General features: G+C 41.0%; 5 protein-coding genes across 8 annotated transcripts in view; 1 reads left to right on the plus strand and 4 right to left on the minus strand.

The window, feature by feature from the left end:
- The first annotated feature begins 1,226 nt into the window (after window positions 1-1,226).
- LOC115577750 (major histocompatibility complex class I-related gene protein-like) lies at window positions 1,227-7,225 on the plus strand. 4 transcript variants are annotated; one of them, XM_030410640.1, is made up of 8 exons: window positions 1,227-1,388; window positions 2,057-2,326; window positions 4,548-4,826; window positions 5,096-5,398; window positions 5,558-5,665; window positions 5,818-5,835; window positions 6,059-6,157; window positions 6,596-7,225. In XM_030410640.1, the coding sequence occupies exons 1-8, from the start codon at window positions 1,340-1,342 to the stop codon at window positions 6,625-6,627; spliced, it is 1,158 nt and encodes a 385-aa protein (XP_030266500.1). In that variant the 5' UTR covers window positions 1,227-1,339; the 3' UTR covers window positions 6,628-7,225. The 4 variants fall into 4 exon arrangements, with proteins under 4 accessions (XP_030266500.1, XP_030266503.1, XP_030266502.1 ...); XM_030410643.1 differs by having other exon boundaries at window positions 6,083-6,157; XM_030410642.1 differs by lacking the exon at window positions 5,818-5,835.
- A 5,491-nt stretch (window positions 7,226-12,716) lies between these two features.
- Window positions 12,717-14,047, minus strand: LOC115577748 (zinc-alpha-2-glycoprotein-like). Its single transcript, XM_030410639.1, has 3 exons — window positions 13,793-14,047; window positions 13,118-13,396; window positions 12,717-12,736 (listed from the first exon to the last, which is right to left on the minus strand). The coding sequence occupies exons 1-3, from the start codon at window positions 13,959-13,961 to the stop codon at window positions 12,717-12,719; spliced, it is 468 nt and encodes a 155-aa protein (XP_030266499.1). The 5' UTR covers window positions 13,962-14,047.
- Window positions 14,048-21,449: 7,402 nt separating this feature from the next.
- Window positions 21,450-56,915, minus strand: LOC115577753 (BOLA class I histocompatibility antigen, alpha chain BL3-6-like). Its single transcript, XM_030410647.1, has 7 exons — window positions 56,728-56,915; window positions 56,162-56,425; window positions 55,486-55,764; window positions 52,025-52,327; window positions 51,824-51,919; window positions 22,694-22,711; window positions 21,450-22,528 (listed from the first exon to the last, which is right to left on the minus strand). The coding sequence occupies exons 1-7, from the start codon at window positions 56,837-56,839 to the stop codon at window positions 22,479-22,481; spliced, it is 1,122 nt and encodes a 373-aa protein (XP_030266507.1). The 5' UTR covers window positions 56,840-56,915; the 3' UTR covers window positions 21,450-22,478.
- Window positions 38,624-46,479, minus strand: LOC115577752 (major histocompatibility complex class I-related gene protein-like). Its single transcript, XM_030410646.1, has 7 exons — window positions 46,184-46,479; window positions 42,212-42,478; window positions 41,271-41,549; window positions 40,653-40,955; window positions 40,410-40,511; window positions 39,508-39,615; window positions 38,624-39,262 (listed from the first exon to the last, which is right to left on the minus strand). Exons 1-7 carry the CDS (start codon window positions 46,230-46,232, stop codon window positions 39,213-39,215), a joined length of 1,158 nt encoding a protein of 385 aa, XP_030266506.1. The 5' UTR covers window positions 46,233-46,479; the 3' UTR covers window positions 38,624-39,212.
- Window positions 56,916-66,831: 9,916 nt separating the features above from the next.
- The window catches only part of LOC115577751 (major histocompatibility complex class I-related gene protein-like), a 7,966-nt gene continuing 3,371 nt past the window's right edge, over window positions 66,832-71,426 (minus strand). The window contains exons 2-7 of the mRNA XM_030410645.1: window positions 70,210-70,473; window positions 69,094-69,372; window positions 67,890-68,211; window positions 67,720-67,850; window positions 67,490-67,507; window positions 66,832-67,324 (exon numbers count right to left, since the gene is read on the minus strand). Of these exons, the coding sequence (XP_030266505.1) occupies window positions 67,275-67,324; window positions 67,490-67,507; window positions 67,720-67,850; window positions 67,890-68,211; window positions 69,094-69,372; window positions 70,210-70,473 (1,064 nt within the window). The 3' untranslated portion in view covers window positions 66,832-67,274. The remainder of the gene's footprint in view (window positions 67,325-67,489; window positions 67,508-67,719; window positions 67,851-67,889; window positions 68,212-69,093; window positions 69,373-70,209; window positions 70,474-71,426) is intronic.

The following is a 71,426-nucleotide window of genomic DNA, read 5'->3' on the forward strand; positions in this document are numbered from 1 at the left end:
TTTAACACTAACACAAACAGCTGATGTGGGACTGACAGATGTATCATTACCTCGCTAATTAAGATAATAACATATAAATATGAGTATTTCAGAGTCATTATAACAATATTTAAATATTGTGTTTAACAGTAATCTTATCATTTCTGATCACATATTTTTAATTTAAAAGTTAGTAAATGGTCAAACTGTTCATTATTATACAGCATGAAAGTTCTGGATGAAGGTTTTTGTTTGTTTTCTTTCTTGAAATATTCTTCATGACTTAAATGGCTGAAACACTTGAAACCTTTTAAAATATAAATTCTATTTTTACACCATATAACCAGCACCACCACTATCATCCTCACTCACAGAACTATTCACACGATCTACATTAGCTCAGTCAGTAGAGACTTGGCTTGGGACTGGAGGGTGGCTGATTCAAGTCCAGCTACAGACCACAATATGGAAGTGGACTGGGCTGCCATGTGGGGCGCTCGGGGAGCACATTGGGGTTCTGATTTCTTGGTCAAGTGCACCGGAACCCCCATCTGCTCCACCTCACATGGCAGCCCAGTCCACTTCCGTATATAGCCCACTGCTCGTAGTTTGCAGTGTGTATACTTAGAATGTGCAGCTAGTGATGGTTAAATACAGAGGACAAATTTCAGGTGTATTTACATGTTGAATGTAAAAATAACTGAGTTTCTTCTTATTATTAACATGGTGTGATCAAAATGTTCCAATGACAACATTACAGATCTTTGGTCATTGATCAGTTTCTTATGCAGATTAATTTGATTTCAACAGTCATTACTACAGTAATGTGATTACTACAGTGATGCAGTAGGCTGAATGTTTCAGTGCAGCTAAACAGCTGCTTTAATGTTCACAGTGGTAAAGCAGATGTTGTTCTTATCTGAGAATTAATCATTAACTGTATATCAAAGATTATGTCATAGAGATCATTGTCTGTTTTACATTATCGACAGATTATAAATGTGTTTATGTTAAAGCTTTTCCTTACACTACAGACTGGTCTCAAGTGGGGATGTAAACATCTGCACAGTAATATGTTCCAGTATGTGTTTTTTAATATCAAATGCATGAGTGAGGAAATGGATCATTGTGTCCGACAGGTTTCAGAGTCTGCAGGAGGGGAGGAGTCAGAGAGAAACTCCAAACCTGCCCTCCAGGAGGTGAAGTTCACACAGTCAGTTAACTGACCCAGAAATTCAGTTATCGCTCCTTCTGGGACAGAAAACCCAGAGTTTCCCTCATCTCAGGATTAACAAACTCAGTTTTCACCTAATCTTTCTGAAATATGGGTCCTTTACCAACATAGCTTTATCCAAACAAGATGAGAATGTTGTTTTTGTTGCTTTTCTTCTGTCACAGTTCATCAACAGGTAAGATCTCAGTTTGATTAATTACTCCATATAATGTTTGATTTGTGAGCAGCGTAAGGGAATGACTAGCATTCCTGTTATGAAATGATGAAACATAATGAACCTTGTACTGTGTCTTGAAGCTCTTTTGTTTATTTTGCACAAAGCTCTGCATGTCGTTTCCATGAAGAACAAGGCAATTCTTAAATTAGTTTCACTTTGACTCAAAGGGTCATTATGTTGTTTTGAAGGAGAAATTCAAACAAAGAATTTAAATATTTACAATACTAATGAGGCAATAATACAATCTCAGAAATATTTATTCCTTCCATAAGTGAATAAACGAGCTGTTCTCAAAAGGAAAATAAGGTCGAGAACACTGTTTGAAGCTACAAAGGTGGCAGGGTCCGCCACATATAAAAAAAGTTGAACAGTATGAATTGTGTTGACTGTTACCGTCAGCTTATTTATTCAGCCATGAAAACAAACAGAGTTTGTTCATTTATTTGGTTTAGTCACAAAAAAAATAATCAGTCAATGAAGATCTTTATCTTCAGATTAAAATGTCTTACACAAAACTACATAGTGCACCATCAAATACATCTACTGAATACTGAATACATCATATTTGTGATGAGTGATGATAATGTGTGTATATCCTGAATGTATAAACCTTGTTTGTCCTGCAGTCAAACACTCCCTGAAGTTTTTCTTGACTGGATCTACTGGGCTCCAAAACGTACCAGAATTCATGGCAGCTGTAATGGTTGATGATGTTCTGGTTGGTTACTGCGACACCAACAGAAAGATCGTAGAACCAAAACAGGACTGGGTAAAGAAATTATTTGAAGCCGAACCTCAGCACTTGGAGATGTACACTCAGCAGTGCGTTGAGGAGACTTCTGTCTACTTCAAAATCACTATGGACGATTTGAAGCAGCAATACAACCAAAGTGAAGGCAAGTATGAACGTTATATATATATTTTTTTGCTAAACTTCTCAGCATAAAGTAAACTGACCCTGAACAGTCACTCAAGATTATAATAATGGCACCACTATAACATTTGTTTGCCAAAAGTGACTCATCAGTTGTGACCCAGGTGCATGTCTGACATGCTCACTCCCATTCTGATAAAGAGAAAGTCAAAATGGCAACTGCATTATGAAAAAAAAGGTTTTTGAACTACTCACATTAGCTGCTGTGTCTCTCAGGTCACCAGTAGCATACTGGCTTCCAGCAAAAACTAACCACGCGAGATGTCACGTGACTTTTCCAGCTGCTGATTGTAGTATTGTTTGTAATATTAGGCTCCTTTTCAACATGGATGTCAATGTTGCTTTTCGCTGATGGTGGCACTCGGGGATCGACACTTTTCTTAAAAGTGCCTCTTTCGTCATAATTATGCATTTACCCGAAGGTTTGACTCATATTCAATCACAAATAAAGCCTTGGTTGCATTTTGGCGAGAGTTTAACTTTAAGGTCGCGGTCACACATACAGCACCAGCAGGTTATTTTCATTCACCTGCATTCACACTTTCAGGGAGCACATAACTTAACATTTCAAGTAAAGGTACAATGGGACACCACTAACAGTCTAACCTGTAAAGACTTGAAAGACTTCATGAGAGTGTGGCTGTCTGACGTTACACAACTATGGCAGCACCCATGGGGCAAGGGGGTAGGGTGCACTTCTGGAGTAATAATAGTATTTGTGGGAGGCTCGTGGATGAAATGTTTAGATACATTTACAAATATAAAAGTGCCGTAAAACTGATATAGAATAAGGAGACTGCACTGCTGAGCACTGTGTGTATGCTTGCCAAAAGGACATCCCAACCTTTGACGTGGTGTAGAACACAGCCATAGACATGTAGAATAAGTTTTAGTAATTTTCATTGTAAAATGTCTTGTGTGGCCTGTTGCTCGGTCACTGGTAGTCTGAATATACTGTCTCCATTGAATTTACCATTTTTTTCAACCTAATGCAGAAGAACCTAGAATCAAACCTGCCAGTCAGTGTCATTGTCACTCATGACCAAAACTGAACTGTTGTCCAGAGACCAAAAAATAAAAGCAAATTTGTGATAAAACAGTTTTCCTTTTCCTTGATCATGACAGTTAGTATTGGGCTTTAGAGGCGCAAATTCTCAGATTTGGACGGAAAATGAGGGGAGAGCGATGTAACAAAGGTCACCCAGACTCCAACCAGGGACCTTAAAGTTTATGGTCGGCACCTTGTTCTGTAAACCGCCACATTGCGACCTTTGAACTAAGAAATAAAATATGGGTTTATGACTCCCATAAAAAAAAGGTGCACTACATGGCTGGGAGATCAGCAGTTGTAGTTTCTGGGCTGTATTCATCAAAGATGTCGGCTTACAGTATGTTAATAAAAGTATCTGCAGAGGCAAGGCTGGGTGGAATGATAGAGCAAGCTTTATTGAAACAGATCTCAAGCCTGCGTCCGAACCAAGTGTGGCCGCTCCCTGGTGTTCTCAAATCCTGGCAAATTTCTGCCCAATGCTTTGGCCTCTGCTCTATCAGAAATCCTATCGGGCCTTCGATCTTAGCAAATCTACAAGTAGCCACCACCCCTTTCTCTGGTGTACGTGCCTTTTTAGAGTCTATTGTCCATACTACCTACTTCTTTTAATTGGTCACTTTGGTGGAATGAAGGTCCATCTAGCCAATGGGAGGAAAGAAATGTTGGTCTGCCTCACACCCCCTATGAAATAACTCATCTTCTGTGTGTGACCTAACTGTACTGATGTCAATTCTTAGAGCTTACAGCCTAAAGTGGACTGGATGGTCTCTCCATATTTATATGGGAATGTATACATTAAGTCAGCTCCGAACCTCTGGCGTGAGAACTGACCTCAGGTTAGAGACCTGTGTGTGGGCCTTCCTTTAGCTTACCCTTGACGCACACACAGAGCTGATTAACGGCTCCTGGTCATGTGGACCTTTACATTGTCGCATTCCCACACTTGCCTAAAGGGAAGCATCTTATCCTGTCCCATCCTGTCCTGTCACTATTGAATCAGAGCTCGGGATGTGTAAGAAACACACAGACACTACACAGTCTGTCATGCAATTGACAATATTTATCACATAAACTTTTCACTGGAGATTTAATCTGTACATATTACTGATTTCAGTCTCTGTCTCTGTCTCAGGTGTTCACATTTTACAGAGGATGAATGGCTGTGAGTGGGATGATGAGACCGGAGAGGTTATTGGTTTTAATCAGTATGGTTATGATGGAGAAGACTTCATGTCATATGACCTGAAGACAGAAACATGGATCGCTCCAAAACAACAGGCTGTCATCACCAAAGAGAGATGGGATGCTGACAAATATAGAATAACAAAGAACGAGAAATACCTCAAAGTGATTTTCCCTGAGTGGCTGAGGAAATATTTGGCCTATGGGAGGAGCTTTCTGCTGAGAACAGGTAGAATCACCTGACCTGATGTAATTTAATGGACACAATCATGTTCATACAGTCTGCTCAGACTGAACTGCTGTTGTGTTTTCACTCCAGTCAGTCTGACATTACATTGTTTTCTTTGTTTATATTCTGGAGCTGTAAAATGTGATGTTGTACTAACCAATCAGTAGAAACTGACATTTTGGCTGTTCTTAAGTACACTTAGCATTAGTTAAGTGAGTTTGCTGTCTCAGTGTTTCAAACTGGAAATAGTTTCATTGATCTCTCTCCAGAGCTTCCCTCAGTGTCTCTCCTCCAGAAGACTCCCTCCTCTCCAGTCAGCTGCCTCGCTACAGGTTTCTACCCTCACAGAGCCTCACTCGTCTGGAGGAAAGATGGAGAGGAGCTTCATGAGGAGGTGGACCACGGAGAGATCCTCCCCAACCACGATGGAACCTTCCAGATGAGTGTTGACCTGAACCTTTCATCAGTCAAACCTGAAGACTGGACGAGGTACGACTGTGTGTTTCAGCTCTTTGGTGTGAAGGAGGAAATCATCACCAAACTGGAGAAAAATCGGATCAGAACCAACTGGGGTAAAAAACACTGATTCAACTTTGTATTTAATGCTCGGTTAGCCTCGGTTGATAGATAGATAGATAGACAACTAATGTCTAGTTAAAAAGGTAATAACATGACATCTGTTCTAACTGCGCATGTTGTCTTCTTTTATCGTTCTCTTTTATGCTGAGCAGAGGAGCCCAGCAAAGACATCAGCCTGATTACTGTCATAGTGGTTCCTCTTGTTGTTGTCGTCCTGATGATTGCTGCTATTGGATTTACTGCTTACAAGAAGAAGAAGGGTGAGTAACATTTAATAGTACTTACTAACAGCAGCAGTAGAAGGCTCAGAGTACATAAATCTGATTTATTTGTCAGTTTATATGAGAGAGAGATCCAGTGGGGAAAATAAGACAAAAGATGTGAAATGATTTGTCTTTTCTTCTTATTTCAGTCAATCACTCTCCAACATGTAAATCCATTTTATTTTTACTCTATAGTCTCTGATCTGAGCACACTGTAGATTAAAAAGCTTTTCAGTGGGAGCCAGGTGAAAAAAGTGGGCTGGCAGCTCTTTCTTTCCCAGATAAAGAATATTATTGTGAATCTAGCCTACTCATACATCATTTAAGTACAATAAGCAATAAGGAATATTTTATATAATTTTTTTTTTTAAATGTATTTTCATCTGGCAGCTCAACTCAATACTTCCTCTCCAGGTGAACATGGCTCTGAAGAAGAAAAGGAAAGGATGAAAGAGGAGGGAGCAGGAACCAGCACTGAACCACATACAGGTACATTATTGGATGTTACTGTGTGACTATGAAGTAAATAAGACACAGTACATCATCTGTATGATCAGGTTGGACCACTTGTTTGTGTTATTAATTGTTGTGTTACAAGTAATAGAATGAATGGCAGGTATGTTCATAACACACCACATATGTATTTCTGTATGTCGAGGTTGATCTAGTCATCATGGATTCAGTGAATACAACAATAGTCGTGGGTCAGACACTCAAAGTGAGGTCTGTTGTGTGTTTCAAACAACCAGATGCACAAATGAGCAGATTGTGTTTGTTTTTAATTAGCAGTTTGATGATGAACAAACGTGTTGCATCATTTCTAAGTTGGTTCATCAGATTCCCAGTTTAGTTTCCTGCCCACCCTGCTGAGAGCTGAGATGTTCTGTGCAGGAGAAGAGAACTAACAGAATGTTTCTGACCTTTCAGCTGCTGTCAACAGACTGAATCCAGAAACATGACTGACAAACACACCGCCCTGCTCACAGAGACGTCATGAGGAACAACAGAGACAACGACAAGACAACAAAAGTATTCACTCCTCTACAGCTGCTTTCATTTAGTTTAAAGTACATTTCATTTTCTGGTGTTCAAATCATAAATAAATAACAAAGTACAAAACAAATGTCGACTCAGAATAATCCAAAGACTTTGCTGCAGATGTTTTGGTAACTTCTTAATACAAAAATGATCAAACTTTATTTTGCTTGTATATTTATTTAATCTGTGACAGCAGCTTGTGTTGAAATCACAAACATGTATGTTAAACCTGGTTTATAATAAGGAAAAACTGTAATTTTCTATACAATATTCTACAGTATAATATTTAAAGTTATTACATGATGTCTTTTCTCTTCAAACTCTCAGTGCATCGATATAATATTCTTTTAAATATTGCTACAGAAATATCATACTATATATACTTTGTTATATTAAATACAAGGTGAAAGCAAAGTTATGTTTTCTGTTGAATTTCTGTAAATACTGACTGCATGTAAAGTCTGATTCACTTGCACTCCTTCATTTCTTTTGTACTGATGTTTGTTTTTTAATAAAAATCTCTTTATGTAAATACATGTAAATCCTCTGTGTGTCTGTAGTTACTGTGACATGAATAGGACCTGAGAACTTCCACATTAATGTCACACTGCTGGTTTGATACATAAGGATGAAGGTAAACCTTTAAAAGAGAAACACGAGTACATAAAACACACATTGATAGAAACATCTGCTGTGTTGAGACTTTATCTCATGTGAACCTCCTGTGAACCTGCGTCCTCATATAAGGGACGTCACATTTTGGGTTTTCTGCACCTTAAACTTCACTCTGCTTTACTCAGACCTGTTGTTCTCATTCTTGGACACCTGTTTCTGCCATCTAGTGGTCACAAAGGCACAATACATTAATGAGAGCAGAAGCAGTCCCAGCCGGTTCAGTTGAGGTTGTAATGGCCGTGATGCTCAGCTCTGTGAGGTTGATGTGGGGAGACCAGTCATCCTGGCAGCTGTGTTGGTTCTGTATGTGAGTCTGGCCCGGTTCTTAACAGAACATGTTGAAGAAGCAGGTGGAACAGTACAGTAGGATGGGCTGGATGATATTCAGCTACAACAGCAGGAGGAGTCTTTATTGATTTTTATGTTTTTATCATTATATGATACACCTACAGGGCATATTTCTCTGTCAGGAGCAGACAGGTTGTTGAATGCATAATGTGTAATCATGTTAATGTTTGAATGCTCCGCTATGTTCACCAGCTCGTCTCTAACTGTGTCTGTCTGCTGTTTGGTGCAGAGCAGATAGTGTACAGTGTTTGTTTTCTTTGTCAGCTGTTATTTCTCTCTGAGCTCGTCTCTACAACGGACACATTTCACATGATTTGATCCCTCATTAATATAAAGTACTGAGTAGTTCAGTTTCACATACTAAACCTGAAACCAACACTGAGGAAATACTTTACACTAGTGGTGTTTCTCAGCCTAATGAAAGTCATGACACAGTTTCCTAAAGTACATTGTGATTGTTTATTGACAGAATGAGTGTGAGAAGAAACCGGAGCACCTGGAGAAAACCCACAAACACACAGAGAGAATGAGCAGACTTCATGCAGGTCGGATGTTGATGCTGTCTTCATTCTCGTGGCAGGAGGTTCACACTGAAAGTCTGATTTGAAGATGTGACTCCTCGACTTCTTGATGTCTTGACCACATCATGCAGGAGTAGACCATCTCGTCGACAAAGTTCTCACTTGTAGAAGTCGAGGCTTCACCACTTGACGACTAAATTCCTGAAATTATTCTATAAATGTAAAGTGTAAAAGTATTTATTTTTTAAACATGTTGTGAAGTAAACATGGTGCTGGTAGGTGTGGCTTTTCTACACAGACATACACAAAAATAGCTCCACAACTATCAGGTGAGTTTACATGATCTTGGTCTCAGTGGATAGTTAAGATTTCAGAGAATGTGTCCTCATGTACATTTGTATCACCACCTATAACTTATTCTACATCAGACAGTAGATAACACCATGATAACAATGATCCTTTGCACAGAGATGCCACTGAAATCATTCAGCAGCTCCTCGACTTCAACTGAAGCAAAGTAGACAGAAATACCGCAGAGCACATATATTCTACAAAGGTTTCAGTTTGGACAGAACCAGTCAAACCTGGATTCCTTAAAGTACCCAGTGTGTGTGTGAGATATTTATTTTATCCACTTGAAAGAGAATCAGGCTCCACAATACAAGTGTCACAGCCCTGTTTGTAATACTGTATATAATACCACTAAACAGCCGTTAGATGGCAGCAAAGACATGTATGAAATAGAGGCTGAGAGTTTCACAGCTGCCCGACCCAAAGCTCTGGTATTTGATGACCTGGGAATGAGACTCAACAATCAACTATGTTTCTCCAGAATCACATGCTGCATGTTTGAAGTGGGCAGAGCTCTAATGGGGGAAAAACATGTGACATCACATATTTCCATGCACCTATCAGGAACAGGCTACAGGTTTTCGGTTGCTTGGTTGCTGTCAATCATATAACTTGCTGCTACTAATTAACAATATTAACTAACAATGATTAAGATGAAGCAGACAGATTTCTAAGTATTACCATGTAGATGTTAGTGAAGGATGAGCAGCAAACAGTCAGGAATCACACAGAAACAGGTGATATTGATTATTTAGAGTATTATATAGTAACATTTAATCATTTTCTCTCAGGGTTCCTCTGTGTTTAAGTCATTTATATTATTGTTGTATGTTGCCTGTGTATTTAATTTGTGTTAACCATCAGCTCAGATCACTACTGTGAATAAACATGTTTCAACATGTATCTCACTCTGAGTCTCTCAGTCTCAGTTTGTTTCTTTCTTTCTAAACGTATCTTATGACCTCCTCACAGGTGAAGCGTTACAGGACATCAGTCAGTCAGCTGTTTAGTTGTCAGAAGGCTCCTTTAACAGAGATACTGGCTCTCTGTTTAATCTCTAACTTCAGTGTTAAGCTAAGCTAACCTTGTCTGGGAGCTAACTCTGCTCAGAGTTCACATTGATATCAATCTCCTCATTCAAGTCCTCTGTGAGAATACTGAATGTTCAGGTAATATATTGAAGTGTCGCCACAAATGAACATGTGGACCAAACTTTTTTAATTGTGAGGATTTTATCGAAAAAACAAACAGCAGCACCAAAAGAAAAAACAACATATTTAAGTTTAACATTCATTCATGTTCATCAGTGTAAAGGAATTTACATCTTTGGTCTCATCAGTTCATAGTCATACATTTGTCGATATACATCTCCCTCCTCACTTCTCCAAGACATCTTGCCATTCCTCACCACCCTGATCAACTCCCCCCTCACTTCAGACCTTATTCCAGCTTCTTGCAAGACAGCTACAGTAAAGCCACTCCTAAAGAAACCCACCCTATATTCAGCTAACCTCCCAAACATTCCTTTCATTCCTTTCTAAAACCCTTGAATGCACCGTCTACAACCAACTGTCCTGCTATCTTTCTCAAAACGACCTCCATCAATCAGCCAGGCTTCAGGACTGCTCACTCCACTGAGACGGCCCTCCTCACAGTGACTGATTCCCTCGCTGCCACCAGACCCTCGTCTCGCTCGTCCGTCCTCATTCTTCTCGACTTATCTTCTGTGTTTGACACAGTCAACCACCAAATCCTCCTCTCCACTCTGGCTGAACTTGGCATCGCTGACTCTGCTCTAACCTGGTTCAATCATACTTGACAAATCGCACCTTTCAGGTCACATGGAATGGCTCCTTGTCCAAACTCTGCTTTCTGGAAACTGGTGTCCCTCAAAGCTCAGTATTAGGACCACTTCTGTTTTCATTATACACTAGATAACTAGGCTCTGCAATCACATCACATGGATTCTCTTACCACTGTTATGGAGACGACACCCAACTGTTCCTCTCGTTTCCCCCATCCTCCTCCAACACCCACGTTGCAATGCGCATCTCAGAATGTCAGACATCTTCACTTGGACAACTGCACATCATCTCAAAGTCAACCTTAGTAAAACTCTTAATGCTGGGGAAAGACTGCTCTTGCATGGACATGTCAGTCAGTGTCGAGTATCGTCTTCATCAACTGCAAGGATCCTGGGCGTAATCCGTGACGACAGACTATCCTGCAACCCCAACATCACTGATGTGGCCCGATCATGCAGATTTGCCCTCTACAACATCCACAGGATCTGGTCTTTCCTCAAAAAGGACGCAACGCAACTCCTGGTCCAAGCGCTGGTCATCTCCCATCTGGAGTACTGCAACTTCATCTTGGCTGGACACAAAGCCTCTACGACAAAACTGGTGCAGCCTATCAAGAACACTGCAACGCACCTTGTTTTCAATCTACCCAAGGCCTTCAAGGCCGTCAATGCAACTGCACCCATCTACCTCCAAACACTGGTCAGAGCACACGTGCCAGCACGAGCCCTTTGCTCCACTACATCAGTTGGCCGATGGTACCGCCATCACTGAGAGCCAACAAAGGTCGCTCAGCAAAGTCGTGACTCTTCGCTGTTCTGGTGCCTCAGTGGTGGAATCAACTCCCGACCAATGTCATGACAGCAGAGTCACTCGCCATCTTCCACAAAAGACTCCAGACTCACTTTTTCAGAAACAACCTCGACCTCGTATAGCATGACCCCCTCCCACCCCCCTGTTTTGAGTATGAATTCGACAGAAAACAACAATTAATAAAACAACCAATCAGAGTCATAGAACATAGAACAGTCCCACATTTTCAATCAGTCCTTTTTTACATGTAACTTCACTGTTATTGCAAGAATCCATCTTTTACTCTTTTACTGTCTTTTAGTTCATCAAAGCTAAATAAAGTGTCACCAGGAGAGTCACTGAGTGTGTTTGTCATTCAGGTCTCTGGATTCAGCTGCTCAGAGAGCTCTGTGCTGTTGTCAGGAGCTGCAGGTCAGAAACAAACATCCTGTATTGAACTTTTATAAACAATAAATACAGGAAACAGTGTTGAAAAGGTTCATCTGCACAATAATGTGAAAAATGTTTTAATCTAAAACATGAAGTGTGAGTCAGATCAGCTGAAATAGAACCAAAGTAAGTTTTACTTACAGGATGGAGGGCTGATGGCTGAAATCAGAACAAGACAAATAATTTCAGTCACAGTTGTAAATGCCAGATTATCTTTAGTCACTTTATTCCTCTCCTCTACTCACTCAGACTGAGTATCTCTTTATACTCAGTCTGTTTAGTGCTAACTGTATTTACTTTCTCTGATGCTTATTTTAATTTTGCTACCTGAATAAAAGAAATTAAGTCAAAGACTGAAATCAAAGTAGTGAAATCTTTCCTTTTTCTCTCTCACCTTTCTTCTTTTTGTAAACGATGAATCCAGCAGCACCGATGAGAATGAGAGCAAGAACAACCACTGCAGCAGTGACGAGGACGGTCATGTTACTGGGCTTCACTGTTAAATACAATAATAGTTTATCATTACTGTTTTTGTTGTTGTTCCCATGCACTCCCCTTCAGCACCCTCTGATCTCACTCTTCCCTTCATTGGTTCTGATCTGATCTTTCTCCAGTTTGGTGATGATGTCCTCCTTCACACCAGAGAGCTGAAACACACAGTCGTTCCTCGTCCAGTCTTCAGGTGTGACTGATGAAAGGTTCAGGTCACCAGTCATCTGGAAGGTTCCATCGTGGTTGGGGAGGATCTCTCCGTGGTCCACCTCCTCATGAAGCTCCTCTCCATCTTTCCTCCAGACGAGTGAGGCTCTGTGAGGGTAGAAACCTGTAGCGAGGCAGCTGACTGGAGAGGAGGGAGTCTTCTGGAGGAGAGACACTGAGGGAAGCTCTGGAGAGTAAAGAGAGAGATATTAAAGAGGAGAGAGAGGAAAAGAAACAAGGTAAAAGAGAGATGAAGAAATTACATTTGGAATCAATAACAGAAGGTGTGAAAGTGGTGATGGTGGCCAAGTAATGTGCTCCATGTATCCAGACCACAGTGTAATAATGACAGGGTACATAACAACACATCTGCTACACAGCCTCCACATGATCTGTATACAGACAGAGGAGGGAACTACACCACCACTAAAGACACTCACTACAGTCAGAGAAGAACAATGTCTGTCTGTTCTTATGATTCACAGTCAGGTCGTCAATCACAGTGTCAATGTTCAGTGGAACTATTTCTATTGTGAAACACTGAAACTGTAAATCACTTTCCTTAAACTAACTGTGACATCACAGTCTGAGCTTTGATGGTGAGTGATGTCACCCAAAGATGTCTGTGATTGGTCAGGACTAAAACAAATGTAACCACTACAAAAAAGCTGATGTCAGACAGGTTGGATTAATAATACAATGACAGTTCAGTCTGAGCAGCCTATATGAAGATCACTGTGTCTAATAAACTACATCAGGTCAGGTGATCCTACCTGTTCTCAGCAGAAAGCTCCTCCCATACTCCACATACATCTTCAGCAGCTCAGGAAGCATCTGAGTCAAAACAGTCTTGAAGGATTCTCTTAAGTATTTTTTTGTGTACCACATCATTGAGATGTTGACAGCCTCAGGTCTTAGAGCGATCCATGTAAATGTTTTCGGATCCCATTCCAGGAGGTCTTCTCCATCATAACCAAACTGAGAGAAACCTTTGACCTCTTCAGTCTCATCATCCCACTCACAGCCCTCCACCTTCTGTAAAACATGAACACCTGAGACAGAGACAGAGACTGTAATTAACACTGATTCACAGATGAAACATTCAGTGGAAAGATGATCTTAAAAACATTGTACATTGTGTGATGACTGCTGTTTTTTTAGTCGTGTGTTCATGAATCAGATTATTATCATTAGTTTGTGTTTAACAGCTTCAGCAACAAGTCTAACTAGCAGCTGATTAATGTTGACATGATGAATGACAGGTAGTGGCTGGACCACTGAAGACAAACTGATATGATGGTTTACTTTACATGAATCTCTATTTCAGGTTATGTGTAAAATGATGTTAGAGTTTGAACTGATTGGTATCTTGAGGCCCTGGGTCACTTTACAACTAAGATGCAGAACAGTAAAAAGTTAAACAGACTGTAACATGTTACATACTGTACCTCCACTTTGGTCGTAGAGACGCATCAAACTGTCAGTGCGGGGTTTTAATTTCGGCAACAAACTGAAACATTCTTGTTTGTACCACTCCAACTGCTCAGGATACTTTATGATGAATGATTTAGCAACGTCCTTTACATGCAGGCCTTTGTTGCTGTCACAGGACCCCATCAGAAGTTCATCAATTACTACTGTTGCCACAAGTTCTGGGAGGTTTTGAATTCAGTTGATACAGTCATGAAATACTTCATGGAGTGTAGCACTGCAGGACAAACAAAGGAGCTTATAAATAACACTTATCATAAATATGAAGCTAAGTGAAAATATAAATTTGATATGAAGTGTGTGTGTGTTTGCTGCAAAGGAGCAAAATACAAAAAAGTTTTAAATGTAATGTGCAGAACAAACAGCCTCCATTCAGTATGAACACACACTCATCATCACCACTCAGAAATATGATGAAGTCAGCATGATTCAGTTAAAACAGTCTGATCAAGTTGAAACAGGTGTGTAGTCAGTAACGCATTTTAATCGCACTTATTTTTGCACCGCGGAACGTTTCTCACTAGAAGAGTTTCAGGGGTACCGATTATACTGGAGCACCAACTAACGGTCAAGACTTCAGACAACAACAATGAACAAAGAAGCAGATGAGACTGCTTTGGTTGGCCCCGTGGATGGGAAATTTTGTTTTCAAAAGCGGACGGATGGCAGCGTAGATAAGAGCATGCTATTGCTGCACTTCATGGCAAAAATTGCACTGGTCAGGGCAGCAGTCAAACAAAGGTTGAGGCTCAGTCCCTGCTGCAACAGCTACAAACAACATAGTTCAGATTTTTACTCGTCACATTTGGGAAATGATTTAAGTTGAACAATTTGGACACACAGGGTTTACAAAGCCAAAGATTATCAGTTTCTCAAGTTCATTGACCTAACTGAGGGACTAATAGAGAGCCATGCTCAGTTTGGAGACAATTCACAGTGTGATTTTGAAGCTAACGGAACAGCTGATGCAAAAAAATAAAAATAATGATGACACGACTCAAACACATCTGGAATGATATCCTGACAGACAGCTGACAGAGCTGAACTCTTGTTTCCAGGAGGATCAGTACAATCCAAGACATTTACACAGAAGGACTCTGTGGATCCATGTGATCACTATCTCATCTGAGTTGTGGATGAGTTACAATGAATTCACAACACTATTCATTGAGCAACTGCATCAGAAAGTACCCAGTGGGCTGGAATTTCCATCCCTCATGGAAGTATTGGACGTTTGTTTGTAGTTAAAGGCATGGGGAATGAGAGATCGACAGTGATAGGACGAGACAGTGGCAGGTTTTCTCACAGGAGGCCAGTTGGGACGTGTCTGCTGCTGCCCAAGGCAGATATTTTACATCAGGCTGTGACCAATACTCTGATACGTGGACCACTCAAATGAAAAGAGATGCAGAAATACAGATGTGAGTGAGAAGATGCTTTCCTGCAGTGTCAGGACCAACAAAACCCAAACAGCAGTCTCACAGCTCTTTGTATCTGAAGCATCTCCTGAAGCTGGAACAGTAAGTTTCTTAATCACTTCTATGATGGAACATGTCGTTCTTTTCAGATTATATTTAATCTCTGGCTGTATTTACTAGCAAATAAATGAATCACACAACATACAAGGGACTGATTTCCTGGTTAAATGTCAGTCTCTGAGGTGGGCGTGTCCTCATGTGGACTGGCCTCAATAGAAGGCTGTGTGATGCATAAACACTGATTCATTTAAATATAAATCAATATATGCATTTCCCTAAATGTGAAGAAAATACACAACTATCATATGTGATTAAATAATGATTCATCACTCTGAAGAGCTGCATCCTTCAGTACTAATGAATTAACAGTTCAAATGTTAAAAATAAATAATGTTTTACTAAACATATTTTTCTCAGATGTATGAAGAGGCTGTTTGTGTGACTACTTTTTATATATAAGACAGACAGCTGACAATCATTTTAGACATTTCTGAGGGAATATTATCAACATCAATATGTCATCAATAGACATTAATACAATCAGGAAATAGTTCAATATAACATTGATAGTATCATTCATGATTTCATCAAAAACAACTGAGCTGACCAATACTGAAGCTACAGTAACTGTGATGAATACAAAAGGATGTGTTCCATGTGTGACTTCTGTCTGATGTTTGCTGTCATGCAGCATGTTAACACCTTCTCTGCTGTTTGGTTTTGTCTTCATCACTTTGTGCAGTAAAGTGGTTAATGAACAGTGTTGTGTGCTGTAGAGACGATGTGCTGCTCTTTCTGTGGGTGCAAATATGTTTTAGTCTGAATCAGGATGTAACAGACAGGTTTTAGTTGTGTCAGCCTTTATAGACTGAGCTCTTCTGGGTGGATCATATTGTACAGGCAATGTTTTGTTCTCATTGTCTTTGTGATGCAGAATGTTGCAAAGTTGAATTGTCGCAGTTTGTCCTTTTTTGCTGTTTCTAAATTTTTCCTTCTTTGTTCTGGGAAAAGATGACCCACATCATTCTGCACTGACCCACACAAAGTCCAGTTTCTGCTGCTCCACTGAAAGTGAAACTAAACTCGGAGAGAGTCGAGTGGAGTGTGAAGTTTAAAGAGTTTAAAGGTTTAAAATGTGATCTTACCTGCTGATGAAACGTGATAGAAGAGAAGCAACAACAATAACGTTCTCATCTTGATTTGATGAAGACGAGTGAGTGAAGGACCGAGCTGGATCAACTGTTCACTGTTGTTTGTCCTGGCAGAGGGAGGAGAGAGAGTTTCTATGCTGAGAAGAAAAATAGTCCAAACCGCCTCCAAGTGATCCAGTCCTCACCAACACCCCTCACATATCTTATTATCTTAAGACAGAGCCAATCACAGAGCCCGGGAATCAGCGTTTCCAGTAAAATCCCTCACTTTGTTTTTCATTTAACTATGGCGATATCAAAACAGATGCGAGTCAGAGATTGGCTCCCACTGAAAGAATTTGTTTTGTCTGAGCCTGTCATTGAGTTCAAGTGAGCGACACTTAATAGTGAGACTTGCATTCATGCTGGTATCTTTTAAAAGTGAATTATATATAAATAACCCTCATGAATGAACCATTTATCAATAATAGTCTAATTTTACACATTAACCATGATGATAAAGATACAGAAAAACATCATACTGTCAATATTTTAGAGACTCCTCAGTTTCGCACTAATCATGTTTTAGAGAAGCTCGTGTCAAGTGAAGCTCCTCCACATGTCACACCTGGTTTTGTGGTTTAACTGTGTGATGGTAGAATCAGCTGAATTGAGACACTTTTTGGTGAATGATTCTAAAGACCATCTAATAATCTCTGCATGAGATCAATGATATTTTATTCATTCCTATGGGTCTCTATAATATCTATTTAATGTAAAAAATATGTAAAAGTCTGTATCGTTGGGGAGTAAGAATAGTTATAGTTGATCTCGTTCGACTGGGCACAAGTGTTAATCGTGTTCAGCAACATCAGCACATTCCAGATGTTTTTATTCACTGAGCCAGTTATCAACAGGTCAGAAGGACTCTTTCTACAGAATTATGGTGCAATTACCATGTAGATGTTAGTGAAGGATGAGCAGCAAACAGTCAGTAATCACACAAAAAAGGGTGATAATGATTATTAAGAGTATTATTATAGTGACATTCATTAATTTTCTCTCAAGGTTCCTCTGTGTTTAAGTAATTTCTATTATTGTTGCTTGTACATTTCATCTGTGTTAACATCAGCTCAGAGCTTTTGACAGTATTAGCCTCACAATGTTGCATTTAAAAAATCTAAAATCAAAAAAGTTCTTTTTAACTAAATTTACATGCAACCGATTTATCTGACTTGTATTTGCATTGTTGATATTTTTTAGTTGTTTTGTTCGCCTGCAGGACACATACGACTTGCAGACGTTGGCCTGGTGAATAGAGCGTCTTTCCATACATACATAATTTTGCGTACGATTTTAATGAAGAAACACCCAAATGATGTGCACATTTGTTTATTTGCTGCTGGTATTCAAATAGTATCCAGAGATGATGATTATTGGCAAACTTTACAGGGCTCATGGTGAGAGTTAACAATTCTTTAAAAAGTCTGTAAATGAGGTGGAAATACAGATTTTAGGATTTAGGAACAAAATCTATTCTGTTTCAAATAAAAACATTTAGATTTAAACTTTAGTATGGAGTGTCCTTTGATGTTCTTTGATACCACCTGCCATTCTTTGATGTTCTAAAATGTTCTAGAACGTTCTAGAATGTTCCAACACTAAGCAGTACTCGGTGGTTATAGCTGTGAACATTTTACATGACTATTTGTAAACAAACTCAGAGACTTGAGGAGCAACAAGTAGCTGAGCAGCAGCCAAGAGGAGCAGCTGGAAGACACAAGTTGCACGATTTACATGGAAAATTAGAAAGATCACAACAGACATTCAAATAAGTCATAGAGTGTTGTCAGACTGAAAGAGAGAATTTGATTCACAGGGAAAAGAGACTTCTTGAAAAAGTCCAACAGCTTGAACGACTGATTCAGGAGAACAAGGATAAACTCGGACTGGAGTTGATGGCTCAATCCAACATGGGTTTACAGCTCAAGAGCACGTTCAGCTGCTATGACGGACTGCTTCAGCTCTATGACTCAGACGACCAGGAGACTGCAGAGCTCAAAGCTGAATGTGTCCACCTGAAAGACATCGTCAAGGACGACGATGAGACGATTGAGGGGGAATTACAGGCCATGGTGTGCGAGAGCAGAACCCTGACTGCAAACCTGAAAAAACTTGAGAGGTTTGATGAGCCGATGATTTTGTTGAAGGAGAGTCTGGTGATGAGACTTAGAGCTCTGATAGCAGAGGAGGAGCAGAGAGTCGCTGAAGACGAGAACACAACGATACATGTCCTTCAATCAGAGACACAGCCGGTGAGAAGAACCAGTAGTTTGAGATCATTGTGGAAAAGATTCACCGAGCTCTTCAAAACCTGACGAGTGGAGGACAGTGCCTCTGATGATGCTGTCACAGCTGATAACTACGACTCAGTGGTTATAACTGTCACCTGAGTGGAGCGACCATGTTCTCTGGGTTTCTGTACGGGTTTTCTCTGGCTGTTACAGTTCACCCAACTAGCATTTGCACCGACCATTTCCTTCTTCATTGTCTACCCCTCCTTCAACTACTCCAGTAGCTGGAGCATGAACATGGTGCCAATTCCGCTCTTTACAGAACAGCATCTTGTTTCTTTTAGGATGACCAACTCTCTCCCTCATCCAATCAGATTTTCTAAAGAGTCAACTGAGGGGATGTAGTTTCTGGGCTCTCTTCATCAAAGGTCTTGGTGTGTAGTTTGATGATAAAAGAACTCTGTGGAGGCCAGGCTGGGGGGAATGATAAAGCAATGTTTGTTGAAACAGATCTCAAGCCAGCGTCCGAACCAGATGCGTCCGCCCTCTGGTGTTCTCAAATCTATGGCAAAGCAATGCCAAAATGCTTCGCCCTCTGCCCTTTGAGAAATCCTATCGAGCCTTCGATCTTAGGAAATCTAACAATTACCACCTAAACTTCTCTACCCGTACGGGCCTTTTTCTTCGAAGTGGTTACTTTGGTGGGTTGAGGGTCCATCTGTCCAATCGCTAGAAATGTGTTGGTCTATCTCCCTGCTCATCTCACATAGATGACTAAATCTGTTACTGTCACTCTTTTGGTCTTGTATCCCAAAATTACCTAAGTGAGGGGTCAAACTTTGTTTTAGTCCTCTATAGTGGACTTGTCTTCTGCTGACCTTTGACACACATACAGCTGAATACTGACTCCAAGGTCCCTTGGAGCTGTTAGCCCCACCGTCTACAGTCTTTAACTCACACAAGGTGGAGGAACAGGGTAATTTTGAGCTGAGTTGAATTAGAGATCAAAATGTGTTGCAGTTCAGATACCTCAAGAAAAAATTATGTTCTTTAAATTCTTGAAGTTATTCTAAAAATTTAAAGTGTAAGAGTATTTATTTTGTAAACATATTGTGAAGTAAACATGGTGCTGGTAGGTGTGGCTTGTCTACACAGACATACCCAAAAATAGCTCCACAACTATCAGGTGAATTTACATGATCTCAGTGGATAGTTAAGATCTCAGAGAATGTGTCCCCATGTACATTTGTATCACCACCTATAACTTATTCTACATCAGACAGTAGATAACACCATGATAACAATGATCATTTGCACAGAGAAGCCACTGAAATCATTCAGCAGCTCCTCGACTTCAACTGAACCAAAGTAGACAGAAATACCACAGAGCACATATATTCTACAAAGGTTTCAGTTTGGACAGAACCAGTCAAACCTGGATTCCTTAAAGTACCCAGTGTGTGTGTGTGAGATATTTATTTTATCCACTTGAAAGGGAATCAGGCTCCACAATACAAGTGTCACAGCCCTGTTTGTAATACTTTATATAATACCATTAAACAGCCGTTAGATGGCAGCAAAGTCATGTATGAAATAGAGGCTAAGAGTTTCACAGCTGCCCGACCCAAAGCTCTGGTATTTGATGACCTGGGAATGAGACTCAACAATCAACTATGTTTCTCCAGAATCACGTGTTGCATGTTTGAAGTGGGCAGAGCTCTAATGGGGGAAAAACATGTGATGACACATATTTCCATGCACCTATCAGGAACAGGCTACAGGTTTTGGGTTGCTTGGTTGCTGTCAATCATGTAACATACTGCTACTAATTAACAATATTAATTAACATTGATTAAGATGAACCAGACAGATTTCTAAGTATTACCATGTAGATGTTAGTGAAGGATGAGCAGCAAAAAGTCAGGAATCACACAGAAACAGGTGATATTGATTATTTAGAGTATTATATAGTAACATTTTCTCATTTTCTCTCAGGGTTCCTCTGTGTTTAAGTCATTTATATCATTGTTGTATGTTGCTTGTATATTTAATTTGTGTTAACCATCAGCTCAGATCACTACTGTGAATAAACATGTTTCAACATGTATCTCACTCTGAGTCTCTCAGTCTCAGTTTGTTTCTCTTTCTTTCTAAACGTATCTTATGACCTCCTCACAGGTGAAGCGTTACAGGACATCAGTCAGTCAGCTGTTTAGTTGTCAGAAGGCTCCTTTAACAGAGATACTGGCTCTCTGTTTAATCTCTAACTTTAGTGTTCATGCTAAGCTAAGCTAACCTTGTCTGGGAGTTAACTCTGCTCAGAGTTCACATTGATATCAATCTCCTCATTCAAATCCTCTGTGAGAATACTGAATGTTCAGGTAATATATTGAAGTGTCGTCCCAAATGAGCATGTGGACCAAACTTGTTAAAATGTGACGATTTTATTGAAAAGACAAACATCAGCACAAAAAGATGCAATGACATAATTTTGGAGGCTAACCCTGAAGTTAGCATTGCCCTGTTTCTAATAATGTTGGCTGTTAACAGACAATATCACTGTCACATGACTTAAACGTCACCACTACCAAGTGCCTACCTACATTATTACTGTATATGTTTTCTATAAACGGATGTACAAGTTGTAAAGTTAGAGTTAGCCTGTTACAAACCCAGCTTGTGGGGGAAAGGGAAGCAACATGAACCAGAATGTTTTTGGTAAAACTGCAAGTTATTTATTTGCAGGGTTTACAAAAAGAACGGGAAAAGGGCTGTTGGATGCTGCTTAACTCAAAGAAATAAATATAACTTATAGAGGTCTCTCCAAAATGAGAGATAGCCTCCTGCTACTTCAAAAATCAATTAATTTCATCAATAATCAAAAACACTAAAATAAGCAGCACCCTCTAACCTAGTGTGTCTAACAACATTCACCTACAGGTGTCTGGTTGGTGTCAGTTGCCCCCACTTAAATCCTTGCCCAATTTCCTCTCCATAGTTCACAGGTTTAAGATAACACAAGAAAGACAAAGAGCTCAACACACACAAAGCCAGTTGGTCAAAAGGGCCCAAATCACACTGAGGGCAGCTATTTAAGCAGAGGGATGGTCTGGAAGGCGGTAGATGGTTGCAGAAGATTGCCAGATGCCGCACCAATCAGATCACCGGCGGAACCAGGAAGTAGGCAGGTCTCATGCCAGCCAATCCTCGGCAAGGGATGGCACATCCTGCTTAGCATGACACAGCTGCACAACACACATACACATAGATAATGGAGGAGGCCGTAACATAGACTTTTTAAATTAGATCTTAGAATATCGCAGAAAATCACCTCTGTGACAAACACAAGTTTATGATTCTTACATGTTTCAATATAATCTTCACAGATGAACACACACAACTTTTGAAGTGTAAATTAGTGACAATCTAATGTTAGGCTGTAAACAGACGACATCACGGTCACATGACTTAAACGTCACCACTGCTTAATGTCTTACTACAAAATTACTATGCAGGTTTTCTATAAACTGATCAATGTACAAGTTGTAAAGTTAGAATTAGAATAGAATAAAATAAAACAATCAGAGTCATAGAACATAGAACAGTCCCACCTTTTCAATCAGTCCTCTTTATATAACTTTACTTACAATGCAAGAAGCCATCTTTTACTCCTTTACTGTCTTTTAGTTCATCAAAGCTAAACAAAGTGTCACCAGGAGAGTCACTGAGTGTGTTTGTCATTCAGGTCTCTGGATTCAGCTGCTCAGAGAGCTCTGTGCTGTTGTCAGGAGCTGCAGGTCAGAAACAAACATCCTGGATTGAACTTTTATAAACAATAAATACAGGAAACAGTGTTGAAAAGGTTCATCTGCACAATAATGTGAAACATGTTTTAATCTAAAACATGAAGTGTGAGTCAGATCAGCTGAAATAGAACCAAAGTAAGTTTTACTTACAAGATGGAGGGCTGATGGCTGAAATCAGAACAAGACAAATAATTTCAGTCACAGTTGTAAATGCCAGATTATCTTTAGTCACTTTATTTCTCTCTTCTACTCACTCAGACTGAGTATCTGTTTATACTCAGTCTGTTTAGTGCTGACTGTATTTACTTTCTCTGATGCTTGTTTTAATTTTGCAACCTGAATAAAAGAAATCAACTCAAAGACTGAAATCAAAGTAGTGAAATCTTTCCTTTTTCTCTCTCACCTTTCTTCTTTTTGTAAACGATGAATCCAGCAGCACCGATGAGAATGAGAACAAGAACAACCACTGCAGCAGTGACGAGGAACGTCATGTTACTGGGCTTCACTGTTGAATACAATAATAGTTTATTATTACTGTTTTTGTTGTTGTTAAAACATTCAATTACTTTACTATTTATTATTTAAGATGATCTCACACTTACCTTCGTTGGTTCTGATCCGATCTTTCTCCAGTTTGGTGATGATTTCCTCGTTCACACCATAGAGCTGAAACACACAGTCGTACCTCGTCCAGTCTTCAGGTGTGAATGATGAAAGATTCAGGTCAACACTCATCTGGAAAGTTCCATCGTGGTTGGGGAGGATCTCTCCGTGGTCCACCTCCTCATGAAGCTCCTCTCCATCTTTCCTCCAGACGAGTGAGGCTCTGTGAGGGTAGAAACCTGTAGCGAGGCAGCTGACTGGAGAGGAGGGAGTCTTCTGGAGGAGAGACACTGAGGGAAGATCTGGAGAGGAAAGAGAGAGATATCAAAGAGGAGAGAGAGGAAAAGAAACAAGGTAGAAGACAGATGGAGAAATTACATTTGGAATCAATAACAGAAGGTGTGAAAGTGCTTTCAAGCAAATGTTGAACAAATGAATTCAGGGTTCGTACACATTTTTCAAGGTCAAATTCAAGCACTTTTAAGGGTAATTTACAAACTTTTCCAGCACCTTATCGCTGGGGTAAACTACACATCTACAGGAATATATATACTCATGATTATTTATTTTTTAAAACTTTTCATCACAATTATACGGAGCCCCTTAAGGGACATGGGGGAGAAAAAAAAATGATGGGTGAAAAAAGAAAAAAAAGATGTAATTTTTGCGGGATCTTGCAAAAGCTGCAACACTTTGCTGGTCGTTCGGTAAAGTTGGAAAGATATTCACAGATTCGAACTTCCGGGATCAATAAATCTGAAGTGAAATGTTTTTCAAACACAAATGATGCCTCTGTCCCACCATAATAGCATAGACTATGAGCTACAAGGACCAAAACCCCGATTTTGTACTAAAATAAGCCGTCCTCCGAGCTTGACGGACAACATCGATCTCTATGCGCAGCCGGCAGCCGGGCGAGTGTGCAGGGAACGGCCGTAAGCGGTCATTTGGACCGCTGGATTTAAACCCTATAATGTCTCATATAAATACCCAACTGAGTGATGAATGCATTCATTGTGTCATGATATTTTTTTTTAAAACGAAATGACACCAAAGTGTACATTTTAACAAGTTTAATTATACATTTATCGATATCATAGTAAACCGTAATTATTGCACAAGGTTTTAATAGAGAAAACCCAGAACAAGAAAAAACAATTAAAAGTAACTTATTTGATTATGAAGCATTTTATTTTAACACCCGAGATCTCGCAAAACTTTTGCGAGATCTCGCAAAACCTTTGCCTTTCACCCATAAATTTTTTTTTTCACCCATCATTTTTTTTTCCCCCATGTCCCTTAAGGGGCTCCGTACAATTATGTACATTGTATTATGCTGTAAACATCTAAAATGATGTTTCATGATAGCAAAAACGTCAGGTACACTTGCACCGGGACAAAGAGAGACCTAAGAACACCCTGTAATTTTCTTTTTTGACATAAACTTTTATAAGCTTTTTCGCTTATTCATCAAAGTTTAATATTGAACGTGTCATCAGTCCAAATCGCATCAAATTCACCTTCTCCTCAGCCATCCTTCTCTATCGCTACCAGGCTGCATGTGTGATGATGAACACACACTGATTTTATTCCTCCTTGTAATAAGAAAACTATCCAGTCTGATGCCAATGTTGACAAGACACAGAGTTATAACGTCAAGCACTTTCAAGCACTTAACCTAAAATCCAAGCACTTTTCAGACCTTGAAAACACAACATTGAAATTCAAGCACTTTCAAGGATTTCAAGCACCCGTACGAACCCTGTGAATTATGTAAAGATAAATTAAACCTCCACAGAAGAACACCAACCAATGCATGCAGAATTAGGCCATCACCAACTGATTAATAACATTAAAACTTGTGAATTTTGGTCCCATTTTAAATCGAGCCCTCCACACACAATGAACTTTCAGTCACCCCAATCCCAAGAACTAAATCCAGAGAAGGTACTATTCTGTCAGTTGGTTCAGAGATTTACTAATCTGCCAGCACCCAACACTGTTCAACCTCAGACCTGCACTGCTTTCAAGCCACCAATCAGAGTAAACCAACTAATTCAATTAACAAAAGATGCCTATCTGAACAATGGACTAATCAAAGTATAAATGTCTGTTATGCTGACGACACCCAGATCTACATTCGCACCAAACCCACCCAAAATCCTCCACTCAACCACATCGAAACCTGCATCTCTGCAATAAAAACATGGCTGTCCCAGAACTTCCTCAAACTCAACAGTGACAAAACAGAGCTCCTCCTCATTGGCACCAAATACACTCTAAACAAAACTGGACCCATCTCACTCACCATCGACACTCCCTAGCACGCAACCTTGGCATTATCCTCGACCCCACCCTCTCCTTTGATCCCCATGTCCGCTCCATTGTCAAGACCTCATACTTCCACCTCCGCCGCATTGCCAAAATCAGACACTGCCTCTCCCCCCCGCTGCTGAATCCCTCATCCACGCCTTCATCTCCTCACGTCTCGACTACTGCAACTCCCTCCTCACTGGCATCACCTCCCATTCCCTCCATAGACGTCAAACGGTCCAAAACTCTGCTGCTCGCCTCCTTACTCACACCCGGTCCCGTGAACACATCACCCCCGTTCTCTACACCCTCCACTGACTCCCTATCAAACAACGCATTGACTTCAAAATACTCCTCCTGACCTTCAAAGCTCTCCACCACCTGGCCCCACCCTACCTGTCTGACCTCCTTATCCCCCACCGCCCCTCCCGAGCCCTCCGATCCTCCTCCTCTCTCACTCTGACTTTACCACCATCCAAACTCAAAACCTTCGGACACAGAGCCTTCTCCAGAACTGCACCCCGACTTTAAAACTCTCCCCCCCAACCCATCCGTGACTCTCCATCACTTACCACATTTAAATCCCGCCTAAAAACCTACCTCTTCGCACAAGCCTACGATCTCCCCTACCCATAACTACATTCACTCCTGCCCTCTCCCCCTGATCCCCCCTCTACACTCTCCTTCCACTCTCCTCACTCATCAGCCCCCCCACTGCTCTTCAATCCATCCCCCCACCTCTTGACTATTGTTGTACCTGTTTCTGTCTGTTTGTCTGTACCAGCGTTATCTACTCCCGCCCCACCATTGCTTTTGTTTCCCTGTCGTGCTCTGTCTTTCTTTGCTATTGGTGTATTATCTGTATCTGCTATATCTCCGTAAGCGACTTTGGGTCCTTGAAAAGCGCTATATAAATTAAATGAAAAAAAAAACAAAAAGAAAAAACTCAAAAGAAACTTAATTGCTATCAGTTTCTTAACCATGAATACAAATTGGCAGATAATCTCTTAACTGTCAGAGGTACAAAGCAGAGACAGATCCTGACCAAACAGACTCAGTGACCACAGTCCAACCATAGAGGTAGGACGACACAGGAAGTCCTGACAGCCAACAGAGGAAAGAGTGTGTGGTCACTGCACCACAGGCGAGGTAGAGACAGAGATACACTTCCTCTTAACAAGTAAAAAATATAAGGATATGAGAGTAGAATTGCTTAAAATGTGGTCTATGAATACCAACATTTTGGAAAGTGTATCTTTCCTCTTTTTTTCTTGAAATGTATTCATTGATTTTATTTGTATTTTTTGTATATCGTCCTTAAAATGTACACCTGCAACAGTTTGTAATAGTGTCGGCCGACTAAATATTGATTTTTAAAAACGCAGAAGGAGGGGCGACTGTGGCTCAGTGGGTAGAGCTGGTGGTCCAGCGATCGAAAGGTCGCTGGTTCGAATCCCGGCTCCCCTAGAGCGGAGCTGAGCTACATGTCGCAGTATTCTTGAGCAAGATACTGAATCCCAAAATTGCTCCTGGTGTGCACCTTGTGTGTCAGCCTCTGTGTCCTGCTATGAGTTGGCAACTCATCCAGGGTGTAGCCTGGCCTTTGCCCATAGAGTTAACTGGATTTTGCCCCAGTAACCCCCGCCACCCTTCGAAAAAAGCGGAAGAAAACGAAACGAAAAAAGCAGTGTTGATGGTGGTAATGTGCTCCATGTATCCAGACCACAGTGTAATAATGACAGGGTACATAACTACACAGCCTCCACATGATCTGTATACAGACAGAGGAGGGAACTACACCACCACTAAAGACACTCACTACAGTCAGAGAAGAACAATGTCTGTCTGTTCTTATGATTCACAGTCAGGTCGTCAATCACAGTGTCAATGTTCAGTGGAACTATTTCTATTGTGAAACACTGAAACTGTAAAATCACTTCCCTTAAACTAACTGTGACATCACAGTCTGAGCTTTGATGGTGAGTAGGGCTGTAACAATACACCAAACTCACAATTCGGTTTGTATCACGATCAAGCATTTTATTTATGTAACATTTCAATAATTCTGTATATGATATTCCTCTGATAGTATCAGAGATGCAGTATTGGCAGTGTTAATGGATGAGCCGGCTGCACATAAGGAGGGCGTGTCTATCGTATGGTCTGTTAACTGCACAGGTCCCTCACTCAACTAAATAAAGAAAAATGTCACACAAAGCAACGTTACAGAAGCAAACGAAGGTAACGTAGTTACTGTAACTGTCTGCAATTTATATGAGGAAAAAAATACCACAGCTGTATGTGTAGAAGCGTCCGTCCTCCCGCCTGTCCTACTGACTCCTCGTTGTATTTCTGGTCGAAAAACAGCGTCTGTCACCGCAAAAAACTAACTCACCAGGTGTTTATGATGAAAAAAAAATCTGTGACGGTCAGCCCTCCCGACTGAGACTTCAGTGAACTTTTCCCCCAGAAAACAGCTTCTGTCTCCACGAGTGAGTCAGACAGTGTCCAGTTTACTGATGGCGATATGTAATTTGGAGCGAAAAAGTAACTTTGTTACTTTCCAGGATGTTTGGTGGGTCAGGATCTCAATCACGACACATTAAAACAGCATCCATATGATTATAACTTATCCACGGGTTTAGATTGACAAGGGGACACCTGGGAAACACCTTGATAACACATGTCATCATCATGACGTGTACCATCACGCCTCTATAGGAGCCGCAGCGCAGCTTTCTGTGTGAATTACACAGCCGTTCGTATTTACTCCAGCGGTGCTTCGCTCTGCGTGAACGACCAGCGGCGGAGAATTGACGAACCACCGCAGTGGTGTTAATGCAGCGTCTCTGTGTGAAAGAGGCTACTTATAGCTCATAGGCTGGATCTGGACTGGAAGTTGTGTTGCAATTCTGCCTTCTCACACCACGTGACAGGTTTATGGATTTGAGTGTCGCGATTTCGGTTTTGATACGAGTGTCGTTACAGCCCTAATGGTGAGTGATGTCACCCAAAGATGTCTGTGATTGGTCAGGACTAAAATAAATGTAACCACTACAAAAAAAGGTGATGTCAGACAGGTTGGATTAATAATACAATGACAGTTCAGTCTGAGCAGCCTATATGAAGATCACTGTGTCAAATAAACTACATCAGGTCAGGTGATCCTACCTGTTCTCAGCAGAACGCTCCCCCGATACCCCATATACTCCTTCAGGTCTTCTGGATAAATCACAGTGAAAGAAGCCTTGTAGAATTCTCTTAAATCTTTATCAGCGTCCCATCTCAGTTTGGCGATGTTAGCCTCAGGTCTAAGAGCGATCCATCTAAATGTTTTTGGATCCAATTCCAAGAGATCTTCTCCATCATAACCAAACTGAGTAAAACCTTTGACCTCTTCAGTCTCATCATCCCACTCAACACCTCCTGCCTCTTGTAAAACATGGACACCTGAGACAGAGACAGAGACTGTAATTAACACTGATTCACAGATGAAACATTCAGTGGAAAGATGATCTTAAAAACATTGGGCCTCATTCACCAATATCTTCTTAAGAATCTTCTTAGATTCTTTCTTAAGTTGTTCTTAAGAGGTTCCTCAAGAAAACCCCACGTCAGAATCACCAACTCATTCATAAGCCTCAGAATTGTTCGCAGCTGTGTTCTTACATTGATGAAAGCCGCAGGAGCAACATATATGCCATTGTTTTGCGGGCCTTGGATGGAGAAATGCCACGTATAAATAGGGTGGGGGGGGGGTTACTAATTGATGGCATGTTTCCAATTTACTTGATTTATCTTAAATCATTGGCACATTTAATTTATTTTAGAATTGTAATTATTTGTAAATTACCAAAAATATGAAATAAATAAATAAATGAATAAATATGACAGAATTATCACTGTAATATTGCATTTTATTGAACTACACAAGAGAAGAAAACACAACCATGCCAACATTTCGGCACTGAAATGTGCGTAAGAGTACTCCTGAGTGTTCGTAGGATTTGTTCTTGCCTAAGAAAAAATCCTAGATAAGAAAAAATTCATGAATGCCACAATCTTCGTAAAATCTTTGTAAGTGGGACTTAAGAACAAATTTGTTCGTAAGAACGGTTCATGAATGAGGCCCAATGTACATTGTGTGACGACTGCTGATTTGTATTAGCGGTGTGTGTTCATGAATCAGATTATTATCATTAGTTTGTGTTTAACAGCTTCAGCAACAAGTCTAACTAGCAGTTGATTAATGTTGACATGATGAATGACAGGTAGTGGCTGGACCACTGAAGACAAACTGATATGATGTTTTACTTTACATGAATCTCTATTTCAGGTTATGTGTAAAATGATGTTAGAGTTTGAACTGATTGGTATCTTGAGGCCCTGGGTCACTTTACAACTAAGATGCAGAACAGTTAAAAGTTAAACAGGCTATAACATGTTACATACTGTACCTCCACTTTGGTTGAAGAGACTCATCAAACTGTGAGTGTAGGATTTGAAGAATTTTGGAAAAAAATGGAAACACCTATGTCTGTACATCTCCAACCGTTCAGGATACTTTATGAAGAATGATTTTGCAATGTCCTGTTTTACATCCACTGTTTTGTTGCTGTCACAGTACTTCACCAGAAGTTCATCAACTTTTACTGTCAGCACAATCTCTGGCAGGTTTGGGATTCCAGTTGATGAAGTAATGAAATACTTCATGGAGTGTAGCACTGCAGGACAAACAAAGGAGCTTATAAATAACAGTAATCACAAATATGATGCTCAGTGAAAATATAAATGTGATATGAAGTGTGTGTGTTTGCCACAAAGGAGCAAAATAGATTTGTTTTAAATGTAATGTGCAGAACAAACAGCCTCCATTCAGTATGAACACACACTCATCATCACCACTCAGAAATATGATGAAGTCAGTATGATTCAGTTAAAACAGTCTGATCAGGTTGAAACAGGTGAGTAGTCAGTAATGGTCCAAGTTGAGTCAGAATACATTTTGCCAAAAAAATGAATCTAATAAACAAATGGCTTTACAGTCAATGTAACGTTACTGTCACAACAATGAACCGTGATGCCATCAACTATTCATTTATCCAGAGGAATCAGGAACATCTAAAAGTCCTTTTGGATATTGTACTGTTGTGTGTCAAAGAGATCCCCCTACATGGACAGAGGGAAAATACAGATGCTCTCAATAAAGGAAACTTTAACGAGCAGTTTAAGTTCATATGCAAATATGATCCAAGGACCCAAAATCATCTGGAGCAGCTGCCCAGAAACAGAACTTTGATGAGTCCAGATGTTCAAGATGAGCTGCTGGAGTCAGCGGACTGTTTGCTGTTGTTCAGGATCAAAGCTGAAGTCCTTGAACCAGGCAGCTATTATGTCCCGATGGCAGACGGATATGAGGATGAGTCAAAGTGTGAACTCGTAGCTGTTAGTGTGAGATATGTTCACACAGGGAAAATAAAAGAATGGACAATCGATATCATGGACACAAATACATCAGAGAAGATATTACAGGTGATTGAACCACTGCAACTTGACCCATCTCTGTGTGTTGGCTTTAGTTTAGACAATGTCTCCGTTGTGTCAGGAAACAAGGGAGGTGTGAATGTGATTCTGAAACAATGTTTTCCTTGAGCTGTGTACGTCCACTGTAACTCTCACAGACTGAATTTGGCGTCTCTCAGCACGTTAGCACATTCTTTGATACAGTGAACAACATGCACAGTTTCATGAGAGGCAGCAGCAGACATGCAGGTTTGTGGAAGTGCAAAAAGAGATCCATCCAGGACACCGTGCTTGGATCTTGAGCGATCTGTGGACAAACGCTGGAGCTCTGAATCTGGAGCAGTGAGCAAAATACTGACATTAATCGATGTAATATTAGAAGTGTTTGCAGAGTGTGTTTAAAGGGAGAATTATTGAAGTTGATTGATTTTGACACGCAGGGTGTAGCATCCCCGGCTAAATGATGGTCGAACTCTCAAACTGATGGTTCACAATGCTTTATTCCTTGGACCGTATTCAATGTAAACACACCTTAAGAGCTATGAAAGAAGAAAATAAAATACAGTTGCCTTTAAATGAAATTATTTTTAACTGCTTTTATCTCATAAACAATCATGTAAGTTGACTCTCCTTTTATCTATTTTAATAAACTCATTGTAGACTCACAGGTTTTACTGCATGAATTTAAATATATATTTTAACTGCTACGATTGATGTTACAATCATGAAGGAAAATTCACATTTTAACTGAAGGACAACCTCCCACAGAGTGCAATATAAAACAATATTTTATATGAAATTAGCATTTTTAACCGTTCGTTTTTAACTCAATAAACAGTTTTTAACCTTAGCAGACCTCACATAAAACGGACAAAATACGTCCTGTTGCATTAATAAAACAACCTACGAGTTAGCTTATAGCTTCATCTCATTTCCAATACAGACCGAGACGGCAGCTTGGCCGATGCTAATAGTAGCTACCGCTAACCACAACACGTTTTATACATGAAAATATCCACGGCAACCGAACTCGAGCCGGACATAAATATGGCATGAAAAGGTAACAAAACAAACCTTGTGCCCCTTATTAGCCAGGTGCTAGGGCGTTTCATGTGAGTTTGGCACACTTTAGCATTGAAGACACTCTTAGCCTTGCAGACACACTTTTCCTACCGCGGTAAAGTCCAAAAGCACCGGATGTGTACAAGGTCTCGGCGAGACGCTTTCAAAATAAAAGCACTGAATGTAACGTCTGCTTAATATATAAAAAATAAAAGCCTGGCTTTAAAGAATGTTAATAAGTAAACATAAAAACACATTTACAGAAATACTATGCTCTTATTAAAGGTCATTTACACAGGGTTTACAAAGCCCAACATGATTAGTTTCTGAGTGCATTGACCTATTTGAGGGACTAACAGAGAGCCATGCTCAGTTTAGAGACAATTCACAGTGTGATTTTGAAGTTACGAAGCTAACAGAACAGCTGATGCAGAAAAATGAAATCAAGAGCTGGAACCAGAGAGAGACGGCTTGTTGGATCTGTGCCCACAACTAGTTTGGAAAAAGCAACAAGTCTGTGAAATAATGATGACATGACTCAAACACATCTGGAATGATATCCTGACAGACAGCTGACAGAGCTGGACTCTTGTTTCCAGGAGGATCAGTACAGTCCAAGACATTTACACAGAAGAACTCTCTGTGGACCCGTGTGATCACTATCTCATCTCAGTTGATGATGCTGAATTGAACTGAACAGTTATAAAGTGCAATAAAGTGGTTAACAAACAGTGTTGTGCACTGTAGAGATGATGTGCTGCTCCACTGGAAGTGAAATTAAACTCAGAGGAAAGAGTCGAGTGGACTGTGAAGTTTAAAGAGTTTAAAGGTTTAAAATGTGATCTTACCTGGTGATGAAACGTGACAGAAGAGAAGCAACAACAATAACGTTCTCATCTTGATTTGATGAAGACGAGTGAGTGAAGGACCGAGCTGGATCAGCTGTTTCCTGTTATTTTATCCTGGCAGAGTGAGGAGAGAGAGTTTCTGTCCTGAGGAAGAAAAATAGTCCAAACCACCTAAAAGTAAAAAAAGTAAAAGTAAAGTAAAGTGATCCAGTCCTCACCACCACCCCAAACTGTTAACAGTGAATAATAGTTTATTCAGCAACGTGCTGAGCTTAAAACAGACCCGACCACAGAACCAGGGGATCAGCTTTTCCAGTGAACTCCCTCACTTCCTTCCTTTTTCACATAACTATGGTGATTTACAGATCATAAAATCTTCAAGTCAGAGATTGGGTTAGAGAGTGAAAGTGTTTTTTTTCCTTAGCCTGTCTTTGAGTTCACGTGAGTGACACTTGATGGTAAGCCTTGCATTCATGCTGGTATTTTTTAAAGTGAATTAGTTATAAATCACCCTCATGAATGAACCATACATCAATAATTGCCTAATTCTGTGCATTAACCATGATGATGATAAAGATCCAGAAAAATAGAAATTCATGGCAAAAAACATCATCCTGTCAATATTTTAGAGACTCCTCAGTTTCGCACTAATCATGTTTAAGAGAAGCTTGTGTCAAGTGAAGCTCCTCCACAGATCACACCTGAGTTTCTGACCATCAGCATCATTTAATGTTTTGATAATGACAAACATTCAAACATATCAACCTTCAACATCACCTGATCCAACTCAAATCTAATTGTTTCTATTTGGTGTCCTATGTGGAATGAATGGCCCATATAACAAAGCTTCTGTTTGCACATCTGGGGCCTTTAATAATAATTTATTCAACAGCTGTTTATTTAAAAAATGCTGTATTTTTCAACATTTTGTCATTCTTCTTTTAAATATAATGTTTTGAGATATTGGGGGAGGGTCCAAAGAACAATATTAGTGATGCCGGATTGACTCACTTTCTTATCACATGAAACAGTAGATTCACCCCCCTCCCCACCACAATACATTCTGTACAGTCTCATTCAGTTGAGTCTGAACTAGAGAGAGGTGGATGAAGCCTTACAGAGCTTTTGGGCTTCAAACTCTGCAGCATATTGACATCTGGTGGCTTATAAATATACAGCAGCCCTTCATGACTGGAGTCTCAGTCATGAAGGCGACTCTCCGCTTTCTTCTGTCTCCAAGAAGTGACAGGCTTTTAGAGCCACGATGACACTTTTTTTTACAAGGAAAGAAACATCTTAATGTTTTGTACTTAATGCTGAATTTAAAAGAAGGCAACAAGGACTTAAAATGTGCCGCAGCTGTTTCACAGAGTTTGTTAAGTTTCTCCTTGTGATGCAACAACTCTAAAAATCACTGGATTTGTAAGGGAGTCTGGCATGTGACTGGTGACTTCACTTCATTACTTGCTCCATGTCTTTCACCACACACACACACACACACTCAAGCAAGTAACATACTAACAATTATAAGATTACTGTCACTGAACTAAATATTAAAATATTTTATATAATGACTATGACACACTTAATATCTAAGTGTTATTATCTTAGTTAAGGGACAAACACATGTAAAGGGACATTTATCAACATTATAATAATTCACATTCGTACAATAAAATAAAGCAGACAGATTTCTAAAAGTCATGTTGAGACAACTTAAGTGCTTCATAAAAATCTATAGATTCGAGTTTTGATTTCATCATCATCATTATAAAATCAGACCATGATCTTTGTTTTTCTTTTTTTACATATATGTAGAGCTGAGGTGTTTCAACATGCTAGACTCTGATGACTGCTGTCCAGTGTGCTGATCCTGGAGCAGATTTAAAAAAATCAAAAAAGTCAACCAAATTTTCTGTTTTTGCTTTGTTGATATTTTTAAGTTGATTTGTACGCATATAAGACACCTTGCAGACGTTGATCCGGTGAATAGAATGTCTTTCCATACATACATAACTTAGTGTACGGCTTTAATGAAGAAACGCCTCTAACCAAATGATGTGCACACTTGTTTATTTGCTGTTGGTATTCAAATAGTATCTGTTAAAATAACTCTTAGATAATTTAGAACTGGAAAAGGAGATTGGAGCCAGCTCAAGGTTAACAAAGTTTAATCTTGTACAAGAGGAGCAATCACAGAGCAACAACACAGGTTTGTTACAGAGGAAAGTCTCAGATTGTGAGGAGAAAAACTTGGTATATATATCTGTCTCTGTGAGTGTGTCTTAAAACTCTATTTCCGAGACAGTTACTGAGTCTGCATGCAAAGAGGAAGTCAGGTAAACACAGAAAGTTCAGACAGGGTGAGTGACACAAAGAAAGTTCAGAGAGGGATGAATACTCATGTCCTTAAACTAGGGTAGAAAAACAAGTTATGTTAAGAGATGCAAGACTTCAATTCAAATGTCCCTATAAGTCAGTACAAAATGTCCATCACTGTATCCAGAGATGATGATTATTGGCACACTTAGGGCTCATTGTGAGGGTTAGCAATTCTTGTAATGTATGAAAATGAGGTGAAAATACAGATTTTAGGATAAATAATATTGTAACAAAATCTGTTTCTGTTTCAAATAAAAAGATTAGATTTGATTTAAACTTTAGAATGGAGTGTCCTTTGATGTCCTTTGATGTTCTAAAATGTTCTAGAATGTTCCAACACTAAGCAGTACTCTGTGGTTATAGCTGTGAACATTTTAAATGACTATTTCTAACAAACTCAGAGACATGAGGAGCCACAAGAGCAACAAGGAGCTGAGCCAAGCTAGCAGCAGTCAAGAGGAGCAGCTGGAAGACACAAGAGTGGACGAGTTGCACGATTTACAGGGAGAATTAGGAAGATCACAACAGACATTCAAATATGTCGTCAGACTGAGAGAGAGAATTTGATTCACAGGGAAAAGAGACTTCTTGAAAAAGTCCAACAGCTTGAACAACTGATTCAGGAGAACAAGGATAAACTCAGACTGGAGTTGATGGCTCGATCCAACATGGGTTTACAGCTCAAGAGCACGTTCAGCTGCTATGACGGACTGCTTCACCACTATGACTCAGACAACCAGGAGACTGCAGAGCTCAAAGCTGAATGTGTCCACCTGAAAGACATCGTCAAGGACGACAATGAGACGACTGAGGAGGAATTAAAGGCCATGGTGAGCGAGAGCATAACCCTGACTGCAAACCTGAAAAAACTTGAGAGGTTTGATGAATCGATGATTTTGTGGTGATGAGACTTAGAGCTCTGATAGCAGGTGATACCTGATAAGAACCAGTAGTTTGAGATCTCTGTGGAAAAGATTCACCAAGCTCTTCGAAACCTGACGAGTGGAGGACAGTGCCTCTGACGATGCTGTCGCAGCTGATAACTACGACTCAGTGGTTATAACTGTCACCTGAGTGGAGCGACCATGTTCTCTGGGTTTCTGTACGGGTTTTCACTGCCTGCTCCAGTTCACCCACTAGCATTTGCTTTAAAAGAATACATAAATAAATAACAAGAAGCAACGTCCATCCTTGATCTTTCAATTTCCAGCCCCGCCACCAACCATTTCCTTCTTCATTGTCTACCCCTCCTTCAACTACTCCAGTAGCTGGAGCAAGAACATGGTGCCAATTCTGCTCTTTACAGAACAGCATCTTGTTTCTTTTAGGGTGACCAACTATCTCCCTCATCCAATCAGATTTTCTAAAGAGTCAGCTGAGAGGATGTAGCTGGGCTCTCTTCATCAAAGGTGTTGGTGTGTAGTTTGATGATAAAAGAACTCTGTGGAGGCCAGGCTGGGGGGAATGATAAAGCAATCTTTATTGAAACAGATCTCAAGCCAGCGTCCGAACCAGATGCGTCCGCCCTCTGGTGTTCTCAAATCTATGGCAAAGCAATGCCAACATGCTTCGCCCTCTGCCCTTTCAGAAATCCTATCGAGCCTTCGATCTCAGGAAATCTACCAATTACCACCTAAACTTCTCTACCCGTACGGGCCTTTTTCTTCGAAGTGGTTACTTTTGTGGGTTGAGGGTCCATCTGTCCAATCGCTAGAAATGTGTTGGTCTATCTCCCTGCTCATCTCACATAAATGACTAAATCTGTTACTGTCACTCTTTTGGTCTTGTATCCCAAAATTACCTAAGTGAGGGGTCAAACTCTGTTTTAGTCCTCTATAGTGGACTTGTCTTCTGCTGACCTTTGACACACATACAGCTGAATACTGACTCCAAGGTCCCTTGGAGCTGTGAGCCCCACCGTCTACATTCCTTAACTCACACAAGGTGGAGGAAGAGGGTAATTTTAAACTGAGCTGAATTAGAGATCAGAATGTGTTGCAGTTCAGATACCTCAAGAAAAAATTATGTTCTTTAAATTCTTGAAGTTATTCTAAAAATTTAAAGTGTAAGAGTATTTATTTTGTAAACATATTGTGAAGTAAACATGGTGCTGGTAGGTGTGGCTTATCTACACAGACATACCCAAAAATAGCTCCGCAACTATCAGGTGAATTTACATGATCTCAGTGGATAGTTAAGATCTCAGAGAATGTGTCCCCATGTACATTTGTATCACCACCTATAACTTATTCTACATCAGACAGTAGATAACACCATGATAACAATGATCCTTTGCACAGAGATGCCACTGAAATCATTCAGCAGCTCCTCGACTTCAACTGAACCAAAGTAGACAGAAATACCACAGAGCACATATATTCTACAAAGGTTTCAGTTTGGACAGAACCAGTCAAACCTGGATTCCTTAAAGTACCCAGTGTGTGTGTGTGAGATATTTATTTTATCCACTTGAAAGGGAATCAGGCTCCACAATACAAGTGTCACGGCCCTGTTTGTAATACTGTATATAATACCACTAAACAGCCGTTAGATGGCAGCAAAGACATGTATGAAATAGAGGCTGAGAGTTTCACAGCTGCCCGACCCAAAGCTCTGGTATTTGATGACCTGGGAATGAGACTCAACAATCAACTATGTTTCTCCAGAATCACGTGCTGCATGTTTGAAGTGGGCAGAGCTCTAATGGGGGAAAAACATGTGATGACACATATTTCCATGCACCTATCAGGAACAGGCTACAGGTTTTGGGTTGCTTGGTTGCTGTCAATCATGTAACATACTGCTACTAATTAACAATATTAATTAACATTGATTAAGATGAAGCAGACAGATTTCTAAGTATTACCATGTAGATGTTAGTGAAGGATGAGCAGCAAACAGTCAGGAATCACACAGAAACAGGTGATATTGATTATTTAGAGTATTATATAGTAACATTTTATCATTTTCTCTCAGGGTTCCTCTGTGTTTAAGTCATTTCTATTATTGTTGTATTTTGCTTGTATATTTAATTTGTGGTAACCATCAGCTCAAATCACTGCTGTGAATAAACATGTTTCAACATGTATCTCACTCTGAGTCTCTCAGTCTCAGTCTGTTTCTCTTTCTTTCTAAACGTATCTTATGACCTCCTCACAGGTGAAACGTTACAGGACATCAGCCAGTCAGCTGTTTAGTTGTCAGAAGGCTCCTTTAATCTCTAACTTCAGTGTTCATGCTAAGCTAAGCTAACCTTGTCTGGGAGCTAACTCTGCTCAGAGTTCACATTGATATCAATCTCCTCATTCAAATCCTCTGTGAGAATACTGAATGTTCAGGTGATATATTGAAGTGTCGTCACAAATGAGCATGTGGACCAAACTTGTTCAAATGTGAGGATTTTATTGAAAAGACAAACATCAGCACAAAAAGAAAGAACAACACATTTGAGTTCATTCATGTTCATCAGTGTAAAGGTTTAAAGGTAAGGTAAGGTGTAAAGTCGTTATTTGTGCTTTTTCTACTTTGTCTTTACTGAATTTGTCCTCTGGTGATCAATAAAGGATAATCTTGTTTGATCTCTTATAAAAACCACATCCACGCAATCCTGATGAAGATTAAGATGAGTTTTTAAGAATTAATTCCTCAATCATATCATATGACTTTCTTTTATGTTGACTTCCTCTTTTTTTCCCCATGTCTTGTGATTGTTACAGACAAACACATGACATTTCTCAGGGATTTAACACAAAGCTGCTTCACTTTGCTGTGCAACTTTTGCGAGGATTTTCTTAAAATTTCTGGAATTCATCTGGAAACAATATGGCTCTCTGTCATATAATGTCCATGTTGTTCAACTGGAGGTGTGAATAGTTCATGTCACAGAATTGATAGTTTTGCCGTCTCATTTGAAGTCATCCAGATTGTGTTTGTGTAAATCAAGTGTCTTCATTCAGTTTCTCAGAGAGCTCAGAGCTGTTGTCAGGAGCTGTAAGAACAAACACACTGTTAGTCCATTTATCCTGCACTGACATGCCTTTAAGAAACAACTACAACCTGTTGACATTTCAGTGATGATGGGAAAATGATATTTGAGCTTCAGATCAACTGTTTTATGCCCTGATGATGACATTGATCTGTTTATGATCAGTTTCCATTTATTTAACTGTATCCTCCAGTTAAGAAATCCTGACACAAGTTCATGTTACACCACATAAAACAAGTTCCACTCACGACATGGAGGGCATCTGGCTGCAACAAGAAGAGGTCTGTCTGTTTGGGACACTGTCTGCCCGTCGAGTGCAGCAGCTGGAGCCATGATGTCGTGCTGGAGACAGGTATCTGTAAAGAGGTGAGCACAACAGTCTCTGATTTCCTCGAGTCCCATTTGTCCATTTTATTGTCCTTTGACCAGACATTACCCAGGAGCAGCCAGACCAAGATGGATGAGCACGACTCTTATTCTGACTCTCTTCCTCTCTGGGGTGTGAGGCCTGGTCAGGTTGGATGATAGAAAGATGCTATGGGCAGTGTTTGTCTGCCAATGACAATTAATGTATTTCTGCAATGTGTGTCTCAGAACAACAGCTGAATAAGTAACTGTTGGAATGAGCCACCAGCTGCTGCATCTGTATGCACCACCATGGTACTCTTCATGCTAGGTTTTCTATTCACAGTCAAGTGACAGAAGGCTCACATGGCCCAGAGCCTGCAAGACTGTGCTGAGTTGCAGAAGTATGTTGAAGTATGAATAGGGCCGGGAAGCAACAGCTGATGAGGATGTGGCGAAGTTTCTATGGATTTCAGCGAAATCCTAGTCAGCATGGCAGCTGATAAATTGTATGTCAAAGAGCAACAAGGGGCCAAACAGCCCAACAAGAAAAACTACAGGCAAACAAAATCCCCAACATCAGAAAAGACTGACATAAGACTTGAAGTGAAACAGAAGAAGAAGTTTGACACCATCGCAAGTTGGTTGACAGTTTAGTTTCTTTTTAATCCTCTTCAGCATCATCTCAGTGGTGACATTATCATGACTCACAGGCTCTGAGCCTTACAAAGTTTACTGTTGCTTCAAATAGTAAAATGATGATGCTTGTTTTACTTTTTCAACTGAAATCAAAATACTCTCTCACCTTTCTTCTTTTTGTAAACGATGAATCCAGCAGCACTGATGAGAATGAGAGCAAGAACAACCACTGCAGCAGTGACGAGGACGTTCATGTTACTGGGCTTCACTGTTGAATACAATAAATTAAGACTGGTGCAGATGAAGCAGGTTAGAACAAATTAAACAGTGAATTAGTTTGTAATTACTACTTTTTTCCCACATGAATTCTCATGCACTCCCATTCAGCACCCTCTGATCTCACTCTTACCTTCGTTGGTTCTGATCCGATCTTTCTCCAGTCTGGTGACGATGTCCTCCTTCACACCAGAGAGCTGAAACACACAGTCGCACCTCGTCCAGTCTTCAGGTGTGACTGATGAAAGGTTCAGGTCAACACTCATCTGGAAGGTTCCATCGTGGTTGGGGAGGATCTCTCCGTGGTCCACCTCCTCATGAAGCTCCTCTCCATCTTTCCTCCAGACGAGTGAGGCTCTGTGAGGGTAGAAACCTGTAGCGAGGCAGCTGACTGGAGAGGAGGGAGTCTTCTGGAGGAGAGACACTGAGGGAAGCTCTGGAGAGGAAAGAGAGAGATATTCTGTTCTTATGATTCACAGTCAGGTTGTCAATCACAGTGTCAATGTTCAGTGGAACTATTTCTATTGTGAAACACTGAAACTGTGAAATCATTTTCCTTAAACTAACTGTGACATCACAGTCTGAGCTTTGATGGTGAGTGATGTCACCCAAAGATGTCTGTGATTGGTCAGGGCTAAAACAAATGTAACCACTACAAAAAAAGCTGATGTCAGACAAGTTGGATTAATAATACAATGCCTATATGAAGATCACTGTGTCTAATAAACTACATCAGGTCAGGTGATCCTACCTGTTCTCAGCAGAAAGCTCCTCCAATAATCCACATAGTTCTTCAGCGCATCAAGATAATGCTGAGTAAAAGAAAACTTTGAGAATTCTATCATAACTTTATCAGCATCCCATATCTGTTTGGCGGTGACAGCCTCAGGTCTTAGAGCGATCCATGTAAATGTATTCGGATCCCATTCCAAGAGGTCTTCTCCATCATAACCAAACCGAGCAAAACCTTTGACCTCTCCAGTCTCATCATCCCACTCACAGCCATTCAGCCTCTGCACAACATGGACATCTGAGACAGAGACAGAGACTGTAATTAACACTGATTCACACATGAAACATTCCGTGAAGATGACCTTTAAAACATTGTACATTGTGTTGATTGCTGTTTTTTTTTAACTGTGTGTTCATGAGTCAGATTATCATCATTAGTTTGTGTTTAACAGCTTCAGCAACAAGTCTAACTAGCAGCTGATTAATGTTGACATGATGAATGACAGGTGGCTGTGGCTCAGTGGGTAGAGCGGGTCGTCTAGTGATGAGTAGGTCACCAGTTCGAATCCCAGCTCCCCCTAGTTGCATGTCGAAGTGTCCTTGAGCAAGATACTGAACCCCAAATTGCTCCTGATGAGCAGTTGGCGCCTTGCATGGCAGCCTCCGTCATCAGTGTATGAATGTGTGTGTGAATGGGTGAATGTGGCATGTGTTGTACAGCGCTTTGAGCTGTCGTTAGACTGGAAAAGCGCTATCAAAATGCAGACCATTTAGGTAGTGGCTGGACCACTGAAGACAAACTGATATGATGGTTTACTTTACATGAATCTCTATTTCAGGTTATGTGTAAAATGATGTTAGAGTTTGAACTGATTGGTATCTTGAGGCCCTGGGTCACTTTACAACTAAGATGCAGAACAGTAAAAAGTTGAACAGGCTATAACATGTTACATACTGTACCTCCACTTTGGTTGTAGAGACTCATCAAACTGTGAGTGTAGGATTTGAGGGAGTTTGGAAAAAATTTGAAACACCTTTGCTTGTACATCTCCAACCTCGCAGGATACTTTATGAAGAATGATTTAGCAATGTCATGTTTTAGATCCATTTTTTTGTTGTTGTCACAGTACCCCATCGCAAGTTCATCAATCTCAAATGTTGCCATAAAATCTGGGATGTTTGGGATTCCAGTTGATGAAGTCATGAAATACTTCAGGGAGTGTAGCACTGCAGGACAAACAAAAGAGCTTATAAATAACACTCATAAATATGAAGCTAAGTGAAAATAAAAATATGATTTGAAGTGTGTGTGGAGGAAAATACAAAAGTTATCAATGTAATGTGCAGAACAAACAGCCTCCATTCAGTATAAATACACACTCATCATCGCCACATTCTGAAATATGATGAATCAAGATCAAGTTGAAACAGGCGCTTTGCCATAATGGTCCAGGGCAGCACTTGTCCATGCTGCCAAGTTTAATCAAAAAACATTTTATCACAGAAAATACAAAAATTCATCTCAGAAATACATCGTTTTTTTGGTCGATGTACTCTGTGGACCTGTGTGATCACTATCTCATCTTGGTTGAGGATGAGTTAGGATGAATTAAAAGCACTATAAATTGAGCAGCTGTGTCAGAAAGTACCCAGTGAGCTGGATTTTCCATCCCTCATGGAAGTACTAGATGTTTGTTTGTCATCTGTAGTTTTAGGCATAAAGAATGACATTGGGTTTTCTCACAGGGATATGTCTGCTGCTGCCCCAAGGTAGATATATTAAATCAAGCTGTGGCCAATACTCTGCTATGTGGACCACTCAAATGAAAACATGATGCAGAAAACACACAACTATCAACTATTATATTAATTAATGCTTTATCACTCTGAAAAACTGCATCCTTCAGTACTAACCAATTAACAGTTAAAATGTTGAAAATAAATAATGTTTACTAAATATATTTGTGGAGGTGAGCGTGGTCGAGGCATGGCTGCGGGAGAGAGAGAGAGGCGGAGAGGGCTCAGGAGAGCAGCGCCAGGTGAGTGATTGGCATCACTGGCACCCAGTTACTAATCACTCTCTCCTTTTATATGCAGTAGCATGCTGGATGGGAGAGGCATGGAAGGTGCCCAGGAGAGAAGCAAGTCAGGAGCCGAGACGCACAAGCCTCGTTTGGTCCTAGTGAGAATATTGTGTAGTGTCTGATTGAATCAAATAAAGGTTTGAATCAACTTCTGAGTGCTCTGTGACTGCTGAGACAGCTCATGGTATCCTACATTGGTGCCCAACTGGGCTCGGCAGGTGAGCACACAGGGACATGACGGAGCCACAGCATCTGCAACCGGTCGCAGCACTGGGTCAGATGCTCGGAGGGATCGCCGCGATGCACCGGGAGCAAGCGGAGATGAGCAGCCGGCAGCTAGAGGCGTTCAATGCACAAACAGAGGCACAGATCCAGCTGCTACAGTCTCTGCTGACCCGGTTGGGGGCAGGGGCAACATCCCCCCCACCCTCACTCGAACTCAGGCATCACGCTCCACAAACTGGCGGCGGAGGACGATCCGCAGACTTTTCTGGAGATGTTTAATCGCCGGTGGCGGAGTGGGCCGTGCGGCTGCTCCCTTTACTGTCAGGGGAGGCCCAGACAGTAGCATGCTCTGCCGGCCGCCACTCGGGGGAGTTTCCAGTTGGTTAAACAAAGCCATCTTGGATAGGATGGGCTTCTCCCCCGAGGATCGCCGTCGCCGGTACCGGACCGTCCAGCTAGGGACAGAGAGCCAACCCTTCACCTTCGCTCAGCACCTTAAAGACACCGCGACCAGGTGGCTGCAGCCGGGGAAGATGGCTTCGGAGGAGCGGATGCTCTAGAAAATCATGCTCGAGCAGTTTGTGGAGGGGCTGGACCTGGCAGCAGCAGTTAGGCTCGCTAAGGATCACCTGGCGTTCGCCACAAAGGTCAGCCACTAGATGGCCAGCCTCCAGCTCCTGGCCGCGACCCCTGCTACACCCCACGCTTTCACCCTGCCATGCCCTGCACCCCACTGTTATCCTCCCTATGCTCCCTCCCCATTGCAGGTTCCAGCCGCTACAGGCGCTGCTCTCGACCTGCAGGTGGTTCCTCAAGCACCGGGGCAGGAGTGCTGGAGGTGCGGGCGGCCCAGTCGTTGAGGAGTGCCCCCTCATGGAGGTCAACCAGGTGGTCCAGGTCGCTAGCCCCCCAACACCCTCCCCCAGTCCAGCGGGGACACACAGTGTTCCAGTAAGGATTCAAGGGGGTACACATCAGGCAATGGTGGATTTGGGCTGTATGCAGTCTATAATCCACCTGAGCCTGGTGGAGGCGTCCTCGTTGGATATAAGGTGTGTACCAGGGGATATTCACAGTTACCCTGTGGTGCCAGTAGAAATTAGACATGGGGGGAAAAAGCATAGCGTTAAGGCTGCGGTTAGCTCCCGCCTGGTGCACCTTCTAATTTTGGGCACGGTGTGGCCTGGGTTTAGAAAAAATTGTGGGGCAATGTGTGAGGGTGCATTCACGACCGGTGGGGACACGGGATATGTGTGCGGTGCTCAGCTGTGACGCGAGGTCTTCCGACACTGCAAACGGGGAGGAGGAGCCAGTGGTGCCTTCGCAGGAGGCTCCGCAGGTATCCAGGGCGGTTCTTGGGGCTGGCCGGCTACTACCAGCGGTTTATTCCCTGCTTTGCAGACCTGACCATCCTGACTGACCTCACCCGAAAGGGTGCCTCAGATCCGGTCCAGTGGACGGAGCCGTGCCAGCTGGCGTTTGAGAGGGTCAAACAAGCCCTCTGCAGGGAGCCTCTCCTCCACACACCTAACTTTTCTCTCCCTTTTGTCCTGCAGACGCTTCGAACAGGGGACTGGGGGCGGTGCTGTCCCAGCAGGTTCGGCCGGATGACTCCCCGGCCTAAGTCCTTTTATATGCAGTAGCATGCTGGACCTCGGATGGGAGAGGCATGGAAGGTGCCCAGGTGAGAAGCAACTCAGGAGCCAAGACACACGAGCTGCGTTCGGTCCTAGTGTGAATATTGTGGAGTGTGTGATTGGAGCAAATAAAGGCTTGAATCAACTTCTGAGTGCTCTGTGACTGCTGAGACAACTCATGGTAGCCCAGAACAGGCTAAAATATTTTTCTCAGATGTATTAAGAGGTTGTTTGTGTGACTATTTTTCAGTATTTAGGAAAGACAGTTTACAATAATTTCAGCCAATTCTGAGTGATATATCATCAACAGACATTAATACAAATAGGAAATAGTTCAATATAATATTGATACTCTGATTCATGATTTCTTCAGAAAACAACAGGAAGAAATTCTTTGTTTGTTATTTTTCTCCCCTGGATCATTTTGCACTGCAAAAAATAAAAGATCACAAAGAAGAATCAACTAAAAATACCATAAAATTCACACTGTTTATTGTAATATTGCAGGTTTTTCCAGGACAGAGGAAGTTGTTCACTCTACAGATTGATCAATACATTTCATCCAGATTTCATTGAACAGTATGTGGTTGATTTAACAATAATAAAGCAAATTGTTGTTCTCTATTAATTGAAATAAGCATGCAAATATGTTTCAGTCTGAATCAGGATGTAACAGACAGGTTTTAGTTGTGTCAGCCTTTATAGACTGAGCTCTTCTGGTTGTTTCATGTTGTACAGGCAATGTGTTGTTCTTATTGTGATGCAGAATGTTGCCAAGTTAAATTGTCTCTGTTTGTCCTTTTTTGCTCCTTCTAAGTTTTTATAAGTCCTTCTTTGTTCTGGGAAGAGATGTTTCACATCATTCTGCACTGACCCACACAAAGTACAGTTTCTGCTGCTCCACTGAAAGTGAAACTAAACTCAGAGGAAAGAGTCGAGTGGACTGTGAAGTTTAAAGAGTTTAAAGGTTTAAAATGTGATCTTACCTGGTGATGAAACGTGACAGAAGAGAAGCAACAACAATAACGTTCTCATCTTGATTTGATGAAGACGAGTGAGTGAAGGTCCGAGCAGGATCAGCTGTTCACTGTTATTTGTCCTGGCAGAGGGAAGTGAAAGTGTTTCTGTCCTGAGAACAAAAATAGTCCTGACTCAGCCTCCAAGTGATCCAGTCCTCACCAACACCCCTCACATGCAGTAACGTATTAGAAAGGAATAAATACTAACTGTGAAAAACTTAAATTCAAAAACACCACAGAGCCCAAGGATCAGCTTCTCAAGTGAACTCACTTCGTTTTTTCAAATGTTCTCTGTTGTTTATCCTGGCAGAGGGAGGAGAGAGAGTTTATGTTCCAAGTTTCGTGGACCACGTGACTGATGAAGTCCGACACTTTATAAGGACAAAAATAGTTCAGACTGCCTCCAAGTGATCCAGTCCTCCCCAACACCCCTCACATACAGAGAAGTGTTAACAGTGAACAATACAGTTAGTTCAGCAAAGTCATTATCTTAAAACAGACCACAGAGCTGGGATCAGCTTCTCCAGTGAACTCCCTCACTTCGTTTTTCATATAAGTATGGTGATAAAGAAAAAAAAAACAAAAAAACAAAACAGGACTGAACAGATTCAGAATCAGAGACTGGGTCTGTCCTGACTGCAGGTTGGTGGATGATTCCCACATGTTTTCTCTCCCCTGTGAAGAGCTCTGATTCAGTTCATCCTGCAGACCCAGTCATGGGCGGGAACCAGAGGGCCATCCAGGAATCTGGACCTGCCAGGAGAAATCAGCATTATTATGACTGTAATCATATCACTATCTTACAGCATTAGTGTATGATATATCACTTCATTGTGGGCTGATAGAAAATAAGAATCAGCTCCTTATTTTTACAACAATATGGTCTAAGGTTGGATGTTGATGCTGTCTTCATTCTCGTGGCAGGAGGTTCACACTGAAAGTCTGATTTGAAGATGTGACTCCTCGACTTCTTGATGTCTTGGCCACATCAGTCTGAACACTAAACATGTACACACAGAGAATTATCCTGTTATTGTCATGATGTTGAGTTGAGCTGTAGGCCGCGCCCATCTCTGCCTGAGTGCATCAGGTATGGGTATGTCTCCAAGCTTGCCGGCAGCTGATTGAAGGCACCAGGTGAAGGTGATCTGGTAATCAAGAGGTTTGGAGGCACTCACTCACAGGACAATGAGGAGTGAGCAGTGTGTGAGATAAATGGTTGGAGAGTCTGGACTTGGGAAAAGGAGACTGCAGGACTAAAGCTCGGTTCAAAGACGGAAGAAGGAGCCGGTGAGCTTTCAGTTTTGTGTCTATCCTGCCTGCATTGTGGGCTGTGGACTAATTATGTGATGAAATGCAGGTTAAAATGTTATATATTCAATATCAAGTGGGTTGTCAATAACATGGTGTATTTTTTTAAAAAAGTATTCAAGCTAAAAGTAATTTGATAAATAATATGTGTATTTACGGAAGTTAAATACTGACAAAATTTGTAAGGTTAAAATCATTATCAGATACTGCTTTAATTTATATTTAATTCATTTTGGGTGTCTAAGTATGGGTATTTTCCACTTACTTTCAAGATTAATTTCTAGTACTTTCAAAAACTAAGTATTTGATTTTGGGTTTTGTTGATTTATGGTTTCTTGGGTTACATTTTTTCCTGATCCGTTTAGCTGTGTTTGTTTTTAAGGTTTTTCACCTGGTATTGGCTTTGGCAACTTTCAAATAAAAAGAAAGAAAGCTGAATCTTGGTCATTGAGTGAATTCCAGTCCAATCTTCTGAAGCAAGCTGCCTTTTCAAGTGGGGGAAGCTGCAGTTTAAACCTCATAAGAGTGAGGGCCACTTGACACATGACATTTTAAAGAATCATATAAACTTCCACTCAGAGCTGCTTTTATTCTGGCAGCTGATCTTTTTCTCTCATCTGAGAAATTCTGGTTGTGACCAGAGGAAGACATGCAGGAGACGTCTCGTCGACTAAGTTGTCACTTGTAGAAGCCGAGGCTTCATCACTTGAAGACTCACTGATGTTCATCTGTGAACTGAATACACACAAACAGCATCATTTTCCTATTTTTGTCTTGACGTCTCCAAAGAAATGTCTCCCTTCAAACTGAGGGATGAGTTTTATAACCAGAGGGAATAATCTCACCTGATCGGAGGAAATGTGCTGTAAAGAGGCATCAGACAATACGGGGGCCTTTACAAGCAATTGAAATTAAATCTGATCTTAATGGGCGGCATATTTTTACAATTTGGGGAAAATCGAAGCACTCGGGGAAAACCCACACAGACACGGACAGAAAGAAGGCAGAAAAAACCAAGTGAAGCCTCAGTGCTAACCCCCTTTTAAATCTACTTCCTGTTCCACAGCCCTGTTTTTTATGACCCTTATTTCAACAGACCAGAATTATACACACAGCGTTCAGATCACTCAAAACATTAAAACACCTTTAATGTGAAAATGTGTGTTTGGAAAAATACTATCATACTTTATTAATGCAAGAACAACAGGAAATATGCAGTAATAACAGTAATGAATGAAATGAGATTATTATAACCACAAAGACAATTTAGTCCTTTAATGTCCCGCATACGGGAAAATGTGTTTGTCACAGCAGCAACAGAATATTACAAAAACAGAAACATATTACAAGAACAGAAACAATAGCAAAACTAAGCAATAAAATTAAAAAGGGAAGAAATAAATAGAAATATATATACAAGAGCAACAGGTAATATGCAGAACAGTAATGAATAAAATGGGATTATTATAACCACAAGGAGAACTTAGTAAATACAAGTCAGAGGACAAAACACACATAAATATCAGTGGTAAGAAATAAATATATCAATGACAATTTATCTTTAAACAGTATTTAAACCCAAAATGTACAAACGAATGATAACAAGTGATGTCACATATGATAAGAAGCAACATTTTGAAAACAGACAGCAGGTGAACAATGTCTCCACACAGCAGATGTTACTGTTAAGTACTGAACTTTCCTTTCAGCTCGACAGTTTCAGGGATTACATTCACCCTCATGTAGCAGCAACATGTCATCAGTGATTGTGTCCCTTCTTCTTTATAGCTCCACAGTTTGGAGCACACTGATTTAATCTCACTGATATAAGAGAAAACTCTTTTCTTGACTTCATCTTCATCAGACATTCAATCTTTTCAGTGTTTACAAAAAAAAAAAAAAATCTTTAAATTCTTGAAGTTATTCTAAAAATGTAAGTAAAAGTATTTATTTATTTAACATATTGTGAAGTAAACATGGTGCTGGTATGTGTGGCAACTGAACCAAAGTAGACAGAAATACCACAGAGCACATATATTCTACAAAGGTTTCAGTTTGGACAGAACCAGTCAAACCTGGATTCCTTAAAGTACCCAGTGTGTGTGAGATATTTATTTTATCCACTTGAAAGTGAATTAGGCTCCACAATACAAGAGTCACAGCCCTGTTTGTAATACTGTATATAATACCACTAAACAGCCGTTAGATGGCAGCAAAGACATGTATGAAATAGAGGCTGAGAGTTTCACAGCTGCCCGACCCAAAGCTCTGGTATCTGATGACCTGGGAATGAGACTCAACAATCAACTATGTTTCTCCAGAATCACGTGCTGCATGTTTGAAGTGGGCAGAGCTCTAATGGGGGAAAAACATGTGGTTATATGTATTTTCTCTTTCTCATTATTTGTGCTTACTTTTCTACTTTGTCTTTTTAATGTGCAATAACTGAATTTCTCCTCCAAAGATCAATGAAGGATTATCTTGTTTGATCACTTAGAAAACCACATCTACACAATCCTGATGAAGATTAAGATGAGTTTTTAATAATTACTCCTCATAATCATTTGACTTTCTTTTCATGTTGACTTCCTCTTTTTTTCCCCATGTCTTGTGATTGTTACAGAGAAACACGTGACATCTCTCAGGGCATTAACACAAAGCTACTTCACTTTGCTGTGAGAAAGTAACTTTTGCGAGGATTTTCTTTAAAGTTCTGGAATTGTTTCGGAAACAATATGGCTCTCTATCTTATAATGTCCGTGTCATTCACCTGGAGGTGTGATTAGTTCATGTCACAGAATTAATAGTTTTTCCATCTCATTTGAAGTCATCCAGATTGTTTGTGTAAATCAAGTGTCTTCATTCAGTTTCTCAGAGAGCTCAGAGCTGTTGTCAGGAGCTGTAAGAACAAACACACTGTTAGTCCATTTATCCTGCACTGACATGCCTTTAAGAAACAACTACAACCTGTTGACATTTGCAGCCTGTAGCAGCCTAAACAGCAGCACAGTGATGTAACCTGTCTTTGATGATGCCATCTTTTATTTTATGATTATTAATCATTTATATAATTCAAATCCACAATCCATGTATACAAATGTAATAATGTGTTATTGCTGCCAAACAAATATCTAATTAATTTATAAATGTGTTTTATCTGGTATTCGATTATTCCAATCTAATTCCACATTATGTCCAACAATCATTCTTTCTGGTATTTATTTTTCCAGAAGAGATTTCAGTGACAATGGGAAAATGATAATTGAGCTTCACATCAACTGTTTTATGCCCTGATGATGAGATTGATCCGTTTATGATCAGTTTCCATTTATTTAACTGTATCCTCCAGTTAAGAAATCCTGACACAAGTTCATGTTACACCACATAAAACAAGTTCCACTCACGACATGGAGGGCATCTGGCTGAATCAGGAAGAGGTCTGTCTGTTTGGGACACTGTCTGCCCGTCGAGTGCAGCAGCTGGAGCCATGATGTCGTGCTGGAGACAGGTATCTGTAAAGAGGTGAGCACAACAGTCTCTGATTTCCTCGAGTCCCATTTGTCCATTTTATTGTCCTTTAACAAGACATTACCCAGGAGCAGCCAGACCAAGATGGATGAGCACGGCTCTTATTCTGACTCACCTCCTCTCTGAGGTGTGAGGCCTGGTCAGGTTGGATGATAGAAAGATGCCATGACAACTCATGTATTTCTGCAATGTGTGTCTCAGAACAACAGCTGAATAAGTAACAGTATGAATGAGTCACCAGCTGCTGCATCTGTATGCACCACCATGGTACTCTTAATGCTAGGTTTTCTATTCGCAGTCAAGTGACAGAAGGCTCACATGGCCCAGAGCCTGCAAGACTGTGCTGAGTGGCAGAAGTATGATGAGGATGTGGGAATTGGGCTCGGAAGCAACAGCTGATGAGGATGTGGTGAAGTTTCTGTGGACTTCAGCGACAATCCTAGTCAGCATGGCAGCTGATACATTTTAAGTCAAAGAGGAACAAGGAGCCAAACCGCCCAACAAGAAAAGTTACAGGGCAAACAAAATCCCCAACATCAGAAAAGACTGACATAAGACTTGAAGTGAAACAGATGAAGAGGTTTGACACCATCGCAAGTTGGTTGACAGTTTATTTTCTTATTACTCCTCTTCAGCATCATCTCAGTAGTGACATTATCATGACTCACAGGCTCTGAGCCTTACAGACTTTACTGTTGCTTCAAATAGTAAAATGATGATGCTGATGCTTGTTTCAATGTTTTAACTGAAATCAAAATACTCTCTCACCTTTCTTCTTTTTGTAAATGATGAATCCAGCAGCACCGAAGAGAATAAGAACAACCACTGCAGCAGTGACGAGGACGGTCATGTTACTGGGCTTCACTGTTGAATACAATAAATTAAGACTGGTGCAGATGAAGCAGGTTAGAACAAATTAAAACATTTAATTAGATTATTATTTATTATTGAAGATGATCTCACTCTTACCCCAGTTGGTTCTGATCCGAACTTTCTCCAGTTTGGTGATGATTTCCTCCTTCACACCAGAGAGCTGAAACACACAGTCGTACCTCGTCCAGTCTTCAGGTGTGACTGATGAAAGGTTCAGGTCAACACTCATCTGGAAGGTTCCATCGTGGTTGGGGAGGATCTCTCCGTGGTCCACCTCCTCATGAAGCTCCTCTCCATCTTTCCTCCAGACGAGTGAGGCTCTGTGAGGGTAGAAACCTGTAGCGAGGCAGCTGACTGGAGAGGAGGGAGTCTTCTGGAGGAGAGACACTGAGGGAAGATCTGGAGAGGAAAGAGAGAGATATTAAAGAGGAGAGAGAGGAAAAGAAACAAGGTAAAAGAAAGATGAAGAAATTAAATTTGGAATCATTAACAGAAGTAAATGTTGAACAAATGTATTGGATGCATTTGTTCCTCAAGAAAAATCTGCAAGCCTTTTAAAAAAAAAAAAAAGATCAATCATACACATCCTTTTTTTTGTTTGCTAGCAGACTTTGTCTGCACTGTTTTGTTTCAATACAATGTTTGTTGGCACATCACTGCTGCAAACTGTTGATCAGGGGAATAGTGTGAAACCAGCAGCATGATCAGAATCCAAATCAGTAATCCTTTATTGTCCCACAAGCGGGGAAATTTGTTTGTCCAGTACCCCTCTTCCAGCAGCGATGACTGCTTATCCATGATCCTGCTCTCTCCCACCACCTGCACTGGGTCAAGACACCCAAAACAAACACCTCCATGATGTGAACCAGATGGGGGATTGAAGCCCACTTAATTTCCCTGTGAAGGAGGAAGTCACAGATCAGCATAAGATTCCAACATATCGTCCTTCTCAAGTGAATCCAAGATGAGAAGTGGTTGATCCTTTGCGTTATTGCATCCCCATCCTCAACTTCAATCTGAATAGTACTTACAGTAACACCCGTATTGACCTCAGGTTCTTCAGGCGAGTTTTCTCAAGAACCATCAGGGTATGTCGGCCATCCTTAGGCGGAATGAGGAACTGAGGTCCTACTACCCATGGATTATTGGAAGTGTTCATACCTCCATCGAGACAACCTTAAAACTTTGAGGATCCCCAAATCCCCGTTGGCCACAAACGTTTAAAACCTTGAGGTCTCATTGTTGATGTACTTCAACAAAAAAGTGCTAACAGTCTTTAAGTTGCATTCGCAGCTTCCTCCACAAAATGTACATATGACTACAAACTTTGGCTGCTGTCAGCGTCATACAAGGGATGGTGATTGGCTTTAACGGGGCAACTCTTTACCTTTCCGTTACAAGAGACACAGTGCATCTGATGATGGTGGTTGTGTAATAGCAGGCAAGTCACCCTTCCATAGCAGTCCTCGCTCGCATCTGCAAAGTGGTGAAGCTGAGCAGCAGCTGCTTCTCCAAACTCTACAGGTTGTAAACACCGATCCACCTCGAAGTCTTTAAGTATACAGAGCTCTTGCATCCAACTCCTCCATTCCTGAGCAGCTGGTGCAGTGTCATCCCAACCAAACTCCTTTCTACGTAGATCTTGTAAGACCTTCTTTGCAGAGAGAACCACAGGAGCAAGGATTTCAAAAGTATTGTAAACTGAACTGACAGCGGAGAGGAAAGCAGCCTGTCTCGAAATGTTGTCTTGAACTTAAATGTATCAAATTGGACACACCACTGTACACCCAACACTCTTTCCACAGGAAGTTGGTCAAGATCCAAGTCCAAGTCCTTCACCTATCTGGCTCTCTGGTTTTCAGGTATTGCAGCCAGCACACAACGAATATTGCTAATCCATGTCGTGAGGTGGAAGCCTCCATTATAGCAAATGGCTCTCAGAATTCGTGGTAGAGAGATTCTGGCTCCTCTTCTGTAGCAAATGAAGCAAGACAATCATCAATGTAAAAGCTGTGGAGAATGGTGTTGACCACTTTATTGCTGAAATCCAGTTTGTTGTCTTCTGCATATATCCTGAGGGTGAAGCACAGCTTGGTGAAGATGTAGTTCCAAACAAATGAACAGTCATCCTGAACTCCACCAAATCCTGACTGTAAACTCCACTACGCTGCCAGAGAAATCTTAGGAAATCTGAGTCTTCACGTGGAACTTCACCTGTTGGAACATAGCTTCAATATCTGCAGTGAGTGCAATCGGAATCTAGCCATGACTCCAATCAATTGGCTAGTAAGATCTGGCCCTGGAGTGCTGCACAGTCAAATACTACCCATATCAGTGTAATCCATATGAAATGAAGCATCTCTGTTAAACATACTCCTTAGGTTCAGGGCACACTGTTCTGCAATCATGCGATCATTAGGCATACTTCCCTGCTCCGTAAAGGTAGGCCAATTGTGTACTGCCATCAACAAGTTCAGTTGACTTTCTCATGAGCTCCAGAAACCGGCAGTCCTCTCTTGACAACCCCTGCTGTTCCACTTGATCATATTCAGGAAGGTCAACCTTAAACTTCTGCTTCCACAGCTCATCCAACCACAACCGAGATCCTGTTGACACTGACCTGGGGCTGGTCCAAACGGTTTCACAATTGACATTGCCTTTAAGGGTCCATTCACAGTCAATCCTAATATAGTTTTGACTGCATAGGGTCCATCGCCACATGCCTTAGGTACATTTAATCGTATTAGCAGCTCAATTTCAGCACTAGTGGTACTCGAGTACCACCTCGCAGACAGAGACTCAACCCACTTTCAGTAACTGCAGTAACCTTGTTCGGCTCAATAAATTACCTTGAACTCCATTCCCTGCCTCGTGTCCGCTTTTGGGTCCTACAACCTACTACCAGGTGTAACAGAGAGGCTGAGACTGGGAAGATTACCTTTCTTTTACGCGCCATCCATTGATCATCGTCCACTCTAAGTTGTTCGGTTTTTAAAGGTTTTACTGAATAATTCAAGGAACGAACAACTGGTAAAAGACTGATCTTAACATGCTGTAAACGGAAAATGTGTATTCCCAGGTCACCCTCTCTCAGGTGAAAATTATATAGGTTTACTAAGCCATCCATCCAACATCACGTCAGCTCACCAAAATAAGTGAAAATAAACAAAAAACAAATTTGAAACAAATATCTGGCTCCTACACCACCACTAAATACACTCACTACAGTCAGAGAAGAACAATGTCAGTCTGTTCTTATGATTCACAGTCAGGTCGTCAATCACAGTGTCAATGTTCAGTGGAACTATTTCTATTGTGAAACACTGAAACTGTAAAATCACTTTCCTTAAACTAACTGTGACATCACAGTCTGAGCTTTGATGGAGAGTAATGTCACCCAAAGATGTCTGTGATTGGTCAGGACTAAAACTAATGTAACCACTACAAAAAAGCTGATGTCAGACAGGTTGGATTAATAATACAATGACAGTTCAGTCTGAGCAGCCTATATGAAGATCACTGTGTCTAATAAACTACATCAGGTCAGGTGATCCTACCTGTTCTCAGCAGAACGCCCATCCCATTCTCCACATACGTCTTCAGCCACTCTGGATAAATCTGAGTAACGTAAGTCTTATACAAGTCTCCCAAATCTTTATTGGCGTCCCATATCGGTTTGGCGATGATGGCCTCAGGTCGAAGAGCGATCCATGTAGATGTATTCAGATCCCATTCCAAGAGGTCTTCTCCATCATAACCATAATGAGCGAAACCTTTGACCTCTTCAGTCTCATCATCCCACTCAAGGCCATCCACCATCTGTAAAACATGGACACCTGAGACAGAGACAGAGACTGTAATTAACACTGATTCACAGATGAAACATTCAGTGGAAAGATGATCTTAAAAACACTGTACATTGTGTGATGACTGCTGTTTTTTTAGTCGTGTGTTCATGAATCAGATTATTATCAGTAGTTTGTGTTTAACAGCTTCAGCAACAAGTCTAACTAGCAGCTGATTAATGTTGACATGATGAATGACAGGTAGTGGCTGGACCACTGAAGACAAACTGATATGATGGTTTACTTTACATCAATCTCTATTTCAGGTTATGTGTAAAATGATGTTAAGAGTTTGAACTGATTGGTATCTTGAGGCCTTGGGTCACTTTACAACTAAGATGCAGAACAGTAAAAAGTTAAACATACTATAACGTGTTACATACTGTACCTCCACTTTGGTTGTAGAGACTCATCAAAATGTAAGTGAAAGCTTTGAAGATAGGCGACAAATGGAGACATTGTTGTCTGTACCACTCCAACCACTCAGGACGATCTATTAAGAATTTCTTTGCCCAGTCCTGTTTTATTTCCACCCTTTTGTTGCTGTCACAGGACACCACCAGAAGTTCATCAACCTCTAGTGTCACCACAACCTCTGGGAGGTTTAGGATTCCAGTTGATGCAGTTGTGAAATGCTTCATGGAGTGTAGCACTGCAGGACAAACAAAGGAGCTTATAAATAACACTAATCTTAGAGAAAATATAAATATGATATGTGTGTGTTTGCTGCGAAGGATCAAAATGTAAAAAATTTAAATGTAATGTGCAGAACAAACGGCCTCCATTCAGTATGAATACACAATCATCATCACCACTCAGAAATATGATGAAGTCAGCATGATTTAGTTAAAACAGTCTGATCAAGTTGAAACAAAAGTTAAACTGAACTTGAAGCAAAAGAGTCGAGTGGACTGTGAAGTTTAGAGAGTTTAAAGGTTTAAAATGTGATCTTACCTGGTGATGAAACGTGACAGAAGAGAAGCAGCAACAATAACGTTCTCATCTTGATTTGATGAAGACGAGTGAGTGAAGGACAGAGCTGGATCAAATGTTTCCTGTTATTCATCCTGGCGGAGGGAGGAGAGAGAGTTTCTGTCCTGAGAACAAAAATAGTCCAAGTGCCTCCAAGTTATCCAGTCCTCACCAACACCCCTCACATACACTAGAGTGTTAACATTGAACAAAACAGTCATTATCTTAAAACAGACCCGACCACGGAGCCTGTGGATCAGCTTTTCTAGTGAACTCCCTCACTTCCTTCCCTTTACACATAACTATGGTGATTTACAGATCAAAAAAGCTCGAGTCAGAGATTGGGTTAGAGAGTGAAAGTGTTTTTTTTCCTTAGCCTGTCTTTGAGTTCGCGTGAGTGACACTTGATGGTAAGCCTTGCATTCATGCTGGTATTTTTTAAAGTGAATTAGTTCTAAATCACCCTCATGAATGAACCATACATCAATAATTGCCTAATTCTGTGCATTAACCATGATGATGATAAAGATCCAGAAAAATAGAAATTCATGGCAAAAAACATCATCCTGTCAATATTTTAGAGACTCCTCAGTTTCGCACTAATCATGTTTAAGAGAAGCTCGTGTCAAGTGAAGCTCCTCCACAGGTCACACCTGAGTTTCTGACCATCAGCATCATTTAATGTTTTGATAATGACAAACATTCAAACATATCAACCTTCAACATCACCTGATCCAACTCAAATCTAATTGTTTCTATTTGGTGTCCTGTGTGGAATGAATGGCCCATATAACAAAGCTTCTGTTTGCACATCTGGGGCCTTTAATAATAATTTATTCAACAGCTGTTTATTTAAAAAATGCTGTATTTTTCAACATTTTGTCATTCTTGTTTTAAATATAATGTTTTGAGATATTGGGGGAGGGTACAAAGAACAATATTAGTGATGCCGGATAGACTCACTTTCTTATCACATGAAAAAGTAGATTCACCCCCCTCCCCACCACAATACATTCTGTACAGTCACTCATTCAGTGACTCTGAACTAGAGAGAGGTGGATGAAGCCTTATGGAGCTTTTGGGCTTCAAACTCTGCAGCATATTGACATCTGGTGGCTTATAAATATACAGCAGCTCTTCATGACTGGAGTCTCAGTCATGAAGGCGACTCTCCGCTTTCTTCTGTCTCCAAGAAGTGACAGGCTTTTGGAGCCACGATGACACTTTTTTTACAAGGAAAGAAACATCTTAATGTTTTGTACTTAATGCTGAATTTAAAAGAAGGCAACAAGGACTTAAAATGTGCCGCAGCTGTTTCACAGAGTTTGTTAAGTTTCTCCTTGTGATGCAACAACTCTAAAAATCACTGGATTTGTAAGGGAGTCTGGCATGTGACTGGTGACTTCACTTCATTACTTGCTCCATGTCTTTCACCACACACACACACACACACTCAAACAAGTAACATATTAACAATTATAAGATTACTGTCACTGAACTAAACATTAAAATATTTTATATAATGACTATGACACACTTAATATCTAAGTGTTATTATCTTAGTTAAGGGACACAACACATGTAAAGGGACATTTATCAACATTATAATAATTCACATTCGTACAATAAAATAAAGCAGACAGATTTATAAAAGTCATGTTGAGACAACTTAAGTGCTTCATAAAAATCTAAAGATTCGAGTTTTGATTTCATTATCATTATTTTAAAATCACACCATGATCTTTGTTTTTCTTTTTTTACATATATGTACAGCTGTGGTGTTTCAACATGCTAGACTCTGATGACTGCTGTCCAGTGTGCTGATCCTGGAGCAGATTTAAAAAAATCAAAAAAGTCAACTAAATTTTCTGTTTTTGCTTTGTTGATATTTTTAAGTTGATTTGTACGCATATAGGACACATACAACTTGCAGACGTTGATCCGGTGAATAGAATGTCTTTCCATACATACATAACATAGCTTTAATGAAGAAACGCCTCTAACCAAATGATGTGCACACTTGTTTATTTGCTGTTGGTATTCAAATAGTATCTGTTAAAATAACTCTTAGATAATTTAGAACTGGAAAAGGAGATCGGAGCCAGCTCAAGGTTAACAAAGTTTAATCTTGTACTAGAGGAGCAATCACAGAGCAACAACACAAGTTTGTTATAGAGGAAAGTCTCAGATTGTGAGGAGGAAAGCTTGGTATATATATCTGTCTCTGTGAGTGTGTCTTAAAACTCTATTTCTGCGACAGTTACTGAGTCTGCATGCAAAGAGGAAGTCATGTAAACACAGAAAGTTCAGACAGGGTGAGTGACACAAAGAAAGTTCAGAGAGGGGTGAATACTCATTTCCTTAAACTAGGGTAGAAAAACAAGTTATGTTAAGATATGCAAGACTTCAATTCAAATGTCCCTATATGTCAGTACAAAATGTCCATCACTGTATCCAGAGATGATGATTATTGGCACACTTAGGGCTCATTGTGAGGGTTAGCAATTCTTTAAAATGTATGAAAATGAGTTGAAAATACAGATTTTAGGATAAATAATATTGTAACAAAATCCGTTTCTGTTTCAAATAAAAAGATTAGATTTGATTTAAACTTTAGACTGGAGTGTCCTTTGATGTCCTTTGATGTTCTAAAATGTTCTAGAATGTTCCAACACTAAGCAGTACTCTGTGGTTATAGCTGTGAACATTTTAAATGACTATTTCTAACAAACTCAGAGACATGAGGAGCCACAAGAGCAACAAGGAGCTGAGCCAAGCTAGCAGCAGTCAAGAGGAGCAGCTGGAAGACACAAGAGTGGACGAGTTGCACGATTTACAGGGAGAATTAGGAAGATCACAACAGACATTCAAATATGTCATAGAGTGTCGTCAGACTGAGAGAGAGAATTTGATTCACAGGGAAAAGAGACTTCTTGAAAAAGTCCAACAGCTTGAACAACTGATTCAGGAGAACAAGGATAAACTCAGACTGGAGTTGATGGCTCAATCCAACATGGGTTTACAGCTCAAGAGCACGTTCAGCTGCTATGACGGACTGCTTCACCTCTATGACTCAGACAACCAGGAGACTGCAGAGCTCAAAGCTGAATGTGTCCACCTGAAAGACATCGTCAAGGACGACAATGAGACGACTGAGGAGGAATTAAAGGCCATGGTGAGCGAGAGCATAACCCTGACTGCAAACCTGAAAAAACTTGAGAGGTTTGATGAGTCGATGATTTTGTGGTGATGAGACTTAGAGCTCTGATAGCAGGTGATACCTGATAAGAACCAGAAGTTTGAGATCTCTGTGGAAAAGATTCACCAAGCTCTTCAAAACCTGACGAGTGGAGGACAGTGCCTCTGACGATGCTGTCGCAGCTGATAACTACGACTCAGTGGTTCTAACTGTCACCTGAGTGGAGCGACCATGTTCTCTGGGTTTCTGTACGGGTTTTCACTGCCTGCTCCAGTTCACCCACTAGCATTTGCTTTAAAAGAATACATAAATAAATAACAAGAAGCAACGTCCATCCTTGATCTTTCAATTTCCGGCCCCGCCAACGACCATTTCCTTCTTTTTTGTCTACCCCTTCTTCAACTACTCCAGTAGCTAGAGTAAGAACATGGTGCCAATTCCGCTCTTTACAGAACAGTATCTTGTTTCTTTTAGGATGACCAACTCTCTCCCTCATCCAATCAGATTTTCTAAAGAGTTAACTGAGAGGATGTAGTTTCTGGGCTCTCTTCATCAAAGGTGTTGGTGTGTAGTTTGATGATAAAAGAACTCTGTGGAGGCCAGGCTGGGTGGAATAATAAAGCAATCTTTATTGAAACAGATCTCAAGCCAGCGTCCCAACCAGATGCGTCCGCCCTCTGGTGTTCTCAAATCTATGGCAAAGCAAGTAGATGTTAGTGAAGGATGAGCAGCGAACAGTCAGGAGTCACACAGAAACAGGTGATATTGATGATTTAGAGTATTATATAGTAACATTTTATCATTTTCTCTCTGGGTTCCTCTGTATTTAAGTCATTTCTATTATTGTTGTATGTTGCTTGTATTTTTAATTTGTGTTAACCATCAGCTCAGATCACTACTGTGAATAAACATGTTTCAACATGTGTCTCACTCTGAGTCTCTCAGTCTCAGTTTGTTTCTCTTTCTTTCTAAACGTATCTTATGACCTCCTCACAGGTGAAGCGTTACAGGACATCAGTCAGTCAGCTGTTTAGTTGTCAGAAGGCTCCTTTAACAGAGATACTGGCTCTCTGTTTAATCTCTAACTTCAGTGTTCATGCTAAGCTAAGCTAACCTTGTCTGGGAGCTAACTCTGCTCAGAGTTCACATTGATATTAATCTCCTCATTCAAATCCTCTGAAGTGGAAAGATTGACATCAGGAAGTGCAGCAGCCTTATACTGTCACGGTTGGAGAAGTAAAAGTCCTGTTTATTTTAACAGGCACTGTTATCTGTATTTGCCTGTCACAGTTTTCCACAAGTTGACCTTCAGTGTAGAGGCTTGTGTATTCAGTCATTTTTACAATCAGCAATTTTACAATCAAATCTGACAAAGGGAAAACTCACAACGGCGGCTAGCGGAACAAGCTAGCCTACTGCTAACTTTTCAACCTGCTGTAATTTATCAGCGAATACCGGAATTTCTACCCGAGCCGATCTCACCGCAGCGGGCCTGACTCAGGCCCCTGCCGGTAAGTTTCCTTCTATTCAGCCTACCTTATCCGCTTTCTGAGTTGATTTCTCCGCTTCGGCATGTAAGTCTACGCTCCGAGCCCTGCACTCTCAAGCTGATAGTTCCTGCAAAACTCTACCTCCATCTGTCTGCGTCTTGCTGGCTCTGTGTTTATCTCTGTTTTCAGCTCCTCTGATGGCTCCGTCAGAGATTATGGATAATGCTGTGTCCATGGAGCTGAAGTCCGAACTCAGGTCCATAGAGCGGCTCATCGGGGAACTCCTTCAGCGGCAATCCAACCTGTGTTCCCGGCTGGCGCGTCTTGAGCACCTGGTCGACCAGCTGCCTTGGACACAAAATTCATCCACTACTCCTCACGATGTCCCCGGCCCGTCTTCACCGCAGTCCCCCACCTGGGCCTCGATAGTAAAAGGCACCAAGCGCCTTTCCCTCCCATTCTACGACCCACCTGATGCTGACCTCCCGCTCAGTAACTTTTTTTCACCGCTTGCCTAGCCTGACACGATGGATTCCGCTCCCCCTCAGTTGGCTCACAGAACTATCCCGGCCCAGCCTGCATCAAGAAAGCACCATGCACCTGTCACTTCCACCTCTTCCTCAGGCTCCCCTTCCCCAACGGCCCCCGGTGGCAAGCGACCCTGTTGGTCACCTGCGGACTTGGAGACCTCCGTGTCAGCACTGGTGTCCTCTGCTTCTTCACCTGTTGATGTGCAGGCTTCGTCCTATTGGACATCACCTGAGTTCAAAGCTTGCCGTCTACAATGATAACTTCGGTACAGTCCAACCTGAGATTTTAATTGTCGGCGACTCCATTGTTAGATTTTTAAGGCTCCCTGGTGCAATAACATACTGTCTCTCTGGAGGTAAAACGGCCGATTTTTTTTACTGATCCCAGCTCTCCTGGACATTCATCCCTCTGTTCACACTGTAATTTCACACTCTGGCACAAATGACGTCATGTCCAGGCAGTCAATTAAACTTCACTATGACCTTGAGTCTCTGGCCACCTCAGTTGAAAGTCTGGGGAGGAGGTTTATTTTATCTGGTCCCACCCCCTCTCTGACAAAGAGCTCTGAGCGTTTTAGCCGTCTTTTTAGTCTCCACCGGTGGATGGAAAATCTTACCACTGCCACCAGTCTTGGTTTTTCAGTCATTTTAACTCCTTCGGGACTAAGTGGGACTTGTTTAAGCATGATGGGCTACATCTTAACAGGAAATGAACAGGCATACTAACCCAAAACTTCATTAACTTCATTGCTTTTAACACCAATTGATGGTCTCTCCAGCAGGACCCTGCCCAGACCACTGGCTCCACCCCACAAAGCCCTGTCCCCGACAATGCGGGTCCTGCTGATGCTGTTGTTGATAACCTTTCTGTTTTACCTATTCCTGTTGGGATAACCAACAGGCAGCAGGCTACCCCTCCCTCCTCCCTGTGGGCTGAGCATGCTACTGCTCGGCCTCTCCCCATCCCCGTCCATGTCACCAACAGACATCATTGCCCTAAAACCATCAGTAGCAGAGGTAGAGATAACTCACTGCTGACTAGCCTAGTCGCGACGACTAGCACTGGTCCGAGTGAAAGTAACATCTCCATGGGCCTGCTTAATGTCCGCACCATCTCTAACAAGGGACAGCTCATTCACGATCTAGTGAATGATCACAAATTTGATTTTCTGTGCTTGACTGAGACATGGCAGCAACCCAGCGATTACACTGAACTCAACCTATTTACCCCATACGGCTTCATCTACACCTGTCAAGCCCGTGCCTCAGGACGCGGGGGCAGTCTAGCAATACTCTACAACGAGAAATACAAAGTCTCCTCTCTCCCAGTCACCTCTCACACATCACTTGAATCCACTACACTGAAAATCCATGGAACCACTCCCACTACTTAAGCTGTTATTTACCGTCCACCTAAACATAACTCTGGTTTTATAAATGAATTCTCGAACTTTGTTGCCATTTTATGCTCTCTGTCACCCAACATAATACTTCTAGGGGACTTTAATATTCACATGGACAACATAGACAGCTCTCTTACAAAAGAATTCACATCTTGCCTGGACAGTTTTGGTATCCATCAGTTTATTAACACTCCGACCCACTCAAGAGGACATATTCTGGATCTCATCTGTTGCACTGGCGTATCAACACTCAAATACACTATATCAGATTTTCCCTTGTCAGATCACAAACTTATATATTTTACTGTTAACCTACCCTTATCCAAAATGAACATTACATTAAGAAACATCAAGAACATCAATCCATCAACTCTCTCAGCGGCAATAAATTCTCTCCCTAGCACTGACCACTTAACCACACCCAAGGATCTGGTATCTCATTATAACTACAGACTCAACAACCTCCTGGACACACTGGCACCATTGAAAACACGGTCTGTCACCTTCACACGCTCTGCCCCTTGGTACACCCCGGAACTCCATTGACTCAAAACTGAAGGACGCCGACTGGAACGCCTCTCAAAAAAAAAAACGGTCTCACTATTCACAATAACATGTACCATAACCACCTGCTGAAATATAAAGATGCCATAGCCAAAGCCAAAATGGAATACTACGCCACTGTCATCGGGACTGCTCAAGGAAACACACGCACTCTGTTCACCACACTCAACAATATATTACGGCCCCCTGACACTCTTGTCTCCCACATGTACTCTACTACCTACCTAATTTCATGGACTTCTTCACCAGCAAAATTGCTAATATTCATAAACAACTACCTCCCTCATGCAAAAGAAAAAAAACTGTAAATACTGCATTTTTCCTGCTCCACCTCTTATATCCCCTCTCTCTAATTTCGATCTCCCAACCACTACTGAAATATCCACCATCATTCAGAAATTTTAGTCCTCCACCTGTAGTCTCGACCCTCTACCTACAAATCTTGTTAAACTCCATCTCCCTTCTCTTTTCCCACTCATTACCGACATCATACACTCCTCCCTCTCCTCCGGCTCAATTCCAGCCCCCCTCAAATCAGCAATAATCACGTCAATACTCAAAAAACCTGGCCTGGACCCCAATGATCTCAACAATTTCCGACCAATTTCAAACCTTCCGTTTCTGTCCAAAATTCTGGAAAAAGTGGTTGCTGCACAGGTCCATAATCATCTCACTCACAATACCCTCTATGAACAGTTTCAGTCTGGTTTCCGTCCTCATCACAGTACCAAAACAGCTCTGGCAAAGATCACCAACGACCTTCTCATGGCAGCAGATTCCGGACATCTCACCTTAGTCATCCTGCTTGACCTTACTGCAGCTTTCGACACAATCTCCCATAGCATCCTCCTTAACCGCCTAATCTCCATTGGACTAAATCACACCACTCTCTCCTGGTTCACCTCCTACCTCTCTGGTGGCACACAATTGGTACAGAAGAAGAAGTACAAATCCCATCTTTCCCCAGTCAATAGTGGTGTGCCGCAGGGTTCTGTCCTTGGTCCTCTTCTTTTCATCATCTACCTACTCCCTCTCGGTAATATCTTCAGGAATCATGGACTCAATTTTCATTGCTATGCAGACGACACCCAGCTCTATCTCTCCTGCAAACTTGGTTCTTCACTTCCTCCACCCTCCCTCCTGACTGTCTGCAAGATGTCAAAACCTGGTTTTCACACAATTTTCTCAAACTCAACGGAAATAAAACTGAATTCCTTCTGGTTGGCACAAAATCCACACTGTCCAAATCTAACACTAGTTTCTCACTTCACATTGACAACACTGCTGTTTATCCCTCCCCTCAGGTCAAAAGTTTGGGTGTCATCCTGGACAGCACCCTCTCCTTTACTGCCCACATTATTAACATCACCCACATTAATAACATCACCTGGTCTGCATACTTTCATCTTCGCAATATCAATCGCCTTCTTCCATCACTCTCCCTTAATAGCACTTCCATACTGGTTCACATCCCGCCTTGATTATTGCAATGCTCTTCTACGTGGTCTACCACAGAAATCCCTCAATAAACTCCAGTTGGTCCGAAATTCGGCTGCACGTGTCATTTCCAGAACGCCATCCACACAGCACATCACTCCTGTCCTCAAACAGCTTCACTGGCTTCCGGTCCTTCTCCCCATCGACTATAAGATTCTCCTTCTCACATTTAAGGCCCTCCATAACCTTGCACCTCCGTACCTCACCGAACTCCTTCAAACATACATACCTTCCCGTACACTCAGGACCTCCTCTGCTTCGCTCCTCTTCACCCATTCTGCACATTTATCAACAATGGGACTAAGATCTTTTAGCTGCTCTGCCCCTCAGCTTTGGAACACACTCCCTCAGGACATCCGGTCCTTAACGACACTGTCAACCTTCAAATCACATCTCAAAACACACCTGTTCAGACTGGCCTTCCCCCCATAATATAGGTTATCTGAATTTATTGTTGCTGTTTTCTCTTACCATTTGTATTGAATTGTTTCAATATTTGTATTCTACTTATTTTAATTGTTTTTCTTATTGTTGTTGTTTTGTAATTTTTAAATTTTTTTTGTAAGGTGACCTTAAGAGTCCTGAAAGGCGCCTATAAATAAATAAAAAAATGCATTATAATACTGAATGTTCAGGTAATATATTGAAGTGTCGTCACAAATGAGCATACGGACCAAACTTTTTAATATGTGAGGATTTTATCGAAAAGACAAACATCAGCACAAAAACAAAGAACAACACATTTGAGTTTAACATTCATTCATGGTCATCAGTGTAAATGAATTTACATATTTAGTCTCAGAAGTTCATACTTGTAAATTTATCAACATAAATCTCCCACTCCGCTCACCACTCATATGAGAGACACACTGGCTCCATGACAGACCAAACTCCATATTCTCAATCTATAGAGTGGTGCAGCAATAAACTATTTTTGGAGGCTAACCCTGAAGTTAGCATCGCCCTGGTTCACTCCACAAGAAGTCTATGGGATTTTTTAAATAGGATTTTAGAAAATCGCCAAAAATAATCTCTGTGACAAACACAAGTTTATGATTCTTACATGTTTTGTTCAGAAAGATAATCTTCACAGATGAAAACACACAATTTTTGAGGTGTAAATTAAATCTTGATTAGTAAAAAGTTAATGTTAGGCTGTAAACAGATGACATCACAGTCACATGACTTAAACGTCACCACTGCTTAATGTCCGTTCCGTTTTCTTTTCCGCTTATCCGTGAGGGTCGCGGGATGTTGCCGCTCTTCCCCCCTAAGGGGTTGCGGGGCTTACTGGGGCCAAATCCAGTTTCACTCTATGGGCGTAGGCCAGGGTTCACCCTGGATGAGTCGCCAGTTCATCGCAAGACCCTTACTGATTGCAGTGGCTGCCTTCACACAAGGTGCCAACTGCACATCAGGAGCAACTTTGGGGTTCAGTATCTTGCTCAAGGATACTTCGACATGCAGCTCAGTCCCGCCCTGGGGAGCTGGGATTTGAACCAGAGATCTTCTGATCACCAGTCAACCAGCTCTACCCACTGAGCTACAGCCCTGCTTAATGTCTTACTACAAAAATACTATACACGTTTTCTATAAACTGATCAATGTACAAGTTGTAAAGTTAGAGTAAGAATAGTTTGTAATTAAAGTCTGGTCACACGCTGTCTCCTGATTGGTTTGAGAATGAATACGACAGAAACATCAGTTAATAAAACAATCAGAGCCATAGAACATAGAACAGTCCTTTGATTATAACTTTACTTATATTGCAAGAAGCATTACTGTCATGTAGTTCATGAAAGCTAAATAAAGTGTCACCAGGAGAGTCACTGAGTGTGTTTCTCATTCAGGTCTCTGGATTCAGCTGCTCAGAGAGCTCTGTGCTGTTGGCAGGAGCTGCAGGTCAGAAACAAACATCCTGGATTGAACTTTTATAAACAATAAATACAGGAAACAGTGTTGAAAAGGTTAATCTGCACACTAATGTGAAACATGTTTTAATCTAAAACATGAAGTGTGAGTCAGATCAGCTGAAATAGAACGAAAGTAAGTTTTACTTACAAGATGGAGGGCTGATGGCTGAAATCAAAACAAGACAAATAATTTCAGTCACAGTTGTAAATGCCTGATTATCTTTAGTCACTTTATTCCTCTCTTCTACTCACTCAGTCTATTTAGTGCTGACTGTATTTACTTTCTCTGATGCTTGTTTTAATTTAGCAACCTGAATTATTGAAATCATCTCAAAGACTGATATCAAAGTAGTGAAATCTTTCCTTTTTCTCTCTCACCTTTCTTCTTTTTGTAAACGATGAATCCAGCAGCACCGATGAGAATGAGAGCAAGAACAACCACTGCAGCAGTGACGAGGACGGTCATGTTACTGGACTTCACTGTTGAATACAATAATAGTTTATTATTACTGTTTTTGTTGTTGTTCCCATGCACTCCCCTTCAGCACCCTCTGATCTCACTCTTACCCCAGTTGGTTCTGATCCGATCTTTCTCCAGTTTGGTGATGATGTCCTCCTTCACACCATAGAGCTGAAACACACAATCGTACCTCGTCCAGTCTTCAGGTGTGACTGATGAAAGGTTCAGCTCAACACTCATCTGGAAGGTTCCATCGTGGTTGGGGAGGATCTCTCCGTGGTCCACCTCCTCATGAAGCTCCTCTCCATCTTTCCTCCAGACGAGTGAGGCTCTGTGAGGGTAGAAACCTGTAGCGAGGCAGCTGACTGGAGAGGAGGGAGTCTTCTGGAGGAGAGACACTGAGGGAAGATCTGGAGAATAAAGAGAGAGATATTAAAGAGGAAAGAGGAAAAGAAACAAGGTAAAAGAAAGATGAAGAAATTACATTTGGAATCAATAACAAAAGGTGTGAGGTGTTTTCAAGCAAATGTTGAACACATTTATTGGATGTATTTTGTTCCTGAAGAAACATCTACAAACCTTTTAGAATATTAAAAATGATAGATCATATACATCCTTTTTTACTTGCTAGCAGACTTCATCTGCACTATTTTGTTACAATACTATGTTTGTTGGCACATCACTGCTGCAAACTGTTGATCAGGGGAACAGGGTGAAACCAGCAGCAGGATGTGAATCATGTCATGTGCTTGTGACAGTTTGTAATAGTGTCGGTTGCTAAATATAGATTTTTTAAAAAGCAGCAGGACAGTGTTGATGGTGGCCAAGTAATGTGCTCCATGTATCCAGACCACAGTGTAATAATGACAGGGTACATAACAACACATCTGCTACACAGCCTCCACATGATCTGTATACAGACAGAGGAGGGAACTACACCACCACTAAAGACACTCACTACAGTCAGAGAAGAACAATGTCTGTCTGTTCTTATGATTCACAGTCAGGTTGTCAATCACAGTGTCAATGTTCAGTGGAACTATTTCTATTGTGAAACACTGAAACTGTAAAATCACTTTCCTTAAACTAACTGTGACATCACAGTCTGACCTTTGATGGTGAGTGATGTCTCCCAGAGATGGCTGTGATTGGTCAGGACTAAAACAAATGTAAGCACTACAAAAAAGCTGATGTCAGACAGGTTGGATTAATAATACAATGACAGTTCAGTCTGAGCAGCCTATATGAAGATCACTGTGTCTAATAAACTACATCAGGTCAGGTGATCCTACCTGTTCTCAGCAGAACGCTCCTCCCATAATCCACATACATCTTAAGCTGCTCAGGACAAAACTGAGTCAAAACAGTCTCAAAGGATTCTCTCTTATCTTTATCAGCGTCCCATATCAGTTTGGCGATGACAGCCTCAGGTCTTAGAGCGATCCATGTGAATGTTTTTGGATCCAATTCCATGAGATCTTCTCCATCATAACCAGTCTGAGCGAAACCTTTGACCTTATCAGTCTCATCATCCCACTCACAGCCTCCCATCATCTGTAAAACATGGACACCTGAGACAGAGACAGAGACTGTAATTAACACTGATTCACAGATGAAACATTTCATGCGATCATGAATCAGATTATTATCAGTAGTTCATGTTGAACAGCTTCAGCAACAAGTCTAACTATCAGCTGATTAATGTTGACATGATGAATGACAGGTAGTGGCTGGACCACTGAAGACAAACTGATATGATGGTTTACTTTACATGAATCTCTATTTCAGGTTATGTGTAAAATGATGTTAGAGTTTGAACTGATTGGTATCTTGAGGCCCTGGGTCACTTTACAACTAAGATGCAGAACAGTAAAAAGTTAAAGCGAAACTCGCCAAAAAGCAACCAAGGCTTTATTTGGGATTGAATATGAGTCAAACCTTCGTGTAAAAGCATAATTGCGACTAAAGAGGCACTTCTAAGATTTATCGTAGTTTCGGTTTTTGGCGCATTAATTTTGAACGGGAGTGCATTGGGCAAGACACGCTAGCATGACAGGCAGGAGAGTGATGGTGAACCGCTCCTCAAGCGTGCCTCTCAGGTCGCACTCAGGGATCGACACTTTTTGAATGCCATGATGGCGACGCGCAGGAGATGCAGCAGCTAACGTGAGTAGTTCAAAAACCTTCTTTTTCATAAACTCTGTGTACACAAACAATGTTCTCAATGCTCGTGTTCATGTGTAGAGACCCTGGTGATACTACGAGCAAAGTTTCATGTTGTGTCGAGCCTTCTTAGTGTTCTAAAATTAACACAAAGGTTTGACTCATATTCAAGCCCAACTAAAGCCTTGTTTGCTTTTTGGTGAGAGTTTCACTTTAAACAGGCTATAACATGTTACATACTGTACCTTCACTTTGATTGAAGAGACTCGTCAAAATGTAAGTGAACGTTTTGAAGATAGGCGACAAATGGCGACATTCTTTTTTGTACTGCACCAACCACTCAGGATATTCTGTTAAGAATGATTTTGCAATGTCCTGTTTTGGATCCAGCCTGTTGTTGCTGTCACAGTACCCCAACAGAAGTTCATCAATTTCTGCTGTCACCACGAATTCTGGGATGTTTTGGATTCCAGTTGATGAAGTTATGAAAGTCTTCACGGAGTGCAGCACTGCAGGACAAACAAAGGAGCTTATAAATAACACTAATCATAAATATGATGTTAAGTGAAAACATAAATATGATATGAAGTGTGTGTGTTTGCTGGAAAGGAGCAAAATCCAAAAGTTTCAAATGTAATGTGCAGAACAAACAGCCTCCATTCAGTGTGAACACACACTCATCATCACCACTCAGAAATATGATGAAGTCAGTATGATTCAATTAAAACAGTCTGATCAAGTTGAAGCAGGTGAGTGGTCAGTAACGGACCAAGTTTAGTCAGAATACATTTCATCACAGAAAATACAAAAATGAATCTAATAAACACATGGCTTTACAGTCGATGTTACTTTACTGTCACAACAATAAACCGTGACGCCATCAACTATTCATTTATCATGAGGGACCAGGACCATCTAACAGTTCTTTTGGATATTGTACTGTTGTGTGCCAAGCAGGACTTCCCCCTACGTGGACACAGGGAAAATGCAGACGCTCTCAATAATGAAAACTTTCTGAAACAGTTCAAGTTCATGAGGATCCAAAATCATCTGGAGCAGCTGCCCAGAAACAGAACTTTGATGAGTCCAGATGTTCAAGATGAGCTGCTGGAGTCAGCAGCCTGTTTGCTGTTGTTCAGGATCAGATCTGAAGTCCTTGAACCAGGCAGCTATTATGTCCCGATGGCAGACGGATGTAAGGATGAGTCAAAGTGTGAACTCATAGCTGTTAGTGTGAAATATGTTCACACAGGGAAAATAAAAGAACAGACCACCAGGTTCAAGGACACAAGTATTTCAGAGAAGATATTTCAGGTGATTGAACCACTGCAACTTGACCCATCTCTGTACGTTGGCTTTAGTTTTGACAGCGTTTCCGTTGTGTCAGGAAACAAGGAAGGTGTGAATGTGATTCTGAAACAATCTTTTCCTCGAGCCGTGAACGTCCACTGTCACTCTCACA

Source organism: Sparus aurata, unplaced genomic scaffold (assembly GCF_900880675.1).
Source record: "Sparus aurata unplaced genomic scaffold, fSpaAur1.1, whole genome shotgun sequence".
Taxonomy (NCBI): domain Eukaryota; kingdom Metazoa; phylum Chordata; class Actinopteri; order Spariformes; family Sparidae; genus Sparus; species Sparus aurata.

What these genes read in the sequence shown, in the direction of transcription:
- LOC115577750 (XM_030410640.1), top strand. Translation starts at nt 1,340, where the DNA reads ATGAGAATGTTGTTTTTGTTGCTTTTCTTCTGTCACAGTTCATCAACA. An exon ending in GAGCTTTCTGCTGAGAACAG is followed by an intron (nt 4,827 to 5,095) that starts GTAGAATCACCT and finishes ATCTCTCTCCAG; the next exon opens with AGCTTCCCTCAGTGTCTCTC. An exon ending in TCGGATCAGAACCAACTGGG is followed by an intron (nt 5,399 to 5,557) that starts GTAAAAAACACT and finishes TATGCTGAGCAG; the next exon opens with AGGAGCCCAGCAAAGACATC.
- LOC115577748 (XM_030410639.1), bottom strand. Translation starts at nt 13,961, where the DNA reads ATGGGGTCCTGTGACAGCAACAAAGGCCTGCATGTAAAGGACGTTGCT. An exon ending in TCTCTACGACCAAAGTGGAG is followed by an intron (nt 13,397 to 13,792) that starts GTACAGTATGTA and finishes TCTCTGTCTCAG; the next exon opens with GTGTTCATGTTTTACAGAAG. An exon ending in GAGCTTTCTGCTGAGAACAG is followed by an intron (nt 12,737 to 13,117) that starts GTAGGATCACCT and finishes GTCTGTATACAG; the next exon opens with ATCATGTGGAGGCTGTGTAG.
- LOC115577752 (XM_030410646.1), bottom strand. Translation starts at nt 46,232, where the DNA reads ATGAGAACGTTATTGTTGTTGCTTCTCTTCTGTCACGTTTCATCACCA. An exon ending in CGTTTACAAAAAGAAGAAAG is followed by an intron (nt 39,616 to 40,409) that starts GTGAGAGAGTAT and finishes ACCTCTTTACAG; the next exon opens with ATACCTGTCTCCAGCACGAC. An exon ending in AGCCAGATGCCCTCCATGTC is followed by an intron (nt 39,263 to 39,507) that starts GTGAGTGGAACT and finishes TTGTTCTTACAG; the next exon opens with CTCCTGACAACAGCTCTGAG.
- LOC115577753 (XM_030410647.1), bottom strand. Translation starts at nt 56,839, where the DNA reads ATGAATAACAGGAAACATTTGATCCAGCTCTGTCCTTCACTCACTCGT. An exon ending in TCTCTACAACCAAAGTGGAG is followed by an intron (nt 55,765 to 56,161) that starts GTACAGTATGTA and finishes TCTCTGTCTCAG; the next exon opens with GTGTCCATGTTTTACAGATG. An exon ending in TCGGATCAGAACCAACTGGG is followed by an intron (nt 51,920 to 52,024) that starts GTAAGAGTGAGA and finishes TGTATTCAACAG; the next exon opens with TGAAGCCCAGTAACATGACC.